Below are 72,089 nucleotides of genomic sequence, written 5' to 3'. Positions count from 1 at the left end.
CTTATTAAGGCCACTTGTGATTACACTGTGCTCACCAAGGTATTCCGAGATCACCTTTCATCTCAAAAGACTTAACCTCAACTGCAAAGTGCTTTTTTGCCATGTGAGGTACCACAGTCACAGGTTACAGGGATTAAGATGTGGACATCTTTGAAGGGCCATTATTCTGATTCCCACAGCAAAAATGTGAGAACATGGAGTGTTTGTGGTCTCATTCTAAAATTATGCTTGAATCATCCATGTTGACTTGATTTTTTTTTTAACTATGTGAAATCCTTAGGCTTAAATGGCATTTAATTTTCAAAGAAGTGATAAGAATGAGTCAAATTTTAATAATATTGATGAAGATACTGCTAGGGTTTTTAATAAAAGCTCAGATTCCTCTTTAATCCTGTTCTTAGTAACTAATTACCAGGTCCATTCAGAAGAACTGAGCAATGCCTACAGCAAAGTCAGTAGTCTCTCTGAAACACAGGGCACATAAAATGGTTAAATTTATGGGCTAAATTTTTTTAAAACAATTTCAAAAGGATACCACACCAAGCACAGTGCTTAGTACAGAGTAATGATCCGTGAATGCTGGTTAAATGATTTAAAGACTGTATAATCACATCAGTTTTTATTAATGTTGAAATGTGTTGGAGGGAGATGGGCCTGAAAGTTAAATCATTTGTTTTTTATTTATTTACTCCTTAAAAATATTTGTGTGTGTGTGTGTGTGTGTGTGTGTGTGTGTGTTTGTGTTGTGCTCCATGGGACAAAAATCCCGTATGCTACAAACCCGCTCCTTTTGGACCCAACATAGTGTCGGAGTTAAGATCGAGGACAAGGCAGTCAGACAGCATGCTCAAACTCCATCTCTGCCATTTTTTTGAGGAGCTGTAGGGCTAACCCTGACCCGATCCTCAATGTCCCCACCTGAGGGGGATGACAGTAGTACCTGCTGAATGGAGTCACAGGGCTGTGCTGAGAGTTCACGGGGAAAGAGCCTACCTAGACAAGATAATAAGTGTGTCCCATCAACTTTTTTGGGGGGGGGCAAGAGATGAGCATAAATAGATAAGAAAATGAATGAATATTAAAAACTAGGAAATGCATTGCTCTGCTGGTTCTTAATCTCCAACCAAGGGTGGTGAATGAGTTTAATGTGAAGGCAACAGTCTAATATTGTCTGACCTCCTACTATGTGCAGTGTTTGTCAGTGACAGATGAGAGATAAATGTAAAAATATAGATGGTGTTGCTCTGTACCCTCCCGAATTATTGCTCACCTCCCATAAATTTCATAGGTATCATTTCTAAGGATGAAAACATGCAATGTCAGAATTTCATAGGAGAAAAAAGAGAGGTGGCCCAGACAGGCAGGGGGCTTGTCTCATGATAACAGAGTGTGAGGTCAGCCTGTAAGTGACCGGGATGACCTTGTTTCTGCTCACTCTGCCTGTCTGTATCACACTCACAGTGTGCAAGAAACATGTTTGTTTGGTAGAAAATATCTATACAATAAAACAAAAGGTGTAAAGCTAAGAGCTGCAAAATGGGCACCAATGGGCACAGGCTTGTGGCTCTGGGAGTTCTCAGTGGGGAAACTGGTATCCTCATGAAAATAGTGAAGATCTGGTCTTGCAAACAGACATCTGAGACTCCCAAGAAAAGGGGATTCCTGGTGAGCAAGATACCTGGAGGGAAACATAGGGGAGACTGAGGCAAGGAGGATAAAAAGCTCAGTTATTGTTTCCCCATTAGTTGATTGGCAGTGAGGGTAGGGTGGGAATTCTGAAGCCGTTGCTGGGTTGTAGAGAGCTGATCAATTGGCAGTGTGTGCTTTGGACTGGCAGTCAGATAAAGGATCATGTGTTTGGTTAACAGCAGTTGAGTTGACTATGATTGTGTCCTTCTAAGTCCAATAGGAGCAATGGGCAGAATATGGTTGGAAAGTATTAGAACTGGCCTTGGGGATTTTTTAACCTTGTTCAATAGGAAGTCTTGAGAGGTGTGGATTGAGGTGATGAAAATCAAAACCCGTGATGAAAAATGGGGCAGCTGCTATCGAAAATAGTTGGGTGATTCCTGAATAAGTTAAGCATAGAATTACCCTGTGACCAGAATTTCATTCCTAGGTATATTCTCAAAAGAACAGAAGAAGAGTCTCCCAACAAAAATTTGTACATGAATGTTCAGAGCAGTGTTATTCATAATAGCAAAAAAGATGGAAACAACCAAAATGTGCATCAACTGTTGAAGGGATAAACAGTGGAATATTATGCATCCATAAAACAGATGAAATACTGATATGTGCTCCAGTATGGATGAACTTTGAGAGCATGATTAGTAAAAGACAGTCAAAAAGCTCACATATTGCATAATTCCATTTATAGGAAATTCTCATAATAGACAAATCCAGAAAGCCGACTAATGGTTGTCAGAAAGGAGGAAGGAGAGAGTGAGGAGGAAATTTATTATTCTCATAGAGAATCTTCTTTTGAGGTAGTGAAATGTTTTGGACCCAGATAAAGGTGTTAGCACAACATGTAAATATACTAAGTGCCACTGAATTGTATCCTTCAAAATGGTTAAAATGATAAAATTTTATGTTCTACATATTTTATTAGTTTTAAAATACATGCATGATCTCTGGATCTTCCTTCTGAAATGTAAGCAATCCAGATGTTGGGGTGAAAGGGTAAAGTTTCTAAGCTGGAAAGCTTGAATGTAAAAGATTAGGTATTATTAAGTTCCTCTGTTACACCCAGAACCTGGAATTCCTGAGATAGTTAAAACAATGCCCTACTGGCCATTTAGCCTAGGGCCCTGTGCAGTTTGTCACAGGGCCCGAACCAATCAGTTTGAATGTGTAACCCGCTTAGGAATGACCAATCACCCCTGCCCGACCTGTTCCAGCCAATGAATGTGCCAATCACGTCTCAGAGTTGTCAATTTTCCCACGCCTCATGATGATTTGTTCTGATGTATGCAAAGCCCACCACCCTCTCCAGAAAGTGTACTTAAGCTCTGCTTGACCTCTGCTCTGGGCTCTGGGCTGCTCTCCCTTCTTGAGTGAGCATGGAGCCCCAGCGTGCTGGAATGGATCCCCAGTAAATCCCCTTTTGCCAATTGCATGGAGCCAGTCTCTTTTGTGGTCTCTTTCTCCGACATTCCGCGGGACTCTTACAGGGGGAGTGTAAGAAGTTTTGCATAAGCATCAGCCAGGACATGGGCACTTAAAATAGAAGAAAAAGAAAACCACAGAAGAAAATTAGAAGTTAAAAATTTCAGTACTAGTGCTCTTAGTATCCTTGAAGTTCATTGTTCTTTTTATTTTATTTTTTTGAAATGTTTTCATTTTTTAAAATATATTATTCCTTTTAAATGAAAGCCAAATAAAATTAAATTTAACCTTTTATTTTTAAAACCATCTAAAGCAGATCAGATTTTAGCAAAATATTTCTATCCATCTATCTAATCTATTTATCAAACAATGAATTATCTATGTGGTCAACCCTCTATCAGTATATTTATACCTAGAAAATTTTCTGTAATTTTCTAATATAAATAATAGTAATTTCTGGATGGCAGAATTCTGGTGATAAAAATAAGTTTTTCTTTTAATTTTTGCATTGTTTGAATTCCTTATAATGAACATGTATTATTTTTATAAACAGCTTTGTGTGATTTTTCTAACCAAGTAGTCTAATAAGCAATAATAATAATAATAAAATAAAAAGTGGCACAGAGGGGTAAATATGCTGAGATATAATTACAATTAGTCCTGGGGGAAATATAGTTTTTTTTTTTTTAATTTTCTTGGGTTACTTTTTCAATTCCCAAGGTAATATATTAAAAATCCATGAAACTTAGAGAAATATTCAGAAGCTTGGCCAATGTCACAAAACTGTTCAGAGTGGAACTGGCTGGGGATGGGATTCAGATTTGCTTGACTCCAAAGTTCGATTCTCAGCCTTGAGTTAATCTTGCCATAAGTAGTATGGCTTTGTTTTTCAAAAATTCAATCTCAATGCAATTTTCCCCTGGATTCTAACTACTGACTGAGTCCTACATCTGTCCTTCAAAATGCCAAGCCTGCAGAGGAGGGTATTGTCTGTGCTTCCTCTCAAACATGTTCCAGTTCCAGGAAATTATCCACCTACCACCAAAATGCCCAGGGACCGAGCATCTGCTGCGTACAGAGCACAAACAGGATGCATTGCTCAGCGACTCAGAGTCCGGAGTCGTCCTGAATTAAGATGCCCAGAAGCCCACTGCAGAGGGGGCTCTGTGGTGTTCGATTACCCATTTACTCACTGCTTATTGAGTTTCTGGGAACTATAAATGCGGATCCCTGATTGTTAGTAATGTTCTCCTTAAGACTTTTTTTTTTTTTTCCAAGCAGAAACCAATGTATGCTAAAAGAGAAGCTTTACCATAGAAATGCTGGATGGTGCCAAGCAGGGTGGTGCACTCCTGTAATCCCAGCAATTTGGGAGGCTGAGGCAGAACGAGTGGAAGTTCTATATCAGCCTCAGCCACTTACTGAGGTCCTGTCTCAAAATAAAAATTAAAATGTTTGGAGATGTAGCTCAGTGGAAAAGCACCTCTGGGTTCAATCCCCAGGTCTACTAAACAAAAAGCAAACAACAAAAACCTAGATTTTTTTTTAGGATTGAAAGACCGAGTTACATCTGAAACTCAAGACACAAAATGGCACCAGGGATGGGACTTAGAAATTCAAAACAAATGGTCTAAATTCACATGATTGGAATTCAAACCTTTGTTCTGACATTAACCCTCTGGCCTTGGATAATTTACTTAACCACTCCATATGCTTATCTGTAAAGGGGAAATAACAGTAGTGTCCTCACAGGTAATTCTGAGCCCTAAGCAGGTTACACATGTAAAAAGGGCTGATCAGAATGACTGATAGCTCTTTGAATTCTTCTTATTATAATATAACACTGAATACTTGATTTCTTAACTTCCTAGCCTACCTGCTCAGTTCTATAAATTTTGAATGTCCCAGTTCAGCTTCAGTAGACATAGTAATTTGACAACCTCTTGGTTTCAAATCCAAATTTCTAGAAAAGATATTGGTTGGCTAGTTGAAATAGGAGTTCTTTCCTGGTAAAATAAATAGAAGCCAGTAAGTACAGACTAATTGTAAATAATCATGGCTGTTGGGAATCCAGTGTTTCCACGTGAATGAAAGAAAGGGAGACTTAGCCAGGGGTAGGCACTACCTGGACAAATGGAGAAGTGTACAGTACATGGAGGAAATCTCTAGATGTGCTACTTTTTTGCTGGCGTTCAGAAGGAAAAGTGGGAAAGAATTCTTTGCTTTAACTTGGATGTGCAAAGAATATTTCTGTGAATTCCTATCTTTCTTCTTCAAAGCTTCCAACCAACCAACCAATCTTTTCATCAACCAGCCAACTGTGTTCTTGGATTAAACATTTTTTGATGGAGACTTTGAAAGCTACCATGGAGATAATGAAGGAAATAATATACTGGGTCTTTTTTTTTTCTTTCTTTCTTCATTGCCTATTCATTAGCATGGATAGAGAGGTATGAGCCTTCACTCTTCCCACAGTGAATTGTTTTTAACAAAATTTGCCACTCTGGCAGCAGTAATAGATTTTTCTATATGTTAGTGTTAGAAGTCTTTTCTTCATAATAGATTCAACTTTACTAAACACCAAGCTACAGTTGAGTAAGATGTTCTACACTGTCTAATTAATTTGTGAAGCCCTAAGATACCTGGATAATTATATTCAAGTCTGGACTTTTGAAAGGACACCTACCTACCTTGGAGGTTTCAACTTCCATTAATAATTGACTGGATTCATTTGTTTTCAAGGTAACAGAGAACCCAGCTCAGACTAGCTCAAACAATAAGAGAAACTCATCAGCTTATTTAACCAAGAAGTTCCAAAATAGGTTAAGACTTCAGCTGTAGATTGATCTAGTGGTTTACTCCTATCACTAGAGTGCTTTTTGCCTTTCTCTGTATTATCTTCCTTATCATTAGTTCCATTTAAAGGTTGGAATTCTTCATGACCTCAAAAGGCTGGTGGTAGAAACAGAAGCTCCATTATTTTTCTGTTTCATCAGATTAGAGAATGTATTCTTTTGGCAGCTTCCACAGAAAAGAAAAGATACTTCCCCCCCCCGCCCCAGAATTCCTCCAAAAGACCATTCACACTGGTAGAGAGAAGGATGTATTGACATAAGCCAGTCAAGGCTTATGTCAATAAGTGTTGATTAATAATCCTTGATAATAATTATACCCTTGGATTCTTGGGAGAGTTCAATTCCAGCCAGACCTTTTGACTGAGAAATTTGGGTTCCTATTAAATAGGAAGAAGGTTGAGAACTTATTCAGGGCAGGCAGCCAATAACTATTCTCTCAAAAAAATGTTTACAATTTAAGGCATATTATTTTATGTTATTTTCTAAATTTCAATGCAGTATAATTTTTTTTACCAGTTTTTGGTGAGTGGAACTTGAGTTAGAGGAATAATCATTATTTATATTATCATGTAATAATCCAACTTATTACAGGCTGGCTTGGAAATAAAAAGATGGGCTCTAGCTCTTTCTATTGAAGGCATCCTTCAGAAAAATGAGATTCATTTTGACTTGTGGAAGAAGTGCCTTTATGGTTAATGAAATACTATAGAGACCTATTTTCATAGTTTGAAAGGAGTCATGCTAAGATATCTTGATTGGAGATTTAAAATAGTTCCAGTCTCACTACCAAGCCCTGTTCCTATCATCGAGCTACTAATTATTTAGGCATTGATAAGTATCAGTCTCATCTCCTTGTCTCTCAATAGTTAAATTTATGGCAGTGGCAGTGAATTACTTGATATACTATATAGGAGGGATGTTTCCAAGAAGAAAGATAGATCAGGCAAAGAATGGTATAGGGGACAAATCAATTTGGACAAAATATGGAGCCTATTTAAACAATGTGCTTTGTAGACTTCCTCGGTTCCCTTTGGACAAATAAAGCAAATTTAAAACATCTGGAAGACTGAGGCTGACTATCAGAGGAAAACACTGATATGTCAAGATAATTGTTCCCTTTATGTTACTTCTCCCCTAGTTACCTCAGTACGACGTATCAGGATTTGATGCTTTTGCCCATTTATCTAGTAGCTTTTTAGATCTTCCATGTCAAATGTGTTTTATTTTTGGTAGGGTACCAGGGATTGAACTCAGGGGCACTCGACCACTGAGCCACATCCCCAACCCTTTTTTGTATTTTATTTAGAGAAAGGGTCTCACTGAGTTGCTTAGCACCTCACTTATGCTGTGATTGGCTTTGAACTTGATTTCTCCCTGCCTCAGTCTCCTGAGCCACTGGGATTACCGGCGTGTGCCACTGCGCTAGGCTCCCATGATCAATGTTTGATTAAGTCCAGGGAAAGTCTACTATCAGTCCCTCTGAGCTTGAATATTGATATAATTTTTTAAAAAAACTATTGATTGTTATTAATTTAGCAAACTAAAGAGGATTGTCCCATCACCTGGTTCCAACATATCCCCCCATGGCTTCATTTCCTTTTTCTCATATGAAAGCCAAAAAAAAAAAAAAAAAGATTTAAAAAAGACAGGCCAATAATTAAAACAAGTCACTCTTTAGATTGTGTGATCTTTAAGCATTTTGCTATCATGGCACTCCTTGCCTGCGGTTCTTAAAACTCTCCAATTTCTTATTAATTCAGAATATGTAGAGTTTGTTGAAATCTGCTCTTGTTTTTTTTTTCTTTTCTACATTTCCTGTTTTTTTTTCACATATGACAATTAAATGTACCTGTATAATAAAGAAAAGAAAGGATTTTAAAGAATTGCATTTCAATGTGTAAAAAGCCGCAAACTTAAACTCTCTTGTCCTACTTTATATTAAATCTTATTCTGAAAGTATTTTAGGATCCTACAGGTAGAATGCAGACCACACACCCAGGAAGGTGAAGGTTGCCTTGTTACAAATGCTCAGGGGAAGATTTTTTATTCCCTATCTTTGCCCAGAGCTCTTTTCTGTTGGTTTCTGTCAATACTCTAGATTTATTTCTTCTTGCGTCTTACACAGACGGTCTCAACTTTGTGGGGGGATGTTCAATGAGAACCCTCTGCACCCCTAGAGCTCGGGTGCCCACTCTGAGCAGCTGTGTGTGCCCAAGTTCAAGGTCTCTCATCTCAGAAGAATGTTTCCCAGGAACTTTGCTTTTCTGTTCTTGGCCTCTGGGGAATTCTTCTTTCCCTCCCAGTCCACTGAAGCACTTAAACAGACATTTTTATGTTTCTAATCCAGCTTTTTTACTTGTTTTGTTCAGCAGTGTGGTTTATCTAGTGTCTGCCTTGCTGACAGGAAAGCCCTGAATTGCTTTCTAAAATGGTCTTTTCAAAGGTTTGTTTACAAATAATCTGACTCTTGGATTCCGTGAGGTTATATATCCAGTAATGGTTTCTAAATCTGTCTTAAGTCTTTTTATTAAAAAACAATAACAACAGCAACAGAAAAACAAGCAACGGTTTGGAGATGTGGCTCAGGGGTAGAGATCTTGCCTGGCATGTGTGAGGCCCTGGATTTGATACTCACCACTGGGGAAAACAAAAACAAACAAACAACAACAACAACAAAAACCCTACCCCAGGTAACCCTCATAATCACCCTAAAGCAGCTTCACTGAAGTTAGTTCTAGTTCAATAATCCATTCTTCAAGTTAAAGAAGTCACCAGAGTTGGGGCTTTATTAATCTAGATTCCATTACCCCACACAATAGAATGCTTATCAGATGCTGAACACCTCATCTGGAGAAGGTACCATATACTTCTTTACTTCAGCCAAATTCCAGTACAAACATCTTATCAGGGATCCTTTCTAATCCCACTGCCATCTATCTGTGATAGCTTGTGCCCACGGAGCACAGATGGATGATTAAAGTTGGTGATTGAGGGCAAGAAAAAGATGTTAAAAATAAATCCATCAAAATGAACTTCTAAGGAAACATGTGTCCAAAATGACACAATTCCTAAAGGGCTTCTTTCTGCAGTTCTTATCATTCCAAAACACCTAGTGAATACGGATTCTCCGCCATTTGGACCAGGCCTAGAGAACAAAAGCAGTAAAACCTCTGCCCTGGGGGTCTTCTCTCCTCATTTGGAAGGCAGTTGTGAAATAATTACATGAGGAGTACATTTAGATTAAAATTATTCTTTTTAACATGATCTGGGTGTGGCTTGTCTCTGACCTTATCTTGAACCGTCCTTCCTTCCCAGCCCAGGTCATTCCCACCCAGAGTCTCTTCTGCATCTGCTACTACCCTGTGCTTTGGCTTTATATCATCTTTTTTTTTTTTTTTTGGTAGTAGGGATTGAACCCAGGGGCCCTTAACCACTGAGACACATCCCCAGCCTATTTTGTATTTTACTTTGAGACAGGGTCTCACTGAGTTGCTGAGGCTGGCCTTGACATGCAGTCCTCCTCTCAGCCTCCTGAGGTGCTGGATTACACACGTGCTCCGCCATGCCTGGCTCCGCATCACCTCTAATGGATCTTTCTTATTCGTGTCTCAGATCAAGACACGATAGAAACCTTTCTCTGTCCATCATCCAGTCACCCTGTAACAGTGGTCCACATTGCACTTTGAATATAGCCCTTCCTGCTCTGCCACTGTGACTTATTTTAAAAATAGACCTGTTTCTTTCTCTTCCTTTTCTCTTTTCTCATCTTGAAAAAACAGGATTACCTTTCTTCCCCATCCTAGGTAGAGTTACATGTTCGCACACTCACCTCGGGAACGACGAATTCAGACTTGGGGATGGCACCAGAAGATCTCAGAAATGACTGTCTCCCAAATTAACAAGTGAATTACTACTCTGACAGAGAAGGGGGGGGGGTAGCCTTTGATTCATCTCTTAAAACCCCCCTGTTCCCCATGACAGGCAGAATCACAGCCTCTGTGACAAGAGTCAGTCCCCTGTGTTTCTCCTTTGCTAACAAAGCAATAAAACTTCTTTTTCCTTTTTCTCAAAACAGTGTCCTTATTATTGGATTAGCATCGGGGACAAGGACCAAGCTTTTGTTTTTGTTTTTGGGTACTGGGGATTAAACTCAGGGGCACTTGACCACTGAGCCCCATCCCTAGCCCTGTTTTGTATTTTATTTAGAGACAGGGTCTCACTGAGTTGCCTTGGGGCTTGCTTTTGCTGAGGCTGGCTTGGAACTCACAATCTTCCTATCTGAGCCTCTGGGATTATAGATACGCACCACTATGCCTGGCTAAGGACCAATCTTTTGATAACAAACCTGTCTTAGGTCTTTTTTGTTATGAAGTTACTTTCTTTGTTTATATCAGCTCCACCTTTTACACACATACCGCTCCAGCACCTGGAAAAATGCCTGGCGCATGGTAGGCAGGCAACACATTTTTAAAGAATGAAGAAATGAATGATTTTACAACAGACAAATCTGTATACTATGAGAATTTTAAAAGGGTAACCTGCCTAAGTAGGAGGTTGGGTAAGTGCTGGACATGTTAAATGTGTATGAAGTTTTTCTTCAAGTGGAATGGAAATACCTCAAAGAAAGGGAGTTTACTTTACATTAAAAAAAAATGTTTTTTTTAGTTGTTGACAGATCTTCATTTTATTTATTTAAATCCAATGCTAAGAATCAAACCCAGTGCCTCACACATGCCAGACAAGTGCGCTACCACGGAGCCACAGCCTCAGCCCATTACTTTATGTTTTTATGAATTCTCTTCTGCCAGCACATAGCACTGTTTTGCTAAACTGAAGCTACTCGCCTTCAGAATCTGCAACAGGGGATCTGTAACTTTTGAGCACTTCTTACATGTGAGCTTATCATCTTTTATATCTGTATCCTTTTTTTCAGTGAACCTCCTAGAATCATGTTCTGCTGTGTATTTCCGCCTATGACAGTGAATGAAGGATGAAGTGATTTCCAAGAATACCTTTCCCCAAGCCTCTATGCCAAGAAGTTGATCAGCAAGAAGTTGGTACATAGTATGCTGCTCCTAGGAGATGATTAATACAATTATGGAAAGAATGAATTCTTCAGCCTAGTGCAGCCTGGATAATCAGAATGACACATTCACCATGAATGGCTCCTTTTTCTACATTTTAGTAACAGGTGAGGAATCCTGGGCTTTTGTATGGTTCTGCCCCAAAGCTGTTGAGTTACTCTGAAAATCCTCCAGACCTTCTGCTTCTGAGTTCCCCCATCTGTGAAATTATGTGCTGGGGGATGATACGCCAGGTCATGGGGATTCTGATTTTTTTACTCCAATATTATTGGCATTTGTAAACCTCAGGCAAATGCAACCACTCTGACCCTCAGTTTCATCATTTCTAAAGGGGAAAAAAATAAGTCCCCCACCTCCTAAGAAAGCTGCTGGGAATAGGGCACAAAATGTAGGCAGGTGCCCCAAAGCTCAGCAATCAAGATCAATAATATTTTAATACCATATTTTTAAGAAGTCAAAATTAATGCATAAAAATTTATGATGAAAAAAACTATCCACATTTTTCAATAAAGACAAGAACAGTAACAGTGCTGTGCCAAACCATACTGCAGCCTGAGGCAAAAAGAGAAAAGGATTAAATGAGATCATGCTTGTAAGGTACTTGGCACCAAGCCTTGCACATGGTAAGTCTACAGTTAAACATAAACCAGTATTATTGAATAATCTCCAATGTTTCTTCTTGTTCAAAAATTGCTTAGCTACCACTTGTCCCCACAATTTAGTCTTTTAAAAAATGGCAACTACTGAATTAATTTTAGGCAAAATTTCTGCAGAGTTGGCGCCATGCCTACCAGCCTTCTGTAAATATGTAGAATTAGTTCCAGGGGAAAATAAAATGAGTTAGACTCTAAACTTTTTTTATATGTGCTTAGGATGCAATTAAATACACTGAAGTTTTAACAGAATTTCAGAACAAAGTAGGTCTCAATACTGCCAACAGCACAGTGAAAGCTCAAATAGCCAGCAGTTGCTCATGAGCACCCAAGTTCCCATCCACCTGCTTAAGAAATGCTTGTTGAAATCCTGTTATGTTCCTCTGCTCTGAGCTAAATACTGGACCTGCAGAGATTAAAGAGATGCAGATTCTGCCCTTAGAGTATCTAATGTGGAGACAAAATTTGCCTGAAAACATGAGGGGTCCATATCGCATGTCAAAGCTATTTCCCGGGGAGAAAAAAAATGCAACTCATAGAACTTATAATGGGAAATTATTTCCATAAGAATTATTGTACAAGAAGATACATATTTTGAGCCACACCATCCAACACTTTTCATCCATTAACACTGACCCAAAACACATTTAAAAAACACTTAAGAGGCATTATGTAAATACTGAAGAAATAGTAGAAGGCCAAGTACCATCATTTGTACCTTTAAATGCTGACCCTTGGCTTGGTGGAGGAATAATGAGGACACAATAAGATGTTGTGAAAAATGCCATGGCCATAAACAGGGGAGTGATAATGAGGAAGAAGTGGGGGAGAGTCAAGATGGTCAAATCCACCTGCGTCTAAATCTGTGTCACCTCCACATACAGACTGAGGAGGAGAGATGCAGACTCGGGGCTTGTAGGAGCAATTTAGGAAGAGTCCAAGAGAAGTTTTCACTTCCTTTATAGTCTTCTTTAAAACAATACAGAAGAAATAAGCCTGTTTGGAAAGGCTACTACTACTGTAGGATTCCAACTGTAAGTCATTCTTGAAAAGGTAACACTAAGAAGACTGAGGAACATACTCGAGTTTTACATCCTAACTTTGCATGGTTGAAATTTATCTAAAAGAGACTGGGGTTGTGCTCAGTGGTCGGGTACTTGCCTGGTATGTGTGAGGCACTGGGTTTGACCCTCAACACTACATATAAATAAACAAATAAAATAAAGAGGTATTGTGCCCATCTACAACTAAAATCCAGTTCTATCATAAAGACTTTAAAGAAATGTGTCTAAAATATTTTCAGCCAATCTACATCTGTTTTTTATTTTTTCTTTTGGTACCAGATATTGAACCCAGGGATCCTTAACCACTGAGCCATATCCCCAGACTTTTTTTTTTTTTTAATTTTGAGACAGGGTCTCACTAATTTGCTTAGGACCTTGCTAAATTGCTGAGGCTGGAAAAATTGTGCTCTATATGTATACTATGAATTGAAATGCATTCTGCTGTCACGTGTAACAAATTAGAATAAATCAATTTTAAAAAATAAAATGTTTTGCAAATCATATATAAAAATAAACTCTGCAGGGCTGCAGTTGTGACTCAGTAGTACAGTGCTCATCTCACACATGGAAGGCACTGGGTTCGATCCTCAGCACCTCATAAAAATAAAATAAAAGGTATTGTGTCCATCTACAGCATATATATGTATATATACATATATATATAGCAGATTTATATATATATACATATATATAACAGATTTATATATATATATGTATATATATATATATGTATATATATATATATATAACTTCAACTTTTAATAAAAAAATAAAAATAGAAAAAATAAATTTCTGAGGTTGGCTTTGAATTCATAATCCTCCTGCCTCAGCCTCTGGAGCCACTGGGATTATAGTTGTGCACCAACATTCCCAACCACAGCCTACATCTCTTGAACACTAGTCATTTTACCAATGAAAACCACTTCTAATATTTATTATGCTAATTAACAGGATATTTGATACTGGTCAAGGATGACAGTAACAAGATCAATGGTTGCTAGTGGTTGCAGGGAGAGATGAACGGGCAGAGCACAGAACATTTTAGGGCAGTGAAACTCCTCTGTATGAAACGATCATGTTGGGTAGATGTCATTACAAAGCTGTCCAAACCTATAGAAGGTACAAAATCAAGAGTATCCCCTAATGTCAACTAAGGACTTTGGGTAATAATTGCATGTCACTGCAGGCTCATCACTTGCAACCAATGGACCCCTCTGGTAGGGGATTCGATAATGAGGGAAGCTGTTCACATGAAAAAAAGGAATGTGTGGGAAACCTCTGTACCTTCTTCTCCACAAATAAAAAACTGCTCCAAAAAAGAAAAAAAAAAATTGTGTGTTTTTTAGTACCAGGATTTGGACCCAGGGACACTTAACCACTGAGCCACATCCCCAGTCCTTTTTTTTTTTTTTTTTTTTGTATTTTTATTAGAGAGAGGGTCTCACTGATTTTCTTACAGCCTTGCTAAACTGCTGAGGCTGGCTTTGAACTCTCGATCCTCCTGCCTCAGCCTCCCAAGCTGCTGGGATTATAGACCTGTGCCACAGCACCTGGCAAGAGGAAAATCTTTTTAATAAAAGGAATAAAACAATGTATTGGAAGCATTCCAAGGCTGGTATAGGAGCATTGGGGTGAGACATCTGTTTTTCTGATAGATTTGGAATGCTGAACCTTACCTGACAGCTGTTTCCACTGTACCAAGAAAGATGTCTTCTTGGTGGGTCAAATTCTCCATTTTATGAGCAACACCTGTGTCTTGATGAGTGTAACTGATCTTAAATTATTCCAGTGGAGGGATGGTGGTCTAAATAAGCGATAGAAAGTTTTAAGCTACACCCTAGTGCCCAACAGTCTGATTGGGAATATGTTCCAGAGATGGACATTTGCACCTGTTTGTTTGAAAGACCACAATGCTGATGAATTTAACCACAGTAGCCTAGCTCTATTCATCCTTGACCAGTACCCAAGGTCATGTTAATTAGTATAATAAATATTAGAAGTGGGCTTTCAGCTGTAAAGTGGCTGGTTTTCAGGATATGTAGATTGGTTAAAATATTTTAGAGACATTTCTCAACCTTGCATGAAGAGGGCATAACACTTGAGTGTGCTTTTTATAGCCTCTGATGTTCAAAACGGCACCTGAGGCATGATTTTAAACTCATCCTACCTCTCTCCACAAACACATGATTCTGGTTGCCTGATGCTGGTTCTGAGGTTCACTGAATTGTGCCTTGAGAATGTGGGCATGGGCTGGGATTGTGGCTCAGTGGTAGAGCACTTGCCTAGCATGTGTGAGGCCCTGGGTTCAATCCTTAGCACCACATTAGAAAATAAAATAAAATAAAGGCATGGCGTCCATCTACAACTAAAAATAAATAAGTAAGTAAATAAATACAACTAAAAGTAAATAAGTAAATAAACAAATAAAAAGAATATGGGTGTGAACTGGGTGCAGTGGTGCATGCCTGTAATCCCAGAAGCTCAGGAGGCTGAGGCAGGAGGATTGCAAGTTCAAAGCCAGCCTTGGCAACAGCGAGGTGCTAAGCAACTCAGCGGGACCCTGTCTCTAAATAAAATACAAAATAGGGCTGGGGGTGTGGCTCAGTGTTTAAAAGAATGTGGGTGTGTCCATCTCAAGGGAAAGTTTCCTGCAAAGAATGGTCAGAGCACACAGAAGATCAGAGAGCTGAGGCTGAGCTGAAGTTGAGCTTGGAGGTCTTGTGACTGTTTTTGTACCTGTTTGCTGATAAATGCTTATTTGATAAATGTTTGTGTGATAGAATTTGATGCTGGACTTGCTTTTGTGGCCAGACTTTATAGCAACAAGACAAGGAAGAGGTAGTTTACACGGACTTACCTCCAAGTATGTATTCAACAATAAGTGAACAACTATTATGTTTCTTCTTGGAACATTCAGTCTGAAAAAAAAAAAAAACTAGTAGTTGTACTCAAACTTGATCCAGTTAGTTCACATTTTCCTGCTCGATCCTTCCAAGCCAGAGACATCCCATCAGAGAGACTGTTCAGACACCAAAGGTCATCATAAATCCCTTTGTCCTGAATTTTGTCAGTAGAAGAATCATGACTTATAGAAAAAAAAAATACAAGAATGCACTTGGGGTTTGAGAATTTGAGCTATTTTAAGGCTTCTAGGCTTTCCCAAATCCTTCTTGGAAAGGTCTTGCTTTATACACTAGTGCTCTGATCACACGCCCTCTTTGGCTCCCAGGGACAGCTGCTACCCAATGATATAACTGATGATTCAGGAACAGAAAAATGTGTTCCAGGTAAACCAACAATGTAATCGCAAAACAGACAGAAGAAGAGTGAGTTCATAAGGCAGCTCCTCTCGCTGCAATTCACTAAAGCAAGTGTTGTGAAAAAGATAAATACGTGGGACTTTAGAGGAGGGAACTGTTACTTAAGCTGAGAATGACAAAGAATATCTCCACGAAGAAGGTAACACGTAGTTGATCCTTAAAGAATGGCTGGGCTGATTCGCAGCTTCCATTCTCAGCAGTATTAGATCTGGGTTATGATGCTTGCTCCAGGAGGATGCTAACTCACAATAAGGGTGGAGGGCTAGGGAGGGTAGAAGTACTTTGTATAAGACAAAGAGGAATGAAGGAAAGGAAGGGGGGATGGGAATAGGAAAGAGAGTAGGATGAACAGGACTTTCCTGTGTTTATATACGAATGTTCATATATGAATACGAGACCACTGAAACTCCACATCATGTGAAACCAGAAGAACAGGAAGTTGTACTGGAAGTGTGTATAATATTTCAAAATACACTCTACTCTCAGGTATAACTAAAAAGAACAATTTAAAAAAAAAAAAGTAGTTAGGGCTAGGATGCATGTCCATCCTTGTTTTCTCTTGTTAAATAAAGGTAGAAGACTGGGTACATTAGATCATACCTGTAGTTACAGTCACTTGGGAGGCAAACACGTTCAAGACAGTTACATATAAAACATAGTGCTCATTTCTCTTTGGAGGGGTAAAAAAAATCGAGATAGTGAGATGAGACGTGGATAGGATTATAATATACTTGTTAAGATGAGGCCAGCAGAAAGGGAATTAGGAGGTGTTGGGGAAAAAAAGACAAGGAATTAAAAAGCATGAGAAAGGCTTTTAGTTGCATATTAGCATGGTGGGATATTTTTGAGAAAATGGGATTTGCTAATAAGGGGTATAGAATTAATAAAGCCTTGGTAAGTGGCAGAGACATCACGCACCTTTTTTCTCCAAGCATCTGTAATAAGTCTAATGGAAGAGAGAAATCTATAAAATTCAGAAAAAAAATTGCAAAAGGAATGTGAGAAAAACAGGAGTGTGAATTGGCAGAAACTTTTCTGGAGAACTCGTTGGCAGTATCCATCAGGTCGGGCCATAGTAACCAACCATGACCCAATGACAGTGGCTTTAAAATGTGTTTCTTCCTCATTCAGTATTTGTGGCAGGTCAGCTGAGGTGTTGGTCCATATTGAAATCACTGCAGAACTCAAGCTACTAAGAAGCCACTCCCTGGAATGTCGAGGATCACTGTTGTAGAAGCTGACAGAGACTCTGGAAGTTTTCAATTTGGCAATAAAATGGTAAAGGTACACGTCCCTCATAAACATGAGGTTTTGACTGAGTTTTGTGGCTTTTCTACTGGCAAGGGGACAAGGAGGTGCAGCTCTATGAGGCTCTGGAAGGCAGAAAACTGGAAATATTCTTAGAGCTGGGCAGATGCCTACCTTGAGCTATAACTATTAAAATCAAAACATCTATACCCATTGACTGAGCAAGGCCATTTGTGAGAATTCATCCTATGAAAATACTCCTATCAATACCCAGCCTTGAATGTTCAAGGATTTTCTCTTCAGCCTTCAAAATTCGAATTGAAAACTGGAATGACCATCAATAATGGAATTATTAAACAAATAATAAGGTACCAGTACTTTGGCATTCTATAATCATTACAAAGAATAAGATTGATATTGAAGATGAATTGACTCAAAAAATACCAAACTTATGCATAGAATGATACCATTTATCTTATATATTATGTTAAAATTAAGACTATATTTGCAATAGAGAAAGGATAAGAAATGTTCTTGATAATAGTACTAACATCTATTGTTTATTGAGCATTTAGCATGGTTAGACATTGTATTTCTAAATGTTAAATGCTTCATAAGCATGATTCTCACTTTACAGATGAAGAACTTAAGGCTCAGAGAAGTTCAGTGACTTGTCTAAGCTCACACAGATAAGCAGTTCTGCAGTTAGGATCTCAGTGTGTCTGAAAAATAGCTGCCACTGGGCCGTTGGATAAGTTTAATGGTGGGGCATAGGAAAAAAAGCTTTTACTGTCTGCTTTATGGGGTTTAATTAGCTTGTATTTATTTTTGTTTTTCTTGCAATAAAGTATGTATTCCTTTTTGCAAAAATGATCTAAAAATAAAAATGGGAAGGGGAGGAAATAGGTTGGAGATAGCCATGCATACATAGAAAAAAAATCTACAAAAGTACCCAAACTCTATCCAAGTGCCTGAGTTCTAGCAGAAGGGGGAAGAAATCTTACATCAAATTCAGTGTCTAAAGCAAAAATGGGGCGGGTAGCCTGTTGAATACGCTGGGAGGAGGGGTCTTTCTTTGAGGCAGGGTGACCTGGCAAATGGCTCTCCAGTGAGTCTAGCAGCCTCCTGGGGAAACTGCAAAGGCCATCTTGAGAACCTTTTGGTAAATATTTAGGACGATGAATCACTGAAAACAAGCAGCAGGGTTCATAAGGAATAACTCATGTCAGGCAATTTGACAGCCCTTTAAAAAGAGAATTATTAGGGTGGTGAATAAAAGAGCCATTATGAGCCTCGGCATGTGGACTGCATCAGGACTGTCTCAGGAAGCCCTCCCATCTAATGTTTTTCAGTAGGCTGGTGCTGGGTACATGGGAGAAGATTGAGACCGGGAGATAGAAGACACTCATTTATGTATTCAAAGATGCAAAGTTGCACAAACAAGGACATTCATCGCAGCACTGTGTGTTATAGGGAGAATCTAGAAACCAGTTTAACATCACCAGTCGGGGATTAGTTAAAAGCATATTTGGGGCTGGGATTGTGGCTCTGTGGTAGAGCGCTCGCTTAGCACAGGTGGGGACCCGGGTTCGATTCTCAGCACCACATAGAAATAAAAGTATTGTGTTCTATCATCTACAAAAAAAAAAAAAAAGATTCATAGATTCACATTCTCTCTCTCTTTCTCTTTCTCTCTCTCCCTCCCCCCCTCCTTTAAAAAAATATTTTTAAAAAAAGCATACTGGGCCAAGTGCTCATGTCTGTAATCCTAACCACTCAGGAGGCTGAGGCAGGAGGATTGCAAATTCAACACTGGCCTCTACAATTTAACTAGCCTCTGTCTCAAAATAAAAGATAAAAAGAACTGGGGATGTAGCTCCATGATAGAGTGCCCCTGAATTCAATCCTGGGGACTAGGGGAAAAAGAAAAAAAAAAGGAATATTCATGAATGGACTTACATGTAGCTTTAGCTTTTTCAGTCAAGGTTGGCAATCTATGACCCCTGGGCCAAATGTGCTCCAAGAATTGGGAATAATTTTTATTGTTTTAAATGATCAAGAAAAAAAATTAAAAGAAGAATAATATCTCATGACAGGTGAAAATGTGTTGTGAAATTCCAATTCCCCCATCATTCAATGAAGTTCTGTAGTAACACAGCCTGCCTTTTCATCTCCGTGTTGTCCCTGGCAGCTCTCGGGCTGCCATGGCAGAGCTGAGTAGTTGTGGCAGGGACCTGAAGATCTGCCAAGCCTACAATATTTACTGTTGGGCCCCGGACAGAAAAAGTTTGCTGACCTCTGTCTCCAACAGATCATTAAATGAGATTATTAAGCAGAACGGTTTCATTCTGGTATCGAAGTGTCTTTAATTCCCCTTTTCATCCTGGCTCTTTCTCAGCTTTCTTTGAGCTTGTTTATTTGGTTATTTTTCTGTTTCTGTTAGTCTGTCTGCCTCTGCCTTTATGGCCATTGTGGATCTCACAATTGTGTGTTTTTTGGGGGGGCAGGGATCGTGGGTAGGAATTGAACCCAGCGGTGCTTACCCACAGAGCCACATCCCCAGCCCGTTTTTGATGCTGTTATTTCTGAGACAGGGTCTTGTTAAGATGCTGAGGGCCTCACTAGATTGATGAAGATGCTTTTGAATTTTTGATCCTCCTGCCTCAGCCTCCCAAGCCACTGGGATTTTAGGTGTGCACCATCATGCCTGGTTCATTCACTATTCTAAAAACAAAAAGTACGTATTTTTATTAGACAAGAAATATCTAGTCCTTGCGGGAAAAAAAGTTAAATTCTAAGGAAATACACCCCATGTCAGCCTCTGCTACTTGATTGGAAACTTGCTGAGGGCAAGGGACCATATTCATGTCTTGTCCCCTGCACTTAGCATAAGACCTGGCATATAGTAAATCCTTAGTAATATTTCTTTTTTTGGGGGGGATGGGTACCAGGGACTGAACTAAGGGGCACTTGACCACTGAGCCACATCCCCAGCCCCATTTTGTATTTTATTTAGAGACAGGGTCTCACTGAGTTGCTTAGGGGCTTGCTTTTGCTGAGGCTGGCTTGGAACCTGAGATCCTCTTGCCTTCTGAGCCACTGAGATTATAGGCGTATGCCACCATGCCTGGCTCCTCAATAATACTTCTTAATGAACTAGTGCATGCTGTCTCTGTGTCTATGGTATCTTTTGCAATCTACTATTCTGCAGTGTGCTTTTTCTTTTCTTTCTTTCTTTCTTTCTTTCTTTCTTTCTTTTTTTTTTTTTTTTTTTTTTTTGGTATTGGGGATTTAATCCTGGGATGCTCTACCACAAAGTCACATTCCCAGCCGTTTTTATAGTTTATTTTGAGACAGGGTCTTGCTAAGTTGCTGAGGCTATGCTCAAACTTCCTATCCCTCTACCTCTGTCTGCCCCACAGTTTGCTTTCTTGTATGTGCTAATAAACATAAACTAAAGGAAGTGTATGAGGAGAGAAAGCATTTTCCATTCTGGCCATGGAAAACACACCCTTTTGTGTAGTAGCCAGGGCTCTCTTAGTAACTGGCCTTCTGTACAGCTCAGATGTTGCCTCGGGCTAGTGGAGTGGATCACAGTCAGGAAACATTTTGTTAATCCGTTTTTGGGGTGACACACCAGCAGGGACACAGGAAACCTGGCATGGATCATTTACTAGGCCTTCTTACTTAGGATGGTAATTGTATTTCTGTGCCATGGGCCCAAATCTCGTTGCTCTCCTCCCTGTCTTCCTTCCTTGTTTCTATTTTTTAATTTTATTTTTAATGGATGCATAATAATTGAACATATTTATTGGGTACATTGTTAATTTTTTTTTTTTTGGAGGGCTGGGGATTGAACTCAGGGCCTCATGCATGGTAGGCAAGTGCTCTACCACTGAGCTACATCCCCAACCCCCATCCTGATGTTTTGATGCATGTACGCATTGTGTACTAATCAAATCAGGGTATTTGGCCCATCCATCACCTCATACATTTATCATTTATTTGTGGTGAGAACATTCAGACTCCTCACTATTTAGAAATATTTGATATGATATCATTAACCATAGTCACCCTGCTGTGCAATAGAACTCAATGACTTATTCTTGCTGTCGAACCATAGCTCTGTCTCGATCATTCATTCAGTCACTTCCTATCCCTCCCTGCCCTCCGCCCTCCTCCAGCCCTTGACAACCACTTTTCTACTCTTCCCTTCCATGAAATGAGCTTGGGCAGATTCCCTGACTCATCTCAACTCTTTGATCTGACTTCCCTTTCCTGCTTTTTTAAGACTTCATGCAAAAGTGGGAGTTAAGAACATTATGTTCCAAGTGATTAGCTCTGTGCATGGCACCTTTGGAACCTCAGATTTATGGGTGAAGTTGGGTAAGTTTCATGCCACCTATTTTTACAGATAAAGAAACTGGGGCACAAGAGAAATGAAACAGTTTGCCAAGGTCAAGGCCTGCTCCAGAAGCAGTGCTCCAAAGCGCTCTGCCAGGCTGTGTCTCTACTGCACACAGTTCTGCTCCCACAGCAGCACCATCTCCAGTTAGATCCGAGGGGTGGGAGAAGGAGGGGGTGGCTTACTGGCCTTTGTATTCTCAGTACCTGGCAGAAAGCCCAGGGCTAGGAGCAGATCCTGCCTGCCTGTTGACAAGGTGGATTAGAAGCACACTTTATGACACTTCCGCAGGCTTCCTCATGCAGCTGCTGTTGGTTGAATTCCCTCCAAACCTGGCTGAGGGTGGGATGGGGTACACTTGGTTAGAACTTTCCTGGAAAGCAACTTGGCAATGTTGCCCTCCAGCAAAATGTGCTAACCATTGGGCCAGAGCATTTTTATTTCTAGGAATTTGTCTTTAGGATTAAAACAAAATCACAGATGTGTGTGCAACAACGTATATACGATGATGTTTATTGCAGTGTTGGCTATCACAATGGAAAACTCGAAACCATCCTAATGCCTGACTATAAAGAATTGGTTAAATAGCTCATGGTACATTTCTCTGATGGAGCATTTTGCAACCAGGAGAATATCACTCTTCATGCATAAAGTGGTTACCCCTGGAGAAGAGGAGAATGTATCCAGAAGAAGACATGGAAAGCTCCAGCTGTGTTGGTAATGACTTCTTTCTTGAGCTGGGTGTTTATTATCTCATGCTTTCCTCCCTCCCCCCGGGGGCCTCATGCACACTAGACAAGCACACTACCACTGAGCTGCATCCCCAGTCCTATTATCTCATTCTTTATCCCTCTTGATATGTCTAAACTATTAAGTAATTAGGTGAAAAATGAAATTTTAAAAAATCGTGTTTAGAATACTTAGCGATGTGTCAAAATAATCATAAAATATTATTCCTAAGCAAACAGGTTGTAATAAATAGTATGAACAATGTCATGCCAATTTTCTAAATCAGAGCATGTATTTAGGTATGAAAGAAACCCATTAAACTTTAAATTGTGTTTATACTTGGACAGTGTGGTTTCAGGTGATTTCCATTTCTACAATCAAACAGTATTATTTTGCACAAAAAAAGTAATACTTTTTCACTTGTCGACTTTCATCTCTTACTACTTTCTGCTTTCTAAATTTCCTCAGCAAGAAACTCCAGAATGATTTTCCACTTGTCTCTTCCTTTGAATCTACCCATCCAGGGATTTGATTTGATTTGTTATTCACATTTTCTTAATCTTCTCCTTTGTTCCTGGCTATTCTTCACAAGATTTTAGACCTTATTTTTTGTCCTGTAGTGAATGCACTTGATCATGGGGTTATCCACACCCTGACCTGGTGATGTTGAAAACCCTGAGATGTCTTTTAGCCAATCTGAGTTTCTTTTTTTTTAGCTCCTTGTGGATATAAGTCACAGGGTTTGGCAATAAATTGCTTGTGACAAGTCAAGAATGGTAATAAGCTGCAAATTGACTTTATAACTTCATGCTAGTGAGGTGTGTTGTGATGTGTCCCATCACATCCAAAAGGTGATTAAATATTAATGGACTGGAGTCCCTCACTGGGTGTGAATTCATGAAGGAGAAGAGTGTGTGCACAGGGTGGAGCAGGCAAACCTGACCAGTCTTGAATTCATTCTGATGGAGAGCAGGCTCAAGATATTGAGTGGTAGTGTGAGAGCTCATGACCTTGACCTTGGAGGGTTTCTTTAAGAAATCACAACTGGAAGAAAGACATCGAGGTGACAGGAAAGGCCCTGCCACTCCATTGGAAATTGAAATGGTTTCCTGAAGAAAGAGAAACAGCAGAAGACAAGTTCATTTGGAGTGTTTCAGCATATGTTCTGAATTTGGAAACATTGTACAGAAGGAAGGCAGGGAAACAAGATTTTTGCTGCATAGCTTAGGAAATGTGTGAGAAAGTGTTTATAACGGGAGGATTCAATTATAAGAGCTTTGTGTTCTTTTCTTATGACTATATCACTTTCCCTCCTAGGCCAGAAAGAGTGGATCAGAAAGTTCTGGATGAATGGATTAACGAACTGATCAAATCACCTTTGTGGAGGTTAATCTCCTGCCTCCTGTGTGAATTCATCAAGATGTTGGTGGTTGGAAGTGACAGAAACCCAATTCAGAAACAACTTAGGTAAAACCAGAAGGGACTTTATTGGCTGCTGTGATTGAAAAGGCCAGTGGGTAGTGCTGTGTCCGTCATGGCCGGAATCAAGGGCTCCCACAATGGGATCAGGAATCTGTCTTCTTCAGTCTCCTGGTTTTGCTTTCTCCTGAGTTGGCTTGATTCTTAGATGGACTCTCCCTTAATGGCAGCAAAACTGGCCTTGATAAAGTAAGTTAAGCAACTCAGCAAAAGCAGGTTTTTCTCAATAGCTCTAGGAAAAAGTCCAGCTCTGAGTCTCACGGGTCTGGTTACCTCATATGCCCACTTTGGCTCGGTCAGTGTGCACAGGGAAACGGAATGTGTTCTGTGCCCACCTTGAACTAAGGAGATGGTGTCAATTCCACTGAAATGACATCGACTACCACGGGGAATGGAGGGCTCTCAGAGACACATCGGGATATCATCCTTAGAAAGAGAAATAATAATGTAAGGGAGGTAATAATAATTCTGGATAGTCAAAAGCCTCAGACGTCCACACCCCACCAGATGTCCATGCTTCTGAAGATCAACATAAAGGCTACATCCGGAACTGTTTTGCTAACAACGCTACATAACACCAGAGTACACAAAGATTGCCTTAGTTGGGAAAAGAAGGTCACAACCCTTATTCTTTTCTGCTATAATTTATTCTACAATGACTAACTCTTTAGCCACGAATCTGTGACCAAGGGCTTATTACCATAGAAACTTCCTTTGAGGGGACAATTAGCATCTGTTGTTATCATTGGAATGTCATCATCTCATCAGGAGTTGCTAATAATGGTGCTCTTTTGGTTTTTCCATGCTTTCCTATGGATCTTCACATTGTAATCAGTTCCCGGAGGTCACGGCCCACATCAGCACACTACCAGGAAGCTAATTAGTGGCTTGTTAGATGTCTACTTGGTTCTCCCAATTCTCCTTCCGCTGTAACAGAGGCCCCTGAGGTGCACACGTAAAGAAAAAGCTAGTGAGGATGATTCTGGGTTTGGCAGCCCAAGAAATGCATTGTGGAGCTCCAATGTACTGGTCCAAAAGAGATCCTTATTCCATGTTGAGATTACATGCATCATGTGTGATAAGCAAGAATAAAACATTATAATAGGATTCCTTTATGATTTGCAAAACATTTGAATTTTTCTTCTTTATCAATGATAGCTGGATATAGCTAGCAGAGGTAATAAGCCCTTTTCCAAAATGATGTCAAGTGAGGAAGCACCAAAAATTAATGTTGGTGTTTTTCCAGGGCTGGCTTTTGGCTCCGTTGCCTCAGATTTGCTTGAGGTATCCTCTTGCAACTATTTGGTTGCAAGCCTCAAAAACCCACCAGTTAACTTGAGGAAAGAAAGATATTTGTTGAAAAATATTTTGGCAAGTCGAATGAAAGTTTGTAGAATTGATTGGATCCTGAGGGAACCAGGTAGGTACCAAGGAAAGCCTGTGGTCAAAAAGTAGGTGTGGTTGAAAAAGAATGCCATGTTTTGAGCTGCATCAAAATGTCTTGGGAGAAGACATAAAATTGGCTCAGCTTAGGTCCCATGCCAATTTCTTATCTAGATTAATGGATGGTGGGGAGAGGGAGTTGGCCTCTATGGAAGTCAGTTCCTGGAATTTCCCTCCTACCAGGACCAAGCCCCGAGGGACAATTCTTACAAATAAAATTGTGTTGATTTTAGGTCACAGAATGAGTGATAAGCAGCTTGTAGGTAAAAAAGTGTGTATTATAGCTATAGTGTTTGTTGAAAATTCAGATGCTAGGCTCAGAACCAATGTTACTGAACCAGACTATCAGTATGAAAGGCCCTGGTGTTCTGTTTTTAATAAGTTCCAAAGGTGAGACTCGTACATGGCAAAGGCGAGAAAACACTGGACATGGTGGGGAAGAATATTATGTTAGTCAGGTTTCCATTACTATACCAAAATCCCTGAGAAAATTAACTTAAAAATAGAAAAGTTTTATTTTGACTTACAGTTTTGGAGATTCCAGTTATGTGGCTCTATTGCTTTTGAGACTGTGGCTACGTGTGCATCATTGTGAGGAGCATGTGGCAGAGCAACTGTTACTCTAATGGCAGCTGAGAAGCAAAGGCATAAAGATGAGGAATCAGGTCCTAATATCTCCTTCAAGGGCATGCCCTCAAATGACCAGGAGATTTCCAACTAGGTGTCATCTATTAAAGATTCCACCACCTTCCTATAGCATCCGTGGGCTAGAGACCAAGTCTTTAAGACATGGGCCTTTGTGAGACTTTTATCCAAACCATAGTAGATGTAAATATATTCATCTATGAAAAAAATTATAAAAACATTTATATATCTCTGAGTAAGGGTATTAACTGCTGAAACATTAACTTGCATGGGTTAGCAAAAAAGAAAAAGGAAAGGGAAAAGTTAGTAGAGTTAGTAGCCAAAGGTTAGTAGAGTTAGTAGCCAAAGTTCTAAATATGGATTCCCTCTTCCTTCCAGAATTTTCTCAGGAGCATGAAGGACCTATTTCTTTTGAAACATTTAAAAACTGCAGGAATTTCTTGAATTATTTCGATGTCAATTGCTGCGATATCTGCAATCAATTCATGATATTATGGGATAGACTCATTGACAGTTGAAGGGCGTTTCATATTCACTTACATTCACATTCATATTCAGTTACTCAAAAGGTAGTAGAGTTTAATGGTGAATAATATTTTGGGGGGGATGAGGAGGAGACTGGGGATTGAACTCAGGGCACTCAACCACTGGGCAACTCAAGCCACATCCCCAGCACTATTTTTTATTTTATTTAGAGACAGGATCTCACTGTGTTGCTTAGCCTCTTGCTTTTGCTGAAGCTGACTTTGAATTCAAAACCTTCCTGTCTAAGCCTCCCAAGCCCCTGGAATTACAGGTGAGTGCTACCAAGCCTGGCTAGTTTGGGTTTTGAAATCAGACAGAATTAGATTCAAGTAGGTCTCTGCTAGTTAGTCTGGGGATCATGAACAAGTTACTTATCATCTCTATGACTCAATTTTTTTCATATGTTAAGCAGAACTAGTAATACTGACTTCCAATGGTTGTTACATGAGACCTAAAATGAGATCACAGATGTGAAATTGTGTTAGTCAGCTATTCGTCACAGTGACAAAATACCCAACATAGGTGACTTAAAAGGAGGAGAGATTTGTTTTTGTTCATGGTTTCAGAGGTTTCTGGTGGCTCCATTGATTCTGGGCCTGTGGGAAGGTGGAGCATCATGTCGGAGAGAGTGGGGTGGAGGAAACCTGCTTACCTCATGGCATCTGAGAAGCACAGAGAGAAAAAGACCCAAGATGTCCAAAATCCTAAGCATATGCCCCCAAAGACCTACTCCGTCAGCAAGGTCCCACCTCCTACAGTTTCCACCACCTCCAAATAGTCTATTTAAATTATGAATCCCTCAATGGATTAATCCACTGATGAGGTCAGAGACCTTATGATCCAATCATTTCCTATAAGCCTCACCTTTTAACAAACCTACAAACATGAGCTAGTGGGGGTCATCTAGATCCAACTGTAATGATAATTCCTAGTACAATTCCTGACATGTGGTCAGTGGTAATTAAATAGTAGCTACTGTGATCAAATATCACTTCATATCTTTATACACTCAACAAGTGGACTACTACTCAACAAGAAAGTAGTACGTACCTAATAAATTAAAAACTAAATACCTAAACAAAAAAAAAAAAGAGAAAAAGAAAAAGGAATGAACTATGGAACACACAACACGAATGGATATCAAAATAATGATGTCAGTGAAATAAGTCAGCTCCAAAGAATATATACTGTGTTATTCTATTAACATAAAATTGTCAAAAATATAAATTTAGATGAATAGAAAGTAGATCTGTGCTTGCCTAAGCATGGAGGTATTCAGAGGGATTAAAAAACATAAGGGAAATTTTTGGGGGCAATGAAATCATTTATATTTATTATGATGATGATCTCACAGTTGAATATGTATGTTAAAATGTATTAAATTGTATACTTTAGACACATGGATTTAGTGTAATAAATTTCAGCTCAATAGAATGATTCTCTTAAGTAAGAAGAACATTGGATTAGGAATCACAAGATGAGGTTGCCATCTTGACTCCTATACAAAGACAGCTGTGCCCTTGGATAAGTCTTGGACAGGCCTTTTTTATCACTACGTATCTTTATACACTCATTTTGGGGGAGGGGGTACCGGGAATTGAACTCAGGGATACTCGACCACAGAGCCACATCCCTAGCCCTATTTTGTATTTTATTAGATAGTGTCTTACTGAATTGCTTAGGGCCTCACTAACTTGCTGAGGCTAGCTTTGAACTTGCAATGCTCCTTCCTCAGCCCCCCAAGCAGCTGGGATGTCAGGCGTGCACCACTGTGCCCGGATCATTCTTTCATTTTTAAATAAAAAGTGATAGATTATGTTATGTCTAAGGTCTCACCCATGTGAAAAGTTTTGACTATATAATGTCTTTTTCAGCCAATAGGTAACTTAGCAAGATATCAGTTTCTTCAATTGATCTCCTAACTCAATAGTAGTTTTTTTTTCCCTGTGTATAATCGATTTACTGAAATCTCAGCTCTCCAACACAATAGACCAATAGAATGAACTTTTTTTATTTTTTCTTTTCTTTTTTTTTAGCTTTGAAAAGAGATCAATATAAGCCCAAGGTCTTCATGTTAAGTCTGTTATCAGGACCTGCAGATTCATAAGCTACATTGGGATGAAGGACGCAGCTTAATGATGCTTCCTGAAGGTGCGACTCAAAAAAGACACGTGCTCACCTTTCCTTCAGTCAGACTTCACAGATTGCGCAGCAGCTAGATGAGCTCACACACTGTCTCTGCTGCTAAACCTTCTTGGCGCCCCTCTGGGACCAAGACCCTTCTCCTGAAACCTAGAAGCACTTTGCCCTGTTATAATGGTCCTAGTATGATTTTGGGATATGAAACTTTCCATGTTCCTTTCCTTTAAAGTGGATTAGAGGAGCTATTTCATGCAAAATATTTAGAATAGTTCCTGGCACAAAGTCAGTCCTCTAATAAATGTCAATTGCAATTGTTCTAATTAATAAAGTCACAGGGTAATATGACTATTTAGGCCCACGTGTAGTTTCCTTGTGGCACAGGTGACTACTTGGGATTCATCTCTGTGTCTGCGGGGGCTGAACACATAGTAGGTATGGGACAATTTTTTGAACAGAGGCACACTGATGACTGATAACAAATAGAGGGACTCAGGATGTTAATTTCTTCGTTGGACACACAGCCTCTGTACAAATCTTGCTGACTGCAAAGGAAATATCACCAACTGTCAGAGATACAGCAACACATTGCTCAAACATATGTGCCGGAGAAGCTAGAAACTTGTTATTGTATGAGTGAGAAATCCATAACCAACATGTCAAAGAAATGCTCTCGATTCTTCACTGGACCCCAAGAATGTCTTTCTATACATTTTATTCTCCTGTGAGTACGCTTATCAGTACGCTTATCAGACAGTACGCTTATCAGTATGCTTCTTTGGGGCAAGGTCATTAGGCACAGTTAGGACTCCAACTGGGTAGTTTCCCTACCTACCGCTGTGCTGTCTCACTTGTTCCCAAGGGGACTTGTTCTTCCCCCAGGATTGAGTCATTCATTCACTTTGAAGCATCAACACATTCACTTGAAGACTCCCTGAAACAGGCTTCTAGCCCAAAGATTTCAGAGGCACACAAGAGAAGCGAGTATGTTTTTTTACTTCCCACAATCAGATAAGCTTCCAGCTGGGAAAAGGGGAACACTATTCAAACTGAAAGCCAACTCAGGTTGGCTCATTTGGGGGTGCTAAGCAGGGAAAACCTCTAACCACCATCAGCCAGCCCTTCTGCTACGTCTCCAGCTTGAGCTGATAGTTGTAGTTGTCCTGGAACAGATTCTACGTTCGCACCTCTACCAACCCATTACTTGTCAGTAACCCTCCTATTTCTACTCTAGGAGGTCATTTGAACCCTTCAAATAAACAAACTGAAACAAGGACACTTTGGGGGCTGATGTTGGCACATTAATGAAGCCCTGTTCCAAGTGAGATGGCAGAGAACATTCTGGAATTAACTCAATGGAGTCATGTTAGTGGGACATATTACCTTGTTTGTCAACAACTCTGAATCAGGCTGCATGGGTTCTAATCCTAATTCTACCATTTTCTAATTCTATGATCTTTTCTCTCAACTTGTTTTTGCCATCATTACAGTGATAATTTTATTAAGCCATAAGTATCAGAAATGCAGACTCTGGCTTAAGCAGGAACAGTTTGTTTGTTTATTTGTTTGTTTAGGGTAGCAGGGACTTATAGGTTTTAAGGCAGTGTGGAAGAAGGACTACCCAAAGGGTCTCCTGGCCAGAGGAGTCTGGTTTAAATGCCACTTTCAGCCTCCTTTCCTTCTGCCCAATATCCAGATTCCAGCAGGGAGCAGGTTTGGCCTCACCACTTATACATCTTGAACTTCACTAGGGCAGGTGAGGAGTTGGTGGAACAGTCTCTACTAGGGAGTATCATACAGGAAGGATAATGCACAAGGGAAAACAGTGAGATAAGAATTGTGGGTTCTGGGCGGGGATTATCACTCGGTTTGTAGAGTGCTTGCTTAGCATGTACTTGGTTCAGTCCCTAGCAACACACACACACACACACACACACACACACACACACACACACACACACACATAATTATTGGTTCTGTGGAGTCCCCAAATAAAAAAAAAAGCCCAATGTACTAATTTATATGCTTCTTGTGAGCATTAAAATGAGATAATGCACATCATACTCTCTTTTTTTTTATTGGTTGTTCACAACATTACAAAGCTCTTGACATATCATGTTTCATACATTAGATTGTAGTGGGTTATGAACTCCCAATTTTACCCCAAATGCAGATTGCAGAATCACGTCAGTTACACATCCACAATTTTATATAATGCCCTATTAGTAACTGTTGTATTCTGCTACCTTTCCTATCCTCTACTATCCCCCCTCTCCTTCCCTCCCATCTTCTCTCTCTAGCTCATCTACTGTAATTCATTTCTCTCCTTGTTTATTTTCCCATTCCCCTCACAACCTCTTATATGTAATTTTGTATAGCAATGAGGGTCTCCCTTCATTTCCATGCAATTTCCCTTTTTCCTCCCTTTCCCACCCATCTCATGTCTCTGTTTAATGTTAATCTTTTCTTCCTGCTCTTCCTCCCTGCTCTGTTCATAGTTGTTCTCATTATATCAAAGAAGACATTTGGTATTTGTTTTTTTAGGGATTGGCTAGCTTCACTAAGCATAATCTGCTCTAGTGCCATCCATTTCCCTGTAAATTCCATGATTTTGTCATTTTTAAGTGCTGCGTAATATTCCATGGTGTATAAATGCCACATTTTTTTTTTATCCATTCATCTATTGAAGGGCATCTGGGTTGGTTCCACAGTCTAGCTATTGTGAATTGTGCTGCTATGAACATGGATGTAGCAGTATCCCTGTAGCATGCTCTTTTAAGGTCTTCAGGGAATAGTCCAAGAAGGGCAATAGCAGGGTCAAATGGTGGTTCCATTCCCAGCTTTCCCAGAAATATCCATACTGCTTTCCAAATTGGCCGCACCAATTTGCAGTCCAACCAGCAATGTACAACAGTACCCTTTTCCCCACATCCTCTCCAGCACTTGTTGTTGTTTGACTTCATAGTGGCTGCCAATCTTATTAGAGTGAGATGGTATCTTAGGGTGGTTTTAATTTGCATTTCTCTGACATCTAGAGATGGTAAGCATTTTTTCATGTACTTGTTGATTGATTGTATATCCTCCTCTGAGAAGTGTCTGTTCAGGTCCTTGGCCCATTTGTTAATTGGGTTGTTATCTTATTGTCTAATTTTTTGAGTTCTTTGTATACTCTGGATATTAGGGCTCTATCTGAAGTGTGAGGAGTAAAAATTTGTTCCCAGGATGTAGGCTCCCTATTTACCTCTCTTATTGTTTCTCTTGCTGAGAAATAACTTTTTAGTTTAAGTAAGTCCCATTTGTTTATTCTTGTTATTAACTCTTGTGCTATGGGTGTCCTATTAAGGAATTTGGAGCCCAACCCCACAATATGTAGATTGGAGCCAACTTTTTTTCTATCAGACACAGTCTCTGATTTGATATCAAGCTCCTTGATCCATTTTGAGTTAACTTTTGTGCATGGCGAGAGAAAGGGATTCAGTTTCATTTTGTTGCATATGGATTTCCAGTTTTCCCAACACCATTTGTTGAAGATGCTATCCTTCCTCCATTGCATGCTTTTAGCCCCTTTATCAAATATAAGATAGTTGTAACTTTGTGGATTAGTCTCTATGTCCTCTATTCTATACCATTGGTCCACCCGCCTGTTTTGGTACCAGTACCATGCTGTTTTTGTCACGATTGCTCTGTAATATAGTTTGAAATCTGGTATCACTATACCGCCTGATTCACACTTCCTGCTTAGAATTGCTTTTCCTATTTTGGGTCTTTTATTTTTCTATATAAATTTCATGATTGCTTTCTCTATTTCTTCAAGAAATTCCCTTGGGATTTTGATTGGCATTGCATTAAACCTATAGAGAACTTGCCTTCTGCTACATTTGCTGTTGTTTTGCTCTTCCTTTTCTAGGGCTTTGAGATGAAGTGTGAGCTCATTTATTTGTTGGTTTTTTCTTTTTTTGAGGAATGACCTCCAGGCAATGAATTTCCCTCTTAAAACTGCTTTCATTGTGTCCCATAGATTCCGATATGTTGTGTCTGTATTTTCATTTATCTCTAAGATTTTTTTGATTTCCTCCTTTATGTCTTCTGTAACCCATTGATCATTCAGTAACATATTGTTCATTTTCCATGTGATGTAGGATTTTTTCTTCCTTCTTTTATCATTGATTTCCAGTTTCATTCCATTATGATCAGATAAAATGCATGGTATTATCTCCACCCCTTTATATTTACTGAGGGTTGCCCTATCGCATAATATATGGTCTATTTTTGAGAAGGATCCATGTGCTGCTGAGAAAAAAGTATATCTATTTGATGATGGTTGATATATTCTATATATGTCAATTAAGTCTAGGTTATTGATTGTGGTATTGAGTTCTACAGTTTCTTTATTCAAATTTTGTTTGAAGGATCTGTCCAATGGTGAGAGAGGTGTGTTGAAGTCACCCATAATTATTGTGTTGTGGTCTATTTGATTCTTGAACTTGAGGAGAATTTGTTCTATGAATGGCGCAGCACCATTATTTGGTGCATAAATATTGATAATTGTTATGTCTTGTTGGTGAATGTTTCCTTTTAACAGTATATAATGTCCTTCCTTATCCCTTTTGATTAACTTAGTCTTGAAGTCAATTTTATTCGATATGAGGATGTTCACCCCTGCTTGCTTACGAGGACTGTGTGCGTGGTATATTTTTTCCCATCCTTTCACCTTCAACCTCTGTATGTCTTTTCCAATCAGATGTGTCTCCTGGAGGCAGCATATTGTTGGATTTGTTTTTTTAATCCATGATACCAGCCTATGTCGCTTTATTGGAGAGTTTAAGTCATTAACATTTAGAGTTACTATTGATATATGATTTGTACTTCCAGCCATGTTTGATTATTTATCCTTTTTTTTAAAAAAAATTTAGTTTGTTACTCCATGATTATCTTTCCCCTCGCCCTCTGTCTTTACTGAGGCACTTCCCACTGATGGTTTTGGTTATTGTTTTTCATTTCTTCCTCGTGTAGTGTTTTGCTCAAAATGCTTTGCAATGCTGGTTTTCTGGCTGCAAATTCTTTTAACTTTTGGTTGGCATCCATTGTCTTTCAGTGTTTGAAATACATTGTCCCATGATCTTCTTGCTTTCAGCGTCTGTGATGAAAAATCCGTTGTTAACCTTATTGGTGTACCCCTGAATGTAATCTGCCTCTTTTCTCTTGTAGCTTTTAATATTTTCTCTTTGTTCTGTATATTGGATATCTTCATAACAATGTGTCTTGGTGTTGGTCTACTGTGATTTTGTGTGCTCGGTGTCCTGTATGCATCATCAATTTTTATATCTGTTTCCTTTTTTATTTCTGGAAAGTTTTCTGTAATTATTTCATTCAGCAAGTTACTCATTCCCTTGGTTTGAATCTCTGTACCTTCTTCTATCCTGATGACTCATAAGTTTGGTTTTTTTATGTTATCCCATAACTCTTGGATGTTTTTCTCGTGATTTTTTTACCAGCCTTTCTGAGTTGGCTAGACTCTTTTCAAGATGATATATTTTGTCTTCATTATCTGATGTTCTGGTTTCTACTTGCTCCACTCTGTTAGTGATACTCTCAATTGAGTTTTTAATTTGGTTTATCGTTTCCTTCATTTCTAGAATTATTGTTTGATTATTTTTATAATCTCTATCTCCTGATAAAGATGCATAACTTCTTCTTTTATCTGTTTATGTAATTCATTCTCAATGTGTTATTTTGCTGCTTGAATTTGCTGTCTCGTATCCTCTTTAAGGTTCCATTCCATCTGTCTAAGGTGTTCCTTGAGTTCTTTATATGACCATTTTTCTGATGACTCTAGGTCCTCCTGAATATTTAGGCTGTCTTGCATTGTTTGTACTCCTTTTCTTCCTTGCTTTTTCAAGCTGCTCATGTTACTTCTTGTTCTGTTTGACTGCTGAGTTACTGTTTACTCCTATAAATTTATTTGATGCTTGGGAGGAAAGGTATTAGAAGGGAAGGGAAGAAGTCACTAAAGAGAATGAGAGTAAGCAGGTAGAATTTAAAGAAGGGGGAATAAGAAAATTGAAAAGAAATGAAAAGACAAAGAAAAAAAATAGGAAATAAAAAAGAAAAAAAATTTTAAAAATAATAATAATAAAAAAATAAAAATTAAAATTAGAAGAAAAAAATGAAAAAAAAATTTAAAAAACAACAATAAAGAAAAATGAAAATGAAAGAAAAAACCCAAATAAAAAAAAGAGAAAATAAAAAACTAATAAATGCAGTCTTAGAGTTTGATTAACCTCTCTTCCAGTAGGTGGCGCTGTGCCCACCAGGCCAAGCTTCTCCTGTCAATACGCGGGAACCAATCACTGTGCAGCAGCTCCTCCTCCCAGACTGGGTGAGTCTCCAATCCTGAGTGCCTAGGGCTTCCTCTTGTGTCTAGTCACTTCCCCACTTTTCCTCTAGCCAGGCCCCTCTCACGGGTGCAACTCACCACAATACTGGCTACACGCCAGGTTGCTGCTCCTAGGAGCTCTGTTTTCAAGAACAACTGGGCACACTCTCCCTGTCTTCCATTCCTTCAGACCCTAAGTTTGTGGAGCTTGGGGCTGAGAATCCTCAGTGAATTTTACTTGCCCTCTGGTAGCCACGCCCCCCCCGTAGCTGGTGCAAGAGACCTCAGGTGTCAGCACTGGTGGGAACAGTAGCTGGGAGTTCCGAGCCGAGCCGCGGGTCCCGCGACACGTCTGATTCCCTCGGTCTGGTATCGCGCTCACGGGAGAGCTGGGAGGGGCCCTTAAGGTTTCCCCGATGTGTGGAGAGGGAAGGCTAGGGGATTACACACCTGTAGCCGCAGGTTTCAATGGAGTTATCTCCTCCGCCGCAGTCTGGTGATGTCAGTTCTCTGCCATGGTGGTATCTCTTGCAAATGGCGACAGTTCATTTCCCTTTGCCGGGTGATCAATACAGTGGGTGGGTCCTTACTGTCTCTCCCAAGCCCCATTTCAAACCTGTGGCCACTACCTATGAAGGCTCGGTAGGAATTTACCTCCGTAGGATCAGAAGAGCTGACCAGTTGTTTCAGCCAGATGGATTAGTGCTGAGTCACAGCTGTTTGTCTGCGGGAAGCAGGGAATGGAAGCTTGAATTCAGCCGATCCCGGCTTAGTGTGTATTCTGAGAGGCCCAGACTGATCGCCCCAGATCTACATCAGCTCAGCATTTCCTAGTGATCCTGAGCAAACAGAATTTAGATTGTTTACGACTCCCAATGCCCGCACAGCTGGAGAGGTAAGAGACTTGATCTCTCTAGGCAAGCCGCCATGTTGGAATCATATCATACTCTCAATACAGTGCCTGGCACAAGAGTAGCAACACAATCAATATTAGCTATAGTTATTCACTGGATTGTGGGGTCCCTAAGGTCAGATGTTGTGTCTGGGTTTATCCACCATTGCCAGGCACAATTAGCCAGTCACAAAATAGTCAAGCAATGAATGACTCAGTAACTATCAGCTTTTAATCAAAATGTTTTATTGTACATTTATGAAATATGTTGGCATTAAACTGTTTTTGGTTGTGCTGATGAAATACACGAGGCTGGGTAACTTTATAAGAAAAAGAGGTTTATTTAGCTCATTGTTCTGGAGATTCAAGGGTATAAAGCTGGCTCTGGTGAGGAACTCATGGATAATATCACAAACAGTAGGGGGCACATGCAGGAGGAAGAGATTATGCTTCAAAACTGGAAGCAAAATAAGCCAGTCCCAAAAAAACAAATATTTGAGTATTTTCTCTAACATGCAGATGCTAATTCACAATAAGGGGGGGCACTAGGGAAGAATAGCATTACCTTAGGTTAGATAGAGAGAAGTGATGGGAGGGGAGGGGAGGGGATATGGGGATAGGAAAGATAGTAGAATGAAACAGACATTATTACTGTATGTATATGAATGACTGCATGACCAATATGATTCTATAACATGTACACTCAGAAAAATGAGAAATTATATCCCATCTATGTGTGATATATCAAAGTGCATAAATGCATTCTACTGTCATGTATGACTAATTAAAACAACTACAACAACAACAACAACAAAATAAAAAAAAAAAAACCCAAAACCTGGAAGGGAGGGTCCAACTCAGGGGTTGACTTGCTTTTATAACAACATGGTCTTGCAAGAGCTCTGGGGTTCCAGGAGAGCTACCTTAATCCTTTCTGAGGACAATGCCCCCTCCTAGGAACTAAGACCTCCTATGAGGTCTCACCTCTTAAACATTCCCTACCTCTTCTACACTGTGAAACTGAGGACCACCCCTCCAGCACAGGAGTCCTCCAGGATATGAGTCCTTGAGGCATGAGCCACATCCAAACCATGGCAGTAGTACCTAAAACCAGACCCAAAATGTGCAAAGCAAAACTCTCCATTTCCCTTGGCTCGTCTTAATTATAAGGAAATCATTTAAGCTAAAAAGTCCACATCCTTGACCCTTGCATTAAATTTCACAATGATAGCTTCTGTATAATTTAATGTCACTGTTTCCAATTACCCCTGGAAAGAGCTGGCCTGTCACTGCTTAATGTATATGTGTGATGATTTAGTCACTTCCATATAGGGGCACTAGAATAAGAAAGAATCTGTTAACTGATATGAGTGCCTTATTTTTTGTGTGAGAGTCATTATTGTTGTTGAGAAAGTCAGGCCTGTAATGAATGTGTTTATTCTTTGTTGGTGACCTAATTCTGGTGAGTTTTGGGGACTGCAAGTTGTGATCTTTGATAATATTTAGTAGTTGGGCATACGCTCTTAAGAAAAATTATTTGTGCCTTTACCAGTAATTCATGATCTCATTCATCCAACAGTTATTTATTGATCTTCTGCTTTCCTAACCCTGTCCTTGCCTCATATGGTAGCCACTAGCTACATTCGGTGATTTCCATTTACAGTTAAATGAATTACAATTAAGTAAAATTTTAAATTCACTTCTTTATTAATGCTACCATATTTCAAGGACTCAATAGCCACATGTGACTTGCGGAGACCATATCCAACAGTGCAGATGTAGAATATTCCATCAGGGCAGAGCTAAGGACCAGGGAGTCACATGGTAATTAAAAGTAAACATATCTCCCTTCCGGAACTCAGCATTTGAGGGTGAAGACTAATATGCATCAAGTACTCATGAAAAGGTGTAAAACTCTCTGTGATGAGTGTTTTAATAAAGGGAAGAGTTGGCCTTGTCCAGATATCACGAAAGACTTCCCCAATTAAGTGGGTCGTGAGCTGAGAGCTGATGAAAGAGCTGCCATTATGAACTGTGCACAAAGAGAGGGGAGAGGCTCCAGGGGGCATGAGTAGAAAGTGCTCCTGCTCTGGGGCCCAGAAGGAGAAGGAACGTGGTGGAGACCGTGATGGAGACCTTGATGTCGGGAGAGAAGGCCATCGTGGTTAGAGCAGGGCATGCTGTGAGATGGCACTGGGCAGTAGGGGCAGGTGTGAGAGCCCTCAGGGTCCTGTAGGTCACCTTAAAGAGTTCGGTGGGAAATGGATTTTAATCCTGGGCTTGACCCAACATCATTTGCATTTAAAAAGCAAAAAAAAAAAAACGAATCTGTGCTTTGGCAAAGGATAGGAGAGGGCTGAGTGACAGCAACACTCTGCGTAGTAATTGTGACTCAGAACCTGCAGAAATATGTCCTGGGTTGGTGTGCATAGCAGATGACAACTGTGGCGAGAACTGTTCCACCAGGCATGTTGTCTCCCAACATTTGATAACTGACAACTCAAATACTGCTTAATGCTGGCCTCTATGGAGGCCTTATTAGCAATTAGAATTCTGTATCATCTCTCAAATAGATCACAGTTACTGCCATTACAAGAAATGTGAAAGAAACAGACCCCGGATGATAAGCCACTTATCCTCTCTGCCCCAGTCAAGTTTCATCATTCCTATGTTCATTAAAAAAAAAAAAAAAGAAGTTGCAAACTTTCTGTCAAGTTTCCACTATTATTTTTCATTCATTTATTTATCCAACTGCTACTTTTTATTTATACAACTACTACTATGTACCTACGACTATTCTTGCTGTAGGTGTTGGTGGGTCAAGTGAATCAGAATCCCATCTCTCCTTCCATTCTGACAGGAAGAGAGATCAAGATGTAAATGATGAACCGATACTCAGGGATGGGTTCCATGATGTGCATGGGAGAAATACACCCAAGTGACAATGGCTTCCATAGAGGTGACAAGAGTAAGTTTTGTCAGGGAAGAACTTGTCTTGGTTATAATAAGTGGTAGTTTTTATTGAACAAAATGGAAATCTACTGTACTTTAGATTAAGTATTTAGTATATAAAATGAATTTTGTTAGTGGGTAGTATATGAATATATCAGCATATATTTATACATATACATATATAAGTGTGTATACGTGTATGTGTGTGTGTGTGTGTGTGTGTGTGTGTGTGCATTTTTTTGATACCAGGGATTGAACTCAGGGGTGCTCAACTACTGAGCTACATCTCCAGCCTTTTTTATTTTTTTATTTAGAGACAGGGTCTTTCCAAGTTGCTTAGGACCTCGTTAATTTGCTGAGGCTGGCTTTGAACACATGATCCTCCTGTCTCAGCCTCTGGAACAGCTAGGATTACAGGCATGCACCACTGTGCCTGGCCATGTATATATTAATGTACATATTCATATGGTGTACTTGGAATACATGTTTGAGAACATTCTGTACATTACATTGGTAGAAACACTATGTTCTAATCTTGTCCTTGTCCAGTATGGCAGCCACCAGCTACATATGATGACTTATAGTTAAATGAATTACAATAAAGTAAAATTTTAAATTCACCTCTTTAGTAATGCTAGCCATATTTCAAAGACTCAGTAGCCACATGTCACTTGCAGGGACCATGTCGGACATTGCAGATGTAGAATATTCCATCATCACCTAAAAATCCTATTGGAAAGTTCTGTAGTATCCTTAAACTGGCTTTAGGAGTGAAGTGGCAAACCCTTTCTCTACAGAAAAGCCCTCTTCACCATGGCTGATTTTAGGACTGTCAGCAAAAGAGTCTCTGCAAAAGAGTCCAATGTAGATAAACTTCCTATTTTCGTGTCCCTGTTTACTTGGCCACTGGCTGAGAAGATACCAGCACTCCAGGTGCTGGACACCCCCTTACCAGTTTTTCATAAATGTATCCAGTATAGTACTTTGAAGAAATGTGCAAACAAGGCCTCTGGCCTTGAGCTGGGCTTCACAGAGATGTCTACATTTTTAAGATAAGTTACAAATGGGCTCCATGGTAACAGTTGGCAGAGGGAGGAAAGAAGCTCTCCCCTTTTCAGGTGTTGTCCTTGAAGGGTTAACTTGCCCAAAATAATGAAAGAAAAAGCTGCTTTTGTGTGAACTTCTGCAGACTGTGAACTTCTGAGCCCCTCCCCTTACATGCTGGGTATAAAACTCTGAAACTCCCTGAACTTGGGGTTCAGAGGATTGATTGATTACAGCCAAACCTGTGCCCTCTGAACCTGGCTGCAGCCACATAAAACTGTTTCCTGCTATATTCAGTGCCTTGCCTCGTTTGTCCCTACAACAGGAGAACATGAATTGACCTGGAATTTTAGGAAAACCTTAGTAAAAGTCAATAAGGAAAGAAGTTGCAGGGTACTGAGATTCTTGGGACCACAAAATCAGACGAGTCAGAAGATTGGGCAGAAACATTTCCGATTATCTTGGTTAGAGGGATTTTCATTTCATTAAATGACATGATACTGAGAAAAGCCACATGCAAATAAGATAAACAGAAATTTGGGATAGGGCCGACTAGCTTCCATGTGGAGAAAAGTTGGGGAGAAAGTGGGGAAGGTTTTGTGCTTGGGATGGGGGCAGGGGACAAGGATGTATGTCAAGGGGATGGTTGAACAGAGACTGGAGCTGGAGAGCTTCTTGGTGTAACTGTTGAAATGGTTGCAGCCAGAAGAAATCACGTAAGGGAGTGTAAACTCACACCTCCTGGTTTGTTGACCTGGCAGCTTCTCTGCCCCGAGGAAAAGCAGACAGGGCAAGACAATAGAGCTCTTTCTCTTGGAATTGGCTTAGGTAACGCCATTTGCCAGGTTGCTCCTCTGTATTTCCCACATTTAGCTATCCACAAAGAGGGCTCCAGCTTACCCAAAGGTGTTAAGTTGGGTGGAATAGAAAAATCAACTGGGAGGATGGCTTGGGAGTACATGGATGGGGCAGGAAAAACTTGTTCAGAAAACTGTGGAGGAAAAAACATGACCTGTTTGGGAACTAATCCTGTGATTGAAACAAAGAGACTATGAGGCAATGGCCTAGCTGGCCAGTAACTGAGGTTGGGGCCAGACTGTCCAGGGTGTGTTGCTCTGTGGTGACTCGGGGAGGCACAAAGGGAAGGTCATGGTCTTTGGAGCCAGGGCTCCCCCTCTTCTTGGCTCTGTGACCTTGGGTGAGTTCAGTTCAATTTATTTTTGTGTTTTGGTTTCCTTGGAATTATGCTCTGTATCTAGGAGTTTCCTATTGAAACGAGCATCAACATTTAAATATTACCCTTTGGGTTGGCAAAAATGTGGTAGCTTCTTTATTTTCTAGAACTTGTCTCCATTCCTTTCTTTTGCTCACAAGGTTGAATGAACTTCTGTTCTTCTTCTCTCTCAGCAAGTTGTTATTCCTTAGCTGGTGCCTGTTACAATACATATGACATTGTCAATGACATGTATTGACAATACACACGTATTGTCCCTGACCTGGTCCAGGTCCACTGGGACGCACTGCTGGTCTCTCCAGGTCTTTGCTGAAGATGTGTTTGGTTTCACTTGGCAATAGCTGCTGGGTTTCAGAGATGGCAAACCTTTTATTTTCTCGATTAGTTTTCCATGATGTGTTTTCTTCCTTCCCATGTTGACATGGGCTCTCTTTCTGCAGATTCCCTGACTCTCAATTTGCATCCTGCCTCTGGCCCAGGCTCTGGTTGACCACTCAGTCTCTACTCTAAGGTCACCTCTCCTTCAACTGCTGACTGAACCTAATAGCTAACTTTTGCATTCCTCATTGGGTGCATGTGGAAAAATCTGAATTCCTCCTGGCTATCTCTTTGCCCCCAGCTCACCATGTTTCCTTTTCCTTCATTATTGAATATTTGTTAGAGGCATTCTGAAATGCCTTCCAGAATTACAAATGGAATATTGATCCTAAATCCCCAAAGGTTTCAGTTGCGCCAGGGATTTTTTTATTTTACCACCTCTCCTGAGGCCCCACCCAGGCTCTTGGGCCTGTAGGGAGGTCGCTACCCTTAGGCCTAACCTTCCCCTACCATCACTTTCTCTCAGATGCCCTATTGTGCAAACACCTTCCACTTGTGGTCTGGGAAGGTGGAAAATTGTCTTATATCTCAATTTCCTGGTTTGCAATAAAATATATGCAGATTCGGATCTTATTTATTTTTTATATGTTAAGGGGAGAATCACAGTTCCTTTTTCTTGTTCAACTCAGTCTGGCTCCCAAGATCATTGTTTGCCTGACATGCTTTTGTCTAATGGAGCCACCGACAGAAGAAGTTGGAGGATGTGAGAATCTTAAATGGCAAAGAACAGATGGTTAGCTAGAGTAGAATGTGTCATTGCTTGCTCTCAGACGGATGGCTTCTCAGGTCCCTTAAATTCTTCCTAGAGTCATCCAGCCATGAATTATATTGTCAGTGCTGAGAAATCTGATAGGCCAGTGAAATTCCTTTGCCATATTATTTTATTTTTATTTGTAACTCAGCCTGATCCCTTTCTCTTCCTAACTCATCTAAACCGTCTGGCCCACCAGGTATACAATACATATATTGGTGCAATATAATCCCATATCCTTCTTGAGTGTTCACAGTAACCCTAAGTGAAGCCAAAGTCAATTCCTAGAAGCAGCCATCTATCAGCCACGAAGGTCCACTTCTATAGTCTGAAACTCTAAACCTGAATTTCATGGTCATAGGTTGAGCAGTATTTTTTATTGTTTTATGTCAGGGTTTCTCAATTGTGGCACTATTCATTTTGGGGGCCAGATGATTCTTTGTTGAAATGGGCTATCCTGTGCCACTGTAAAGATGTTTAGGGGCACCCCTGTCCTCCACCCATTAGATGTCAGTCATCCCTTCCCAGTGTGACCATCAAAAACATTTGCAGACATTGCCAAAGGTCCCCTGGAGGACAAATTGTTCCTGGTTAAAAACCACAACTCTGGTGTATATCTGCTCTACTCAGGAAAAATTAGAACTGTATACTCAATAGATGAAAGGCATAGGGTAGATGATTTAAGGGAAATTAAATAATTTTATCTGTCCTGGGGATTGAACCTGGGGTGCTCTACCACTAAGCAGTATTCCCCAGTCTTTTTTGTTTTGAGACAGGGTTTTGCTAAATTGCCAGGCTGGCCTTGAACTTGGATCCTCCTGCCTCAGCTTCTGGAGTAGCTGTGATTATAAGCACCTGCCTAGCCTTAAAAAAATCTTTTAAGAATTTTGAAATATTATAATTATTATACTATTACGAAGTGTCCAGCACATAGTTAAAAAATGGTTATTATAAGAATTTTTGGACTTAATCCAGTAGGAAAGAGGTTTGCCACTGATGATTTCTAAAACAGGGTAATGACAATATCAGATTTATGTTTTAGAAAGGTGTCTCTGATGGTGCGCTGGAGGATTGATTGAATTGGGAGCAGCAAGATCAGTCTGAGCTTAACAAGAGAACTCTAGGGGCTGGGGCTGTAGCTCAGCAGCAGAGCACTTACCTACCACATGTGAGGCACTGGGTTTGAGCTTAGCACCACATAAAAACAAATAAATAAAGTAAAGGCATGCTGTCCATCTATAACTACAATCAATCAATCAATAAATAAAAAATAGGAGAGAGAGAGAGAGAGAACTCCAGCACCCGTGGTACGTTTAAACACCTTGCTTGGAGCTGAGCTAATTAGCTGCAATCTAGGTCTCAGACATTTTCTGTAGAACCACTGGAAAGCCAATGGCAGGACCTCCAGCCAAACAGGTCCTGTTTGAAGGACATTGAAGCATCAGAGTGTGTGACAGAAAGAAGCCTTCTGTTTTTAACCCCAGCACGTGGATCACACTCCAAGCACAAACGTTGAGAATCTGTTAATATTATAACAATCCATTTCTGGAAGATGCTTTCTGCAGATACAGCAACGTCATTTATAATACCCAGAAGTCTCCTCTTCCTTAGTATGGATTAACTCATTGGAAAAAAACATTCCAGAAGTTTTCAGGGAGAAATGATAGATTGTTTGTATTCAGTTTTAGCACTGGGATTCTATTCTGTTTCATCATTTACCTGCTTTCACAGAAGACTTAGCTCTTAAACAGTCTAAAACATAACTCTATTTTGCGGGCTTGTGCATTTGGTATATGTTGCATTCTGGCAGATGAGAAATGGCGGTGGTTGCTGCAAAAATGAATTTAGAACTTGAACTGCATGTGGATCAGTAATCTGAAGGGAGGGAGCAGCAAGCATCCGAGTTTTGGAATCAGCTGTAGTCTAACCAAGTTGGAGCTAAAACTCATGTATGCTTTGGTTTCCATGTTGAACAGATAGCTTTGACAAGACTAGCTACTTTGGCACTATTCATTTTGGGGCCAGATGATTCTTTTCAGTCATTGTCAATTAAACAGACATGTTGATGGTGATGCCATATCCATTAGCATTTGTAGGTATGATTTTCAACAAAGGGCAATTTTTGCCTTTCCTTCTTTTATGTGAGGAAATTAGAGAGATCTCCCCCTGGCCTCCCAATGCAACTCCCTTCTGACATGTCTCTTTCTAACCTGCCATCTTTTTTATTCTCCCTTCAATAATTAGAAAAAAAACCGAGTTTTTATGATGAATTTGTTCTTAAATTACCTTGAAGGATGTTCTCATCTAGATTGTAATGCTAAATGTCTTCCTAAAAATCAATTAAGTCCATGAAAAGTTTCAGTGCACTGAGAGAAATAAAGAAAATCTGCAGCATTTTCCTCCAGAGTTTGATGTTTACCGAATCCACTTTCTTTACACCGTACAGAACAAATCTCTTAGACTTTGCTTATGCTGTATCAATGTGCCACTTTTGATTTTTTATTTAAACCCAAACTGGCTACCGATATCCTGCTGCTCCAACCATATAGTTCCTCTGATTCAATGCCAGACATCTCCTCTCAGTATAAAAGTCATGTCTATAATCCACTGGCAGGCCACCCAAAGAAGTCTTTGGATATTTTGGAGTTGTTTCATTGTACAGTTCCAGCCTCTGGCTTCATAAAACACAAGTTTCATAACAACTGTAGTTGCCAACTCCATTTTCTCCTATTCTAGGCCAAGGTTTTCTGGGGTATCTTGCTTTCCCCAAATTAACTGGCTCCTTCTCTCCCTCAATTGCCACTCCCTGAGTCCTCTCTACATGGTACCCCTGGGGGAAGAATATATTGGAAACACAACTAGAGCAGAATAACATTCTCAAGGGGAAAAGAAGTCTTGCTTAAAAGAGACAGGACAGTTGGCATTTGCTTTTAGTGATGTCGGTGGTGATGGCGATCATGCTGCTCTTAGTGGGAATAGCTAATATTCATTGAGGAATTATTAAGTGCCGTGTTTGGCATTAGTTGCTCTCCATACACTAAATTCTCACAATCACTCCATGATGCACCATAACTATTCTCATTTTACACATGAGAGGACCAAGAGAAGTTATGAATCAATGGTGATTAAAAGAAAGAGAAGTAAAAGTTACCCTGAATGGTAGCAATAGAGACAATATCTGATGGCATTGATTGATTAATGAAAACTTTATTGTAATCTATATGCCAGGCTCTAAGTTGAGAAACAACTGCAACACTTTCCAAAGCCATCTTTAGTGTGCTTGGAGTGATGACTATTTTATTTAGACATTCATAGAAAACCTGCAATATACGGGACATCTCTGTTGACACCTAAATGAAAATTTGCTAGGTTGAAAGTTTGGTTACTGGAAAGTCTAAAAGAGATTGGTGCTGTGTAGAATGTTGAACCGAGTGGGGAAGAAATTTAATCCACTTTTTATTAGTATTTAATCTAGTTTTTAAAATTAAAATTACCTGCCAGTAATAATAAAATAGCTTACATGTATTTAACATAAAAATGGAAAATCTTGAGTTCCATTCATTAATTTTTGTTAAGTTGGAATTGGATCTTTGCACTTTTTTTAGAAAAGAACATAGTGAACTGCTTTGTATATAAATATATCCTTATGAGTTTGTAAATTTTGTGTCTGGTTTTAGTTAAGATGGATTAATCTAATCTTAAAATAATAGAAGGAGGACCACACTAAAAAAATAAGTGAGATCAAAGGATATTCTCTCTCTCTCTTTTTTTTAATATGGCTGCAAAAGTAGTAGAACTTATACTCTATGGGAAGGTACAACATGAATATTTAAATCTCTCTGAAAAGGTTGCATTGAGGTTTATAAATGGTAGCTAAGATAAACTGCTCTTAGACTTTAATGTCATGGAGCTATGCTGTCTTGGAGAAAGCACTAGATACTATGCAGATACTATGTTATACAACTGTTTTGAGATCCTGCACACACACACACACACACACACACACACACACACACATACACACAAACACTTTTATCCATGCTTCCTTGATAATAGTATTATGGAAATGAGAAGTTGTGTAATTACAGAATTTAAAAGATTGTTTTTCTTAGTTTCTAATAGAAAATGAAATCAAGAAATAAACAGGTGTACGCATCAATATAACTATCAGGAGATTCTCTGAAGTGTTGTTTTGAATGTCTGAAAATTAGATCCAACCCCAATGTCCAATGATAGGGATTTATTCAGCAGATGCCCCAGAATGAAGACATTAAGCTGAGAATACAGAACACTCATGAAGAAGTTGGAAAAGGAACACAAACTCTTTTTTAACAGAGTATACAATGAGCTTCCAATTTTGAAAGTTTTCTGTGTGCATAGAAAATCAATCAGAAAAGACATATTCTAAATGTTAGCAATGACAAGAATTAATGTTAACCATAGTTATCTCTGGGTGGTAAAACAATGGGTGGTTTTATGGTCATGTTTTTTTTTTCTTACATTTCCTCAAAAAAACTCCTACAATAAAAAATTTTATTATTGTATTATTTTGGTAATTTATAAAAATAGTAAACATCACCAAAAAAAAAAAAAAAAGAAGGAAGTAAAAGCTAGTTAAAGGTCTAAGACAAATGAGGAGCCCAGGTAACATGAAATCTAACATAAACTGAATAGATTAATGTTGGAGAAAATGCAATACTGTCCCCTGTGATTTAACTTCTCCTTCCTCTTGTATTTCTTAGGTTTATTTTTTTAGCAGACTAAATTGCTTTGGACAGAGATTTAGGTTGGACTAAGCACCTAAACAATGTGGTTTGCCCCGTGCTATAAATTACTTGACCCAAACATGGCTCTGTTCTGGGGATATCTAAGCACATTATATATAGTTTCATTTCAATTATCACCAAAACCAAATGATTCAATAACAAGTACCATCCTTAAGATGTTGTGCACAATATATGAACTTGCAGAATCACTGTCATACCACTCCCAGGGCACAAGTGAAGTACAAAATAAATACAAAACAGTTAAGGAGAATGACTAAATCACATGAAAAAGAAAATTATAGCTATTTTAAGTGAACCTTTGAGAATCTTCATTTGGTTATAAAGGTGGGAAAACGTGTGCTTTTGACTATGAATTATGTTGGAATTAAAACACGGAGGCTGCTCTAACATCAATTTCTCTAATATTAATGTGCTAGGGTGATTGAAAATTATAATGTTGAAGTCGAATGTGGTTAGAATAGGGAAAGGTTTGTAAGGGTTGGGGAGATGGTGTGGGTAGCACCAGGACCAGCTAGTGATTGGCAGAGCCCAGTTGCAAAACAAAAATGCAAGAACTCTCGTTCAAATTTTTAAAAGAATCTCAAGATTGTGATAAGAGGCCACTACATCAAGCACAGACCCCTTCTAAGCACAGGGTCCTGGCTGGCTCCCCAGGGTACATATCCATGAAGCCAGCCTGTGTCTTCATCCTTAAAGCCAAGAGGATATCTTTCAGGCAGAGATCCAACCCCTACTGGTATAGACAATAAAGAGAATTTGGGGGGTCTCAGGGCTAGTACTGGCCTTACTCTAGAGCAATGGTCAGTGCACTGTTTCTGAAATAGTCAGGCAGTAAATGTTTTCAGCTTTCAGTAAAAAACAGCCTGGATGTCTTTCAGTAAAACTTCACTAATGGGCAAGACTCATAGGAGTTTCGTATCATTTTCATGTGTCACAAATTATTAATATTCTTTTGATTTTTTTCTAGCCACATACATCTGTAAAACCACACTTAGCTCTTTCACCATGCAAAACAGGGCAGGGCTGGGTTCCACAGCGGGTGTTGATTTGGTGAACTATGTTATGGAGGCAGATCATTAGGTATTGGTTGCCTCTCAGGAAGCAGTGCCTCTTCTGTCTTCCAGTGTCTGAAGTACAGTCCTCACTGACTGGATTGGTTTGGCTTGTGTGTTTATGCTGAGTCAACCACTGTGGATAAATGGACAGGAATTCCAATGCACCAGCCCAAAGTCTTTTGGCTACATGCCCCTAGAATAGCAGTAGAGAGCAGATTCTATGCATTTGCCATCCCCATCAGAACTAATGACCTTGGTGACGGGGTGGTGGAAGGAAAAAGAGTAGGTTGCAATAAGGACATAATATTTTTTTAAGAATTGTATGGAGTAGACTTTAAAGAATGATTTTTATTGTATGTGAATTTTTAATCTCAGTAAAGCTGTTTCTTAGTAAAGAAAGTTGTTCTAAAGAAAAGTGTCCTTCTATCACTCCAACTGAGGGACCCATTCTCATGCAGTCACTCTGAGGCAGGGGTTTTCAGGAGGACCATCAGTCTCTGCTTCAGGTCTAAGGCTATAAGTCAGCTGTGTAGCACAGAAAACAGAAGACCAAGATAATAGGAAGCACCTTTAGCTAGCCGCTAAGCAAAGCCATTTGACAGGACAGACTCATCCCTCACTGCCAGTGAAAAGGGGAGGATTCCACAGAGGCACCCCAGTGCTGGAGAAGATTACTGAGACCCTGTGGGATCTGGGAGCCTGAGTTGCTAAAGGGTTGCTTTGAGAGGAAGTAGAGAAAGGAGGTCCTGCCCACCCCAGGCCTGGTCTCCAGCCTGGTTGCCTTATTCCCTGTCCTAGAAGTGGAAGGTTGTACCCCTTCAGACACAGTCTTCCAGGGAGACTGTAGAACCTGCTCGTGGTCTTCTCACAGAGTTAGGGCAGGAATCATTGTGACATGAGACAGGGGTACCCCAACTGTATGGACTAGGGTGGCCACAGGGCCAGAGGGTTGTTTATTTCAATCAAGGACAAAAAAAAATCCTCCCCCAACTGCTTTGTGAAGTTTGATACCAACAGACTGAAATCCCAGGAAAATGTAATTGGATTATTAAATATTATTCCAGAATTCTAAGTGGTATAATCCCCAGGTATTAAGCATGAATGAAAGGTAGCCATGGAGCCACTGACAAGAAAGAATGATTCTAAGTGCATTAGTAATGATTTTTTAAAAATTAAATTATTTAAAAGTCAATTTTGAGGTAGTTGCTGCTGTTATTACTGTTTTACAAGTAAAGTTACTGAGGTCTGGGGAGATGAACATGTTGTTGGTTTTATTGGAAGTCTTTGTCACTAGAAGAAGGGAGATACAAGTAAGGGAGAGAAGAGCTCTGTGGTATGGAAGGAGCTAGAGATAGCAGTAGAAACTCATGGTTTAGATAGTTTCCAGCTCTATCCATCAAGAATCCTGTGGCAAAGGCATCCTGGGACCATGAGAACTTACAGAAATAATGACGCCCTAGGACCTGAGCACACACATATCACATCATGGCTTTTTTCCTTTCTTTTTTGTACTGGAGACTGACCCACGAGAACTATACCACAGAGCTATATCCCCTGCCCTTTTTATTTTTTAATTTGAGGCAGGGTCTCACTAAGTTTCCCAGGATGGCCTGGAACTTGTGACCCTTATACCTCAGCTTCCTGAGTAGCTGGGATTTCAGGAATGTTCCACCCCACATGGCCCAATCATATCTTCTAACTGCCATTTCCCACCACACAATGCTATTCCTGGAAGAAGAGCCACCTCCATTAGTCAGCAGGAGATACACAGGTGGGCCAAGAGCTCCTTGTGCTAGAATGTCAGGAAGTGCTGAGGCTGCAGGGATACAGTTAAACACATGTGGTGATCCAGACTCCTCCTCAGATGGCCAAGAGGACTCCATGTGAAGTCTGTGGTTGCCATGGTGGTCTGCCATTGCTAGCTTCTTACTTTTGACAATTGAGTGGTAGTCATACTCATGATTGCAGAAAAGGGGTCAAGAGAGCATAGAAATTATCTGGACTGTCTCTGCAGTGTTTTTGTAAGTCTAAAGTTATTACATATTTCCCCAGAAAATTGTTGAAGATGCTTATATTAGTCAGATCTGGTACAATTTGATTATTAAAATGTAAAATGATAGGAATTGATTAAAATTCATTGATAAACATACTTACAGAAGAAAAAGAGAAAGAAAAAACTTTTTATTCTTTTATTAAAGAATGTACCTGAGAAATATAGAAGAAATAATTGCAATAAAAACTGTCACTCTGTAACCAAGGTACAGTAGCTGATGCAGGCAGGTATCACCCAGGAATCCTGAGATTGGTGGCAGAGCCAAGAGAGCACAAATTTCCAGTGTTCCACTGAAGATGCCTTTATGGAGGAGGAAAGACAATTTTCACAGTGAAGAAATCTGGCAGACCAGCCTCAACCAAGGGCCAACCTCTCTGTCAGCCATGATGGCACCAGCAGGTCTCATAGGCCATTTGGTCAGTGATGCCACACCTGACCTACACAGAGGGCATTTTTATGTGGCTTGACTTAGTAGTATCTCAACCAAACCTATCGTAAGTATGGGAAAACTGTGAGTCAATTGGGTCAAGAGACAGTCTACAGAATGGCCTGAACTTTTCAAAATTGGCAACGTCAGAAAAGATAAGACCAGGGAACTTCTCTAGAAAATAGATGTGATCAGTAAATATATTGGGTGTCCCAAGGTGGACCCTGGATCCAGATGTCAGGTTGACATATGGAGGCATGTGGGTGGGGACAGCTGTTGTAGGCTCCTGTTCTCCTAACACTGCCTGTCCTGAGCAGACACAGCGTGTGGATAGGATGCCTACCAGGGCTTGTAAATGTGTTAGGATGCTGCCTTCAAGTGGTTTAGCAAAGTGTTTCTTCTTTTTCTTTCTTTCTTTTTTTTTTCTACTGATAATTGAACCCAGGGGCACTCAACCACTGAGCCACATCCTCATCCCTTTTCTTCTTTATTTTTTTATTTAGAGACAGAGTCTCATTGAATTTCTTAGGGCCTCACTAAGTTTCTGAGGCTGACTTTGAATTTGCGATCCTCTTGCCTCGGCCTCCTGAGCAGCTGGGAGGACAGATGCTCGCAACACTGGCTGTTGCTGTCTTTTCTGTAGGATATCCCTTTCGTGTTTACTTGTCCCTGTGTCTATCATTTAATACATGGATTTTGCAGGTCTGGTGTTGGCTGGTGGGAATAAACTTTCCTGCAGAGTATGACTAAAAGGAGTCGCTGCTAGGGGACATGGAAGGGAGGCTCAAGCAGGTACCAGACTTGGAAGACACCATCAGTATGGTAATGAGCCCAGACCGCTGTAAGTACCTGGGGCTACAATCAGTGCACAGTGTGTGTAGGCCCTGGGATCCACCGCAGCTTTGCACTTCCATTTCTGATCAGGCCTTTGCAATCTGACCACAGAAACATTTCAGAATTCTAGTGTGACATTCCTCAGAAGAGTAAGGGAATGGTGCTGTCACTGGGGCCCTAGACATCAAGCCCTCCATGTACAGGTGCTCCAAGGAAGCTGTTGGTGATAGGAGCTTTATTAAACATGATGACATGGAGAAAACACAAAAAATACCCTTCATTTTGAATGAAGGCCTGTGACCCAAGAAAATTGGTTTCTGTATGAGGTTTTTATATGGACCTCACTAAATGGATCTTTTTAGGAAGACAAAAGAAAGGGAAAATGGCTCATTTTTCAAAATCTACATGTTTTTGCAAGCTGCTGTTCTGTCTTTTTTTTTTTTTTTTTTTTTTTCAGCATGGGAAGACACTAACTTGGTTTCATCTTTGCTCCTCTAGTGAGGGGAAGGGAGGACATGCTTAGTGTGGGGCAGGGAGGAGGGGAGTCAGAACAACCAGGCACTTACACCCTCACTGCCTCCATGTTTTCAGGAGACTCCTCTCTCCCAGATCTCTGTCTTCTGTAGCCATCAGAGGACACCACTTGCCTCAAGGACAGTGTGGCCAAGGGCTTTGAGAAATGCGTCATTGAAGCTATGAGCTCTGCCTGCCAGGTGACCAATCTCTTTTGAGAAACATGCTTGGGTTCTCAGCTTCTTACTGACATGGCCAGCTCCAGGCCCTAAGTGTCTGCCAGTACCAAGTCCTTTGTTGACCAGGACTGGTTGCTGGGCACCCTCTCCCTGGCTCAGGCCCCATGCTGTGATATAGCGCTCTCTACCCGCTGCTTGAAATGCAACTTGGCTTCCTGTTACAGAGGTGGCCATGCACCCTGTAAAAAACCACAGCCACAATCACAAGCTTTGGTGCAGATAATCTGGCATACTGCATCTCCAACTGCCCATTGTGATTGTTTCCACCCTCTGACCTGTGACTGTGCAGTCTAGGGGGTGTAGAGTGGTTTTATTGTAGGGACAGATGAGGCAAGGCACCAAAGTTAGCAGGAAATAGTTTTATTTGGCTGCAGCCAAGTTCAGAGGGCACAGCTTTTGCTGTAATAAATCCCCCTGAACCCTGAGTTTAGGTAGTTTCAGAGTTTTATATTCAGCATTTAAGGGGAAGGGCTCAGAAGTTCACACTCCACAGAATTTTACATAAAAGCAGCTTTTTTTTTTCAGTGTTCTGGGAAAGTTAACGCTTCAAAGACAATACCTGAGAAGGGTTCTTCTTCTTCTCCCTTTTCTCTCCTCCCCCTGCCAGCTATTACCATGGAGTCCAATTGGTAACTTCTCTTATCTTAGAAATGTAGACATCTCTGTGAAGCTTCAGCTCAAGGCCAGAGGCCTTTTTTACATATTTCTACAAACTACTACACTGGATAAATGTTTGTGAAAAACTAGTAAGGGGATGTCCAGCACTTGGAATGCTAATTTCTTTCAGGCTAGTAGCCAAGTAAAATAGGGCAACAGAAAAATAGGAAGTTTATCTACATTGAACTCTACATTTATCTACATTGTAGAGACTCTTTTGCTTATAGTCTTAAAATCAATTTTTTTATTATGATGAAGATTTCTGGAGAAGCCCAGTTAAGATTTTCTGTGGAGAAATGGGGTGCCACTACAGTTTCTCAGGTGTCACGGATGGCTATGACCTCGGGTACCTTTTCCTATGTTTATTGGCTCTTTCTGTTTTTCATGTCTTTGGAAAAATATCTTGTTTAAATCTTTGGCCCATTTTGTTCATTGGGCTGTATGTCTTTCCTTTGTTGTGGCTTATGAAATTTCTTTGGATAATCAGATGCAAATATCCTGTCAGATATGTGATCTGCCAGTATTTTCTCCCATTTTCTAGATTGTTTTCACTTTGTGATTTCTTTAGCAGCACAGAGGTTTTTAATTTCCTTTTTTACCCCCTCTCTCTTTTTTGTGGTAGTAGGGATTGAAACCAGGGGTGATCTATCACTAGCCCTTTTTGTTTTTTATTTTGAGACACAGTCTCACAAAGTTGCCCAGGTTGACCTCAAACCTGTAATATTCCCACCTCAACTTCCTGAGCAGCTGAGATTACAGGTGTGCCCTACCACTCCTGGGAAGGCTTTTACTTTTGGTAAAATTCAATGTGTCTATTTTTTTTTCTCTTGTTGCTAGTAATTTTGACATCAAAGAATCTTGTGCTAAATCCTAGGTCATGAAGATTTACCTGTGTCTTTCTCTAAAAGGTTTTTGTTTTGTTTTTGGCACTGGGTGTTAACCTAGGACCGGACACTAATACATGCTCTGTCATGGGGCAACCCCTTCTGAAAGCTCTAGAGTGATAGCTTTTAACAATAGTTCCTTTTTCTATGTGGCATGATATGAGGTAAGGGTCCAAGTACATTCTCTTACAATGGAGATCCAGCTGTTCCAGACCATTTGAGGAAGCACTGTACTTCACCTCTTGAGTGATGTTGGCACTCTTGTCAAAAAGTCTTTTGACTGCAGCTGAGAGGGTTTACATCCATCTATGTCTCCACTGCCATTTCTTTCCAATAGATCATAAAATCAAGAAGCATGAATTCTCCTGATTTATTATCTTCTTTTGACAATGTTTGCTATTCTGGATCTCTTGGGATTCCATATGAATTTTAGAATCAGTTTGTCAACTTCTATAAGGAAAGAAGCTAGGATTCTGACAGGGATGACTTTAAATCTGTAGGTCAGTTTGGGGAGTGTTGACCTCTTAATAATGTCACATCTCATGGTCTCTAAACCTGGAATGTCTTCCCATTTATTTAGGACTTTAATTTTTTTCAACGAGGGTTTGCAGTTTTTAAATGGTGAGCTTTGCATATTTTTGTGTGAAATTTATTCTTAAGTACTTTATTCCTTTGCTATTTTAACCAATTATTTTCTCAATTCTATTTTTGAATTGTTCATCGCTACCATATGGAAATAGGGCCGTACCTGTCTCTGTGTCCTGCGGCTTCCCAGGCTCTTTTCTTGGCTCTAGCACGATGTACGTGGGAGAGTGCAATTTCTTTGAGATTTTTATATAGACGACTGTATTATCTGCCTATGAGGACAGTACTTCCTTGCCAACCCCAACACCTTTTGTTTGTTTGTTTGTTTTTTGCTTTTTCCCATCTAATTGCCATGGATAGCAATTCTGGGACTGTGAAAGTGGTGAAATTGACCATCCTTGTCTTGTTCTTGGAGTTTTGAATGATACTTGTTCTGTGTCTATTAAAATGGTTGTGTTACTTTTTTTCTACTGGTAAGATGTATTAACATTTTTTTGTGTTTGTGTATGTTTTACTGGGGATTTAACGCAGGTGTGCTTTGTCACTGAGCCACATCCCAGCTTTTTTTATTTTTCATTTTGAGACAGAGCTCACTAAATTGCTGAATCAGGCTTCCAATCTGAGCTCCTCCTGCCTCAGCCTCACAAGTTGCTGGAATTACAGGCATGTGCCATCACACCCAGCTTATTAACTGATTTTTGATGTTAAAATGTCCTTTTATTCCTGGGATAAATCTGCTTCATATGGTCTATAACACTTTAATTTTTTTTTTTTAGTTGTTAAGTGGACACTATACCTTTATTTTATTTGATTTTTTTGTTTGTTTGTTTTTGTTTTGTGTTGGTTTAATGTGGTGCTGGGGATCCAACCCAGTACCTCACGCATGCTAGGCAAGCACCCTGCTACTGAGCTACAACCCTGGTCCAGTCTATAACTTTTTATGTGTAGCTAGTTACTGTTTTTTTTTTGTGTGTGTGTGTGTGTCCTTTAATGTCAATAAATTATCTGTTGTTAGTTAACCCTGTGTTTTTTACTGATTACTGAAAATTTTTTTGCAAAATTGTGAAAGCAAAGAAGAAAAACCTTTTCTTTCTTGGTGAGGCATCAGAAGGAGGATTGGAGTATTTGTGGTTTTGAGGGTAGTCTTTATGAGAATCACAGCCCAGGACATAAAATGCATAATGTAGAAAAGTTTTCCTCATCTTATTTTTGGTATTTTTCATTCCAAGCATGTCTAAGAGAAATGCAGAAGGTGGCAGTGATCTCAGAGAGCATGTTACTTGGGGTTGTCAGGGTGTGTTTCTACATGTGCATGCATCTTCAATCTCTGGCACCTAACATAAGGAGCCAGGCCACATGGAAATGAAGACACTCTAGGAAATATTAAGTATTTTATGCTTTCTCTTCCTTTTTTTTTTTTTTTTTTTTTTTTTTTAGTACTGGGAATAAAACCCAGGCCTCCAACAGGCTAACCTCCTACCTTTATCAGGAGAATATCCCTAGCCTCTCTTCTGTTTTTTGTTTTGTTTTGTTTTGTTTTGTTTGTTTTTGAGGCACTATAAAACTACCTTAAGTAGATTTCTACAATGCTGTTGGTTACTAAATTGTGTCATTAAAAAACAAATCTGGGGTTCTGGGGTTGTGGCTTAGTGGTAGAGCACTCGCCTAGCACATACAAGGCACTGGGTTCAAGCAAGCCTCAGCACCACATAAAAATAAATAAATAAAATAAAGATATTTTTAAAACAAATCCAGGGCTGGGGATACAGCTCAGTTGCTAGAGTGCTTGCCTTACATGCACAAGATCCTGAGTTCAATCCCCAGCATCACACACACACATAAACAAAATCTTTTTAATTCATTCTTTTTAATTCATTTTCTTTTAGTCTCATATCAGTATTCTGGGTGAGTCTCATGTCATGATTGGCAGAAATTTGGCAGCCTTGTGTCTTCTGTGATCACCAAGTCCCGGCTCAGGAACAACAGAGAGGCCATGGAAGGCCTGGATGAGATTCTCGAACACCTGGTCATGGGACCAGATGTGAAGCAGCTCTTCAAGTTGTACAGTGAATGCAGGGATAGTTGGGGTTGCGGTCCTCCCTCAGGCAGCAGAACAGGGCAATGTACTTGACCTGATCCTCAGCCTTCATGTGCTGAAGTTTGGTAAAGGCAGGATGGGCAGAGGTGTCCAGGCAGGTGCTAGGCATCTCAGGTAATAAAGAGCATCTAACAAAAGAGCCACCGTCTGCCAAGTGCCTGCTGGATATATGCTCCTGGGGAGACCCATTTGAAGCAGCCCTTCTGAAAGTCTCCAAGGCCCTTGATTTCCAGATGAGGGAATGGAAGTGCCCAGGGCAGGTTGCTTACCCAGGGTGTTGAGACTTAGTAACACAAAGATAACATGTGATTTAGAACTCAAATCCAAGCCCAGCTTACCTCCCTGTGAAGTCCATCTGTCACATTTAAGACCAATACTGATAACTAACAAACCATGAAGTGACTCTTCAGCCATCTCCTTCCCAAGTGTTGAGCATTGCCCTGGAAATGGTGGTACAGGTTTATGTATAAATTGCTAGGTTGAGATCCTATAATGGGAAAGCACTGAGTGTGGCAATGAAAACCCAGGGCAGACATTGTCTCAGCCAAACCAACTGCACCTTTCTACACCAGGAGAGAGGCAAGAGTAGCATCAGGTCTGAAGGTGGCTGCTGTGTGTACGGGCCATAGCAGCTTGCTGGGGAAAAGTATACTGTTGAAAGTCCACACTCCACATACTCAGCAGTATGCATTTAAGGCTTCATGTCTCCATTCCTTTTTCTTTTTTTTTTTTCACAACTAATTTTTAGTTGTATGTGGACACAATACCTTTATTTTATGTTTATGTGGTGCTGAGGATTGAACCCAGTGCCTCACATGTGCTAGGCATGCCCTCCACCATGAAGCCACAACCTCCTGGCCCCCTTCCCCCACCCACCCACCCACTCTATCTCTTTTACCACTGAGTAAAACTTTTTTGTCTGGATGTGCCTGGGTCGGTCCATTCTCCCACTAAAGGTCATCTCAGCTGCCTCCATGTTTTTGTAATTATGATTGAAAGTCTCTGTGCGTGATGCTAGGAACTGAACCAGGGTCTCATGCCTGCTAGCCTAGCACCCTACTACCAAGCTGCACCTCAGGCCCTGTTATCTTTGCTTTTAATAGTAAACTTGGTCTTCTCATAATGCTATATGAGCCCCATATTACTGTGAGATAATTAGTCTGGCAGTTAAACTAAGCACATTTTAAAACATTGCCCTCTAAGTTGATCCAAAAGCTCGTATTCCAGGTTTTGACCCACAGACAAGATAGGTAGAATGTGAAGCTGCAGCATGGATCTGTCTCCTTCCTGCGTGTTGTGCAGATACTTCCCTGTGCCCTTGGAGTGGCCTCTGATGTGTGAGCTTGTCCTGTTGCAGTTTATTTTGTACTACTGCAGGGATTCTCAAGACAGGTGAATTTCAAAAATGATTATTTGTAGTCCAAGAAATATGATCAGTGTAGCATGGGCTCAGATCTTCAACCCTGAGCACTGTGGTTCTCCTGGATGACTTTGACCATTAGGAGAGTCTCCTACTCCCAATCATGAGATGCACTAGGGTAAAATTTTAACCTCACAGGTTCAGGCACAGCTGAGTGAAGTACCAGACATCTGGAAACACCACTGACTGCTGCTGATCCCGTTTGGGCATGGGGCTGGGTGCAAGGTTCTAGCAGCAAGGAGATAGAAGGCCCACGGGGTCACTGTACTCCTCATCTGATTAGGGATGGATGAGAAGCTGTCACCCAAAATCACAGAGGATGCCAAAAAGGTGATGGCTGCATGGGCTCTGTCTTTAGGAAAGTTGCTGGAGACATCCTGGGGTCCATATTGGTTGGATGGTTGGAGATGATCCTGAAGCATGAAAGTCAGTTTCTGGACCTGAGGCAGTTAGGTGAGTTGAGGCCAGGTTGATAAGAAGCCCATGTTCACATGTGTGCTGGCAGTCATCATGCATGCCACTGAGTGGAGGCCTCTCTGTCATTCTGGTTGTGACTGTGGGGCACTCCCAGGGAGAGAAAGGGGTGCCATGAAATTTGTTTTCCTTTGACTGACTTTGTCATAGTTTTCCAGATAGAAAAAAATTTTCACTCCAAGAGAAAAAATGTGACATGGAAGAGACACTGGACTGGAGGATGGGTAAAGTTATGTTTCTGAAGAGAGAGAAGAGACAGGTGGACAGCCTCTTGAGGCTGTGTGGGAAGGTGAAGCACCTTGTCCAAGGTACTGCTCCCGCAGTCACACTGGGCACCTTCTGAGAGGTGTTGTGAAAATGGAAATGGGCCACTGTTATGCTCGAATTTGGAACCCCCAAAGACCACCAGAGACCCAAGATCAATGAAAGCAGCAAAGAGGTTTTTATTGTGAGCTAGCTAGGTCCTGCTTGCACACACACAGCAACTGGTGACGCTTAGAGGCCCCAAGCCCAGGGTTTGCAGCAGTTTTATACATTCTTTGGAGAGGGCAGGAACTTCATATATATCATATCAAATCATCACATACCACGGGAAAATCAAATAACAACTCTAAAACATGATTAGCACATTCACTGGCGGGAACAAGTTGGGTAGGGGTGATTGGTGAGTACAAAAGGGGTATTCATTTGAACTGATTGGTTTAAGCCAAGAGGGGTGTACACGTGCTGAACTACATGGTTTCCCAACTTGTTATCAACCACCATAAACTTCTGGGAGGGTTATCTGGCATCCCAGGTATTTCCCTGTCTCATGCTGATTGGTGGCTGCTAGGGGGCTGCTATGGATCCCCACCTAGCCTGACTGAGTCAGGGACACCTGGCACAGCAGATCTCTCCTGTTATTTGTAGATAAACAACTTAGCAGGGTGGAAATGTGCCTAGAAGTGCTCTGTGGGTTTTTCCAAGGACAAAGGCATGTCCCTTCCATGGACAGGCTTTGCTCTGAGATAGAGGCTGGTTTTTCACCACAAATAGTGGGGCCTTACTTTGTGGAAAGAAGCTTTTAAAAAACATTCTTAGCCAAGTTTTCAATCACCTTGTATGTTCTTGGTGCGCCTCCACACATGTTGATGTTCCTAATTTCCTAATGTCAGGGTCCTTTCCATGGGGGGAGGTGTAGATTTCTCTCCAGTCTGTGCCCAGCATGCAAAGCTGCTTGCTGCCCTGTCACTCCCAGTGGTGTCCTGAGTTACTGCCACATTCTTCAGGGTCAGGCCTTCGCTGTGGCGTGAACACAGAATTCACAGGGCGAGCCATGTGGTGGACCACGGCTACACCAGGGTCCTGTCACAGAGTTTCTGTAGCTGGTGAAATTGCATTTTTTGTCTTGTTATTTCCTTTTTCCACTGTCTGAGTGGATGTCTTTGAAGGGTCTCCCAGGACAGGGGGCTCATTCCTGGAGGGGAGGTGGTCCTCAACCTCCCCTGGCCTCTGGGCTGGTAGGGCAAGTCCCGCATCCCTGGCCTGCGCTTGACTCCTGTTCAACAGAGGGTGCCATCTGTTGCTTTCTGGGATGGGGCACAGGAAGCCAGATACAGAACTATGCCCCTGCTGTAGGTTAGTCATTGGACTAAGGGCAGAATTTCCTCCAGAGTACTGTTGAGTACTGCGTTAGGATCAGATGCAGCTTCACTACTTTACAAGCTCCTCTGTATGAGGCTTATTGTCTTTCTGTGGATACTCTTGAGAGCTATCTGGCCCTGGTGTCCTGAAGTTGTCATAAATTGTGCCTGGCTGTTGATCTCTTTTCTGTCTCCAGGACTGGACACTGGCAGATCTTTCTCAGCTGAAGATCTAAGAGCTCTCGGGCATTCTCCTGAGTTGGTTTATTGTACTTTTCCTCTTATGGGGTTCACATCAGCAGCTGCTGGGCCTCCTGGCATGGTTGTCTGATTCCTGTAACATCTCTCCTGCTTGGGCTTTGCTTTCTGAGCCTTCTCCTCAGCCTCCTCCTGCAGCCTGGGCATTGAAGTTTTCATTTCAGCTCTCACATATATTAAATTTAAAGGCACTCCCTTTTTCCTTGAAGATTCGTTTATATACTATGCTGTTCTCATGGTTCGTGATTACAGTATGTTTTCTTTCAGAGATTATTGGTATTTTTAAAGGTTTTCCTGTTTCTTTTCCTTGCATAGTCTCCTGTTTCATCCTGTTGGCTTGTTTTTCTTTCTTTCTTTTGTTTTTAGTATGCTGGGGATGGAACCTAGGCTTTCCTTTTCTCCCCCCCCCTTTAAATATTTTTTAGTTATACATGGACACAGTATCTTTATTTTGTTTATTTTTATGTGGGGCTGAGGATCAAACCCAGTCTCTCACATGTGCTAGGAAACACTCTACCAGTGAGCTACAATCCCAGCCCAAGCCTAGGCTTCTGTGCTTTCCAGGTAAAAGCTCTTTCACTGAGCTACACAAGCCCTGTTGTTTTCCTTTGGCTGTTTTAATTTTGTATCTTTTTCCCACTTTAAAGCTTTTCCTATTCTAGTTGGAGTTTTTTGTTTATCTGTGTGTATGAAGAAAGTTCTCACAAGTGAATTGACAGGCTGAATGCTTCTGGGCCAAGGTCCATGGGGCTCTTTGGCTGCCCTTGAATTGAACTGGTGCTTGAGAACTTCTGTTATGGGCTGGTCACATTTGCAGCCCCTGCCTGCTTCCAGGTTTCTGGAGCCAAGAGGGCGAGGAGGAGGGTAGGTCCCTACTTTTACTCCTGCTTTCCTGTCATGGTGGCTGTGTAGTCCTCTTGGTCCTTAGATTGAATACTCCCTGCCCTCTGTAGCTGCCCAAGACAAGTGTGTGTCTAGAAGAAGCCTCCAGGCCTGAGAGCCCTGCAGGTGGTCCTTCTTGCCCCTTGCCAGGTGGAGGGCAGCCCCCTTCTGCCTCCATGATGGGGGTGGACTCCCACCAACTGCTTCTTAAACAGACTTTGAACCCACTTCCTGTTCCCTATCTGCCTCCAGGTCTAGGGTGACCCTAGCAGCTAGTGTCCTTATGTGCTAGGCCTGGCTGAGTCACATCTGCTATGGCCTCAAGGTCGGTGTTCTCAAGCCCCAAGTGTCATTTGCCACTGGTGTGGCCGTCTTTCCACTTCCCAGCTTACGTTGCTATCAGGTTCCTTTTCTATTCTCCTCATTCCTACTGGTTATGAACTTTTTTAAAAATTTTGTTTTAATTAGTTATACATGACACTAGAATGCATTTATGCACTTTGATTTATCATACATAGATGGGATATAATTTCATTTTTCTGAAGGTACATGTTGCAGAATCATATTCGTCATGTGGTCACATATATAAATACAGTAATAATGTCTGTTTCATTCTACTATATTTCCCCTTTCCTCCCCTCCCCTTCCCTTCCAATCTCATCACTGCCCTCCACCTAATCTAAGGTAATGCTATTCTTCCCTAATGCCCCTCACCCCACACCAACCCCTACCTTATTGTGAATTAACATCCACATAATAAAGAAAACATTCAGCTCTTGGTTTTGTAGGATTGGCTTTTTTTGCTTAACATGGTATTCCCCAACTTCAACCATTTATTGGCAAATGCCATAATTTCACTCTTCTTTAAAGCTAAGTAATATACCATGAGTATATATATATATATCAGATTTTATTTATCCATTCATCTATTGAGGGACACCTAGGTTGGTTCCATAGTCTAGCTATTGAGAATTGAGTTGCTATAAACATTGATGTGGCTACATCACTATAGTATGCCAATTTTAAGTCCTTTGGGTATAAACTTAGGAGTAGGATAGATGGGTCAAATGATAGTTCCATTACCAGTTTTCTGAGGAATCTCCATACTGCTTTCCATAGTGGTTACACAATTTGCAGTCCCACCAGCAATGTATGAGTGTACCTTTTTCACAACATTCTTACCAACATTTATTGTTGCCTGTATTCTTGATGATTGCCATTCTTACAGAAGTGAGGTGAAATCTTAGAGTAATTTTGGTTTACATTTCTCTAATTGCTAGAGATGTTGAACACTTTTTCATATATTTGTTGATCAGTTGTATTTTTTCTTCTGTAAAGTGTCTGTTCATTTCCTTAGCCCATTTATTGACTGGGTTATTTGGGTTTTTTGGTGTTTTTCGAGTTCTTCATGTATATCCTAGAGATTAATGCTTTTTGGGGGGTGAATGTGGTTAAGATTTTCTCCCAATCTGCAGGCTCTCTCTTCATGTTATTAATTGTTTCCTTTGCCGAGAAGAAGCTTTTCAATTTGAATCCATCCCACTTATTGATACTTGATTTTACTTCTTGTGCTTTAGGAGTCTTATTAAGAAAATCAGATCCTAGGTTGACGTAGTGAAGATTTGGGCCTATTTTTTCTTCTATTAGGTGCCTAAGTCTTTGATCCACTTTAAGCTGAACAATTTCTAAGTGGGATTTGGGAGGGAGCGGAATGGATGTGTATTTCCAAGTGTTCTCTCCACACAAGAGCTTAAAGTCTGCTCTTTATCATGAAAACAGAAGAATGATCCTACAGCAGGGTGGAAGGGAGGAAGGATGAATTCTTTTTTTTATGTTCATAACCTCAGTGATTTTTATATCCATTTTTAATTGCTTTTATTTTTTAATACATGACAGCAGAACGCATCACAATTCTTATTGTACATATAGAACACAATTTTTCATATCTCTGGTTCTATACATAGTATACTCACACCAATTCATGTCTTCATACCTTGTATAATAATGATAATCATATTCAACAATCATTAATTACCCCATGCCTCCTCCCTTCCCCTCTAACCCCTCGGCCCTATCTAGAGTTCTTCTATTCCTCCCATGCTCCCTCTCCCTATCCCACTATAAATCAGCCTTCTTATATCACAGAAAATATTCAGCATTTGGTTTTTTGGGATTGGCTCATTTTACTTAGCATTATCTTCTCTAACTTTATCCATTTACCCAAATGCCATAATTTTATTCTCTTTTATTGCTGAGTAATATTCCATTGTGTATGCCACAATCGTTTTACCCATTCATATATTAAAGGGCAACTAGGTTGGTTCCACAATTTAGCTACTGTGAATTGTGCTGCTATAAACATTGATGTGGCTGTGTCCCTGTAGTATATTGTTTTTAAGTCCTTTGGGTATAGACCGAGGAGAGGGATAGCTGGGTCAAATGGAGGTTCCATTCCCAATTTTCCAAGAAATCTCCATACTGCTTTTCATATTGGCTGCACCAATTTGCAGTCCCACCAGCAATGTCTGGGTGTACTGTTTTCCCCACATCCTTGCCAACATTTATTGTTGTTTGTATGCAGAATGGCTGCCATTCTGACTGGAGTGAAATGAAATCTTAGAGTGGTTTTGATTTGCATTTCTCTAATTGCTAGAGGCGATGAATATTTTTTTCATATATTTGTTGGTTGACTGTACATCATCTTCAGAGAAGTTTCTCTTCAGGTCCTTGGCCCATTTATTGATTGGGTTATTTGTTTTTTGGTGTCTAGCTTTTTGAGTTCTTTATATATCTTAGTGATTAGTGCTCTATCTGATGTGTGAGGGGTAAAAATTTGCTCCCAAGATGTAGGCTCTCAATTCACCTAACAGATTGCTTCTTTTGTTGAGAAAAAACTTTAATTTGAGTCCATCCCATTTATTGATTCTTGATTTTAATTCTTGTGCCACAGGAGTTTTATTAAGAAAGGTAGGGCCTAATCTCACATGATGGAGATTAGGGCCTACTTTTTCCTCTATTAGATGCAGGATCTCAGGTTGTTCATAAGTCCTTTATCCATTTTGAGTTAAGTTTTGTGCATGGCAAGAGATAGGGGTTTAATTTCATTTTCTTGCATATACATTTCCAGTTTTCTTACCACCATTTGTTGAAGAGGCTATCTTTTCTCCAATGCATGTTCTTGCCACCTTTTTCTAATAAAAGAGAATTGTAGTTTTGTGGATTAGTTTCTGTGTTCTCTATTCTGTACCATTGGTCTACCAGTCTATTTTGGTGCCAATACTATGCTGTTTTTGTTATTATTGCTTTGTAGTATAATTTAAAGTCTGGAATAGTGATGCCACCTGCTTCACTCTTACTGCTAAGGATTGCTTTACTTATTCTTGGTCTCTCATTTGTCCAGATGAATTTCATTATTGCTTTTTTTATTTCTATGAGGAATATCATTGGGATTTTGATCAGAATTACAATAAATCTGTATAGTGCTTTTGATAGTATGGTCATTTTGATAATCTTAATTCTGCCTATCCATGAGCAAGGTAGATCTTTCCATTTTCTAAGGTCTTCTTTGATTTCTTTTTTTAAGGTTCTGTAGTTTTCATGGTATAGATCTTTCATCTTTCTCTTTAAGTTGATTCCCAAGTATTTTTTTTTAAGCTATTGTAAATGGAATAGTTCTCCTCATTTCCCTCTCAGAGGATTTATCACTGATATACAGAAATGCATTTGATTTATGGGTGTTGATCTTATATCCTGCTACTTTCCTGAATTAATTTTCTAGTTCTAGAAGTTTTCTGTGGAGCTTTTTGGGCCCTCTCTGTATAGAATCATGTAGTCAGCAAATAGTGCTAATTTAACTTCTTCTTTTCCTATACATATCCCTTTAATTTCTTAACTGCATAATTGCTCTGGCCAGTGTTTCTAGAACTATGTTAAATAGAAGGGGTGAAAGAGGCATCCCTGTCTTGTTCTAGTTTTTAGAGGGAATGCCTTCAATTTCTCTCCATTTAGAATGATGTTGGCCTGGAGCTTAGCATAGATAAACTTTGCTATATTGAGATATGTTCCTGTTATTCCTAGGCTTTCTAGTGTTTTGAAAATGAAGGGATGCTGTATTTTGTCAAATGCTTTTTCTGCATCTATTGAGATAATCATATGATTCTTATGTTTAAGTCTATTGATGTGATGAATTACGTTTATTGATTTCTTTATGTTGAACCAACCTTGCATACCAGGGATGAAACCTACTTGATAATGGTGCACAATCTTTTTGATATGTTTTTGTATTTGATTTGCCAGAATTTTATTGAGAATTTTTGCATCTATGTTCATTAGAGTTTTCTTTCTTTGATGTGTCTTTGTCTGGTTTTTGGATCAGGGTGATATTGGCCTCATAGAATGAGTTTGGAAGTGCTGTCTCTTTTTCTATTTTCTGAAATAAGTTGAAGAGTGTTGGTATGAGTTCTTCTTTAAAGATCTTGTAAAATTTGGGTGTATATCTGTCCAGTCCTAGGCTTTTCTTAGTTGGTAGGCTTCTGATGGCATCTTCTATCATCACTTGATATTGATCCATTTAAATTGTGTATATTTTCCTGATTCAATCTGGGAAAGTCCTATGAGTTAAGAAATTTGTTGATCCCTTCAATAACTTCTAATTTATTGGAGTATAAGTTTCAAAATAATTTCTAATTATCCTCTGTATTTCTGTGGTGTCAGTTGTGATATTACCTTTTTCATCACGTATGCTGGTAATTTGAATTCTCTTTCTTCTTCTCTTCATTAGCATAGCTAAGGATCTTTCAATTTTATTTATTTTTTCAAAGAACCAACTTTTAGTTTTGTCAATTTTTTTCAATTGTTTCTTTTGTTTTGATTTCATTGATTGCAGCTATAATTTTAATTATTTCTTGCCTTCTACTGCTTTTGCTGCTGACTTGTTCTTTTTTTTCTAGGGCTTTGAGATATAAAGTGAGGTAATTTATTTATTGACTTTTTCTTCTTTTAAGGAATGAACTACATGTAATGAAATTTCCTCTTAGAACTTTCATAGTGTCCCAGAGATTTTGATATGTTGTGTCTGTGTTCTCATTTACCTCTAAGAATTTTTTTAATCTCCTCTTCGATGTCTTCTGCAACCCATTGTTCACCCAGTAGCATATTGTTTAGTCTCCAGGTGTTGGAGTAATTTTTAAATTTTTTATTTTATTGTTGATTTCCAACTTCATTCCATTATAGTCTGATAAAATGCATGGTAGTATCTCTACTTTTTTGTATTTGCTAAGAGTTGCTTTGTAGCGTAGTATATGGTCTATTATAGAGAAGGATCCATGTTCTGCTGAGAAGAAAGTGTATCCACTTAATGCAGATTGAAATATTCTATATATGTCAGTTAAGTCTAAGTTATTGATAGTATTATTGAGTTCTGTAGATTTTTTAATCAACTTTTGTTTGCAAAATCTATCCAGTGGTGAGAGAGGTGTGTTAAAGTTGCCCAAGATTATTGTGTTGTGATCAATTTGACTCTTAAACTTGAAAATAATTTGTTTCATGAACATAGCCACACCATTGTTTGGGGCATTTATATTTATGATTATTATGTCTTGTTGGTGTATAGTTCCCTTGAGCAGTATGTGATGTCCATATTTATCCCTTTTGATTAACTTTGACTTGAAATCTACTTTATTTGATATGAGAATGGAAACTCCTGCTTGCTTTTGCAGTCCATGTGAGTGGTACGATTTCTCGCAACCCTTCACCTTCAGTCTGTGTATGTCTTTTCCTATCAGATGAGTGTCCTGGAGGCAGCATATTCTTGAGTCTGTTTTTTAATCCAGTCTGCTAGCCTATATCTTTTGATCAGTGAGTTTAAGTCATTAACATCAAGAGCTACTACTGAGACATATTTGTTTATTTTTGTATTCCTAGCCATGTTTGTTTATTTTTGTTATTTAACTTGACTTGATTTTCTTCTTTGATTGGTTTTACTTTAGGGTCCTACCTCTCTCTGGTGATTTTCATTGTTGTTTTTGTTTCCTCTTCATGGAATATTTTGCCATGGATGTTTTGTAGTGTCAGTTTTTTAGCTATAAATTCTTTTAGCTTTTGTTTATCATGCAATATTTTTATTTCATCTTCAAATCTAAAGCTTAATTTTGCTGGATACAAGATTCTTGGTTGGTACCCATTTTCTTTCAGAGCTTGTTATTATATTGTTCTAGGATCTTCTACCTTTCAGAGTGTGTGTTGAAAAATCTGCCATTATCCTAATTGGTTTTCCCCTATATGTAATTTGATTCCTTTCTCTTGTGGCTTTTCAAATACTCTCCTTATTCTGTATGTTGGGCATTTTCATTATAATGTGCCTTGATGTGGATCTGTTGGAATTTTGTACATTCAGCATCCTGTAGGCTTCTTGGATTTGGATTTCCATTTTATTCTTTATGTCTAGAAAGTTTTCTGATACTATTTCTGATATTATTTCTGATATTGAATAGATTGCTCATTCCTTTGGTTTGAACCTCTATTTCAATAACTCTTAAATTTGGTCTTTTTATGCTATCCAGTATTTCTTTAATATTCTGCTCATGGTTTCTTACCTTTATCACTGTGTGGTCTATATTTTGTCTTCATTGTCTGATGTTGTATATCCTAAGTGGTCTACTCTGTTGGTGATGCTTTCATTTGAGCTTTTAATATGTTTTATTGTTTCTTTCATTTCAAAGATTTCTGTTTGGGTTGTTTTCTTTTTTGGAAACTCTATCTCCCAATTTAGGTGATCTTTTGTTTCCTGTATTTGTTTATGTAGCTCCTTGTCCAAGTGACCTTTCACTGCTTGTATTTGCTGTATTATACCTTCATTGAGTTCACAGAACATTTTTACCTTGTACATCAGAAACTCCTTCTCTGTCATTTTTCTGCTGTGGCTTCCAATGATTCTAATGATGTGGTGTTCTCATTTGTTTGGGGCACTTTCTTCCCTTGTCTTTTCATGTTGCTCCTTTGTCTTCATTTCCAGCTCTATGGGTCTAGATTGTTATTGTTTTTATCCTGTAAGTTTGTAGTGCTCTTGTAGGGTTCCAAGAGTTCTCCTGGCCACTGGAGATTCAATCTTAGAACTGCCCCCACCTAATATGGTGAGAATGTTGAGCCAGGATGGCAGCGGTTTGCTTTCAGCGCCCGGGTGTCTGGTGAGGTGGGGGGGAGCCAGGCGAAGACATTATGCTGTGAGTAGGTAGCAGCTGAGAGACCTGAATGACAGCAGAGCTGAGTCTTGGTGATCTGCAGATGTGTTGATAGGTGATTCTGCTATGGCGCTCACTGAGCCTTGCATGGGCTAGAACTTCGGGCCTTGGGTCCTGCCCAAATGCTGAGTATCCTATTCCAATACTGAGGCCCAGAGTCTTGCGTGGGGTCATAGTGCTGGTGTTTTCTGTGGAGAGCAGCTGTATAGTGGTCCTCTAACACTCTCAAAGATGCAGTATTTTGACTAGGTGAGATCTGGATCACAGAGCAACACAGAATGCTATCTCCCTCTGGACCGCCATCTTGAGCTCTGAGATGAATTTTTACTGAAACAAAAATCCCAACAATGGTGTTCACTTATGTTTTCTTAAGGAAATGATTAGAAATACTGGGAAAATAAAATAAGATGCTACTTATGACTAAAAGTTTAACTTCTATGTTTCCTTATGGTTTCCAAAGTAGATTTTGGAGAGATTGAAGTAAGACACTCAGAAGACCTGAACCACAAAAGACTAAATAAAGCCATGAGGGTGAGCTAGTCAGCGTCCTTGGCCTGCAAGCAGATAATGCACTACAACCTGGGCCCCAAGGTCCAGGAAATGGCTGGAAGGGTAGACTCACTGATGGACAGCCACATCTTCCAGATCTTCTGGGAAGCTGCAGAGTCATTGAGTGATCCCAAAGGGGAATCTGAAAGGTGAACCCTTGTGCTTATAGCCTATGAGTACCTGTACTCACTTAGTTACCAGAGGTTCATGAAACTGTATTAGAATCTGAAGTCAGGAGAGGTTACTATTATAGAAATCAATGTCATCGTAGATGAATACAATGACCTGACTTTAGACCTCCAGATCATGCATGATTTAGACCCCCAGTCCCAGAGGGGCTGGAACTCTGAGCATGTTGAGCAAATCAAGGAGTACCATAGCCTGCACCAGGCAATCAGCTTGACTAAGGTCATCTTGTAGATCAAAAAGAATTTTTGATTGACAGTGATTTCAGTATTCTTTACACTTCAATAAAATTTGTAAATTATATGCTGGGGACTCCTGTGTGGTAGAGGCCTACCTCAGAGTGTTTGGAAGCCCCAGGGCTTCTGGGAAGGATGGTGTGGTAGCCCCTTCAAGGGCTCTCATCAGTACTGCACTGAGGCTGGAACATTTCATGGCCTATGTTTTTACTTTTGCTTGAGATAGTGCGACTGTTTCTTAGTTAGTTTTCTTGGGTCAATATGAGAACCAAAAATTCAGGGTACAGAAACCATCCCCTTTCCAGAGGAATCTCATCTCTTTAAGTTAGAAAAGCACAAAAGGAAATATTTTGTCAGATGCCCAGGTATCTCTCCTAGTTCCAGTGGAAATGCTAAATGGTACATTGTTCCTATTGTATCTCAAGAGTAAGTCTCTTTTTCCTGTTTCTTAGCCTCACGTTTTTTGTTTGGTTTTTTTTTGCCTTTTTTGTTGTTGTTGTTGTTGTTGTTGTTGTAGATGGACAGCATGCCTTTATTTTATTTGTTTATTTTTTGTTTGTGGTGCTGAGGATCAAACCCAGTGCCTCACACATACTAGGTAAGTGCTCTGCCACTGAGCCACAACCCTGGCCCAGCCTCAGGTTTGTAAGGTGTGTGAGACCCATGTTTCAGTAGAGACAAATGTGATCATGATTAAAATTTAGCACACAGTGTGTAATTATCCATACCTAAACAAACCTTTTGATACATCTTTTGGTGAGTAACTCCAGCAAACAGAGAAACCAACAACATGGACTTGGTGGGGCTGCTGTGCAGAACAGGTTTCAAAGCCCTTAAAGGCTTCCTCATGGGAACTTAGGTACTAGGGACACTAGCTACTGCAGCCCAGCAAGGAGGGCCATGGAGTTTATGCTATCCTTGGTGCAAGAGCATGTTATGCTATTTTCATAGCAGCTGCTGGTCCAGGAACATGGGAGGGCAGGCATGGGTTGTGTAGCCCATAGCAGAGCTTCGTCTTGCAGATTGATGATTTGAGGCCTCCCACCTTGCAAAACTAGACCAGATCAGCCCACAGCTCATCCAGCCCAAGAAGCTGCTGCAGGACATCAGTGAGCCCTGCCACCAGTATCTGGAGAAGCTGGTCCTGCAGAAGGTGCTGGTAAGCTGGCTGTGTGAGGCACTAGGAGGTATGGGGGATCTCAGCTTCACGTGTTTGCCAAGTGTGGTTCTTGAACTCAAGGACATCCCTCCTAAATCACGTGCATGGGTTAGGTGGAGGGTAGTGTCTGCTTCCAGGCCGGCAGTGGAGTTTGCATCAGGGCTGCTCTTCAGGATTCTGGTTAAAACTGTTTTCTTTGCTTCTATCTCCATTTGTGGATGCCAGCATTGTTTTTATAACCATCCTAACTCCTTTTGCTCCTTCTAGCTCATTCTACCAGAGGCTCTTTCCCACAAAAGGGGCATTGCTGCAGTATTATTGTGGAAGTTATGCGTTTCTCTCCCAGCCTAGGGCTGGGAAGCCTAAGTGGTTGTGCAGACTAGATAGATCAGGGGAGGAGAAGTGAGAAAGAAAGTCCAAGGAGGTGGAGCAGAGGCAGCACTCACACACCAGAGAGGCCTGGAGGGCCACCTCCTGCTGGCACTGAGACTGCAGTGGCTCCAGCTCTCATCCAGAGTTGTGCTGCTTCCACCTTGTACTCCTGAGTCTGTTTTGATATACATTCTTTGATTAGCAATTAACCCCAGGAAAATTATCTGAGTTTTTTTAAATAATTGTCAAATATTCTTATTAACCAACTGAACCTGTTTTGGTTTAAGTGATGATGTTTGTGGATTAAAGGAAATAAGGTCCATATGAGCCTAATACAGTGCCTGGGACATTGTTTGGTAAAAGTTAGATGTTAGTCAGTGGTGTCATCATATTCTGCAAAAGAAAAGGTGTCCTGGAGTCCTAACTTAAAGCAGGAAGTGGAACAGGCCCTAGATGTTTACCTAGTGTCTATTGATGGCCTCACTAGGGATTGTGCCCAGGGTATGAGTTGTGCAGCATCGTGAAGTGGTCCTGTGCTTACTCGCTCTCTGCCCCAGGCATCACTGAGCTCCAGGTATTTGTGGATCTGGCCTCCATCTCAGCCAGAGAGAAAAACATTGATGTGGACCGGTGGCCTGCTTCCATGAAACTGTGCAAGACTGTATAAGCCAGATAAGAAGGCAGGCTTCAGCAAGTTCATGGAACTACTGAAAGAACTCTGGAAGGCTCTGCAAAATGACTCCCATCAGCCCAGTAAGCTGGTGAGTTTTGTTCCATGTTCTAAAAGGTGGTGGTCTTGCAGACCTGGGGAGTGGCTGTGCTTTGAAGGCACACAGGCATAGAGGCAGGTAGGCAGCCATTTAAACTGATGCTTAAAATCAGTTTTTTTTTTTTATATATATATGGAAATGCTTTCTTTGTCTTGGTTTGGAAGGGAGCTACAGAACTGCATGTCAAGAGCAGTCTCCACTCTACAGGACAAGTGTGGAAAGAGCACAGTAGGAAGTGTGTGAAAGGGTGTACAGTGGTTTTCTCTGAATAGTAGTAATTGTCCTTTCATTTTGTTATTTTTTGAATATTTTTCACAATTGATATTGATAAATTTTTTTATCAGAAAAAAATAAACATTTAAGTAAACTGCCTATACAGGAGTCTGAGTTAACTTACACTACATAACTTGCCCAAAGAGCAGAGATGTCCAGAGATGTCCTGTACTGACCTCAGGATGGTTGGTCCT

This window comes from Ictidomys tridecemlineatus, chromosome 5, assembly GCF_052094955.1.
Source record: "Ictidomys tridecemlineatus isolate mIctTri1 chromosome 5, mIctTri1.hap1, whole genome shotgun sequence".
Lineage (NCBI taxonomy): Eukaryota > Metazoa > Chordata > Mammalia > Rodentia > Sciuridae > Ictidomys > Ictidomys tridecemlineatus.
The sequence above is the reverse complement of the archived record's forward strand: the minus strand, read 5'-3'. Positions refer to the sequence as shown.